At 33.1% G+C, this 70,696-nt stretch overlaps 8 protein-coding genes across 16 annotated transcripts; 4 read left to right on the forward strand and 4 right to left on the reverse strand.

Moving 5' to 3' along the window:
• Positions 1-1,704: 1,704 nt before the first annotated feature.
• On the reverse strand, positions 1,705-6,429 carry LOC7471689 (LRR receptor-like serine/threonine-protein kinase GHR1). The gene is made up of 3 exons (XM_024593982.2): positions 4,655-6,429; positions 2,982-4,529; positions 1,705-2,490 (listed from the first exon to the last, which is right to left on the reverse strand). The coding sequence occupies exons 1-3, from the start codon at positions 5,709-5,711 to the stop codon at positions 1,922-1,924; spliced, it is 3,174 nt and encodes a 1,057-aa protein (XP_024449750.1). The 5' UTR covers positions 5,712-6,429; the 3' UTR covers positions 1,705-1,921.
• A 7,370-nt stretch (positions 6,430-13,799) lies between these two features.
• LOC7471690 (obg-like ATPase 1) lies at positions 13,800-20,362 on the reverse strand. The gene is made up of 12 exons (XM_002300532.4): positions 20,191-20,362; positions 19,941-20,108; positions 19,288-19,411; positions 18,896-18,987; positions 18,665-18,763; positions 18,329-18,442; positions 18,177-18,241; positions 16,404-16,520; positions 16,187-16,262; positions 15,183-15,275; positions 14,931-14,981; positions 13,800-14,248 (listed from the first exon to the last, which is right to left on the reverse strand). The coding sequence occupies exons 1-12, from the start codon at positions 20,275-20,277 to the stop codon at positions 14,150-14,152; spliced, it is 1,185 nt and encodes a 394-aa protein (XP_002300568.1). The 5' UTR covers positions 20,278-20,362; the 3' UTR covers positions 13,800-14,149.
• A 2,148-nt stretch (positions 20,363-22,510) lies between these two features.
• Positions 22,511-25,605, forward strand: LOC7471691 (heat shock cognate protein 80). Its single transcript, XM_002299012.4, has 3 exons — positions 22,511-22,778; positions 23,366-23,507; positions 23,588-25,605. The coding sequence occupies exons 1-3, from the start codon at positions 22,656-22,658 to the stop codon at positions 25,420-25,422; spliced, it is 2,100 nt and encodes a 699-aa protein (XP_002299048.1). The 5' UTR covers positions 22,511-22,655; the 3' UTR covers positions 25,423-25,605.
• Positions 25,606-27,033: 1,428 nt separating this feature from the next.
• Positions 27,034-30,620, reverse strand: LOC7480423 (pentatricopeptide repeat-containing protein At4g33990). 3 transcript variants are annotated; one of them, XM_024588733.2, is made up of 3 exons: positions 30,367-30,620; positions 30,202-30,247; positions 27,034-29,678 (listed from the first exon to the last, which is right to left on the reverse strand). In XM_024588733.2, the coding sequence occupies exons 2-3, from the start codon at positions 30,213-30,215 to the stop codon at positions 27,221-27,223; spliced, it is 2,472 nt and encodes an 823-aa protein (XP_024444501.1). In that variant the 5' UTR covers positions 30,216-30,247; positions 30,367-30,620; the 3' UTR covers positions 27,034-27,220. The 3 variants fall into 3 exon arrangements, with proteins under 3 accessions (XP_024444501.1, XP_024444505.1, XP_024444509.1); XM_024588737.2 differs by having other exon boundaries at positions 30,202-30,256; XM_024588741.2 differs by having other exon boundaries at positions 30,202-30,275.
• Positions 30,621-40,809: 10,189 nt separating this feature from the next.
• LOC127905182 (probable carboxylesterase 8) lies at positions 40,810-41,973 on the forward strand. The gene has a single exon (XM_052452020.1). The coding sequence runs from the start codon at positions 40,972-40,974 to the stop codon at positions 41,947-41,949; it is 978 nt and encodes a 325-aa protein (XP_052307980.1). The 5' UTR covers positions 40,810-40,971; the 3' UTR covers positions 41,950-41,973.
• A 691-nt stretch (positions 41,974-42,664) lies between these two features.
• On the forward strand, positions 42,665-44,055 carry LOC18096034 (probable carboxylesterase 8). Its single transcript, XM_006370719.3, has one exon. The coding sequence runs from the start codon at positions 42,835-42,837 to the stop codon at positions 43,810-43,812; it is 978 nt and encodes a 325-aa protein (XP_006370781.3). The 5' UTR covers positions 42,665-42,834; the 3' UTR covers positions 43,813-44,055.
• A 10,858-nt stretch (positions 44,056-54,913) lies between these two features.
• On the reverse strand, positions 54,914-63,099 carry LOC7471692 (probable carboxylesterase 8). 5 transcript variants are annotated; one of them, XM_052451860.1, is made up of 2 exons: positions 62,286-63,099; positions 54,914-55,509 (listed from the first exon to the last, which is right to left on the reverse strand). In XM_052451860.1, exons 1-2 carry the CDS (start codon positions 62,918-62,920, stop codon positions 55,167-55,169), a joined length of 978 nt encoding a protein of 325 aa, XP_052307820.1. In that variant the 5' UTR covers positions 62,921-63,099; the 3' UTR covers positions 54,914-55,166. The 5 variants fall into 5 exon arrangements, with proteins under 5 accessions (XP_052307820.1, XP_052307811.1, XP_052307797.1 ...); XM_052451851.1 differs by having other exon boundaries at positions 54,914-55,362; positions 62,139-63,098; XM_052451837.1 differs by having other exon boundaries at positions 54,914-55,235; positions 62,012-63,095.
• Positions 63,100-67,098: 3,999 nt separating this feature from the next.
• Positions 67,099-68,757, forward strand: LOC7471693 (uncharacterized). Of its 3 annotated transcripts, none has more exons than XM_052452537.1 (4): positions 67,099-67,265; positions 67,485-67,551; positions 68,060-68,264; positions 68,463-68,757. In XM_052452537.1, exons 1-4 carry the CDS (start codon positions 67,183-67,185, stop codon positions 68,570-68,572), a joined length of 465 nt encoding a protein of 154 aa, XP_052308497.1. In that variant the 5' UTR covers positions 67,099-67,182; the 3' UTR covers positions 68,573-68,757. The 3 variants fall into 3 exon arrangements, with proteins under 3 accessions (XP_052308497.1, XP_052308496.1, XP_002299049.2); XM_052452536.1 differs by having other exon boundaries at positions 67,101-67,280; XM_002299013.4 differs by having other exon boundaries at positions 67,104-67,280; positions 68,401-68,757.
• The last annotated feature ends 1,939 nt before the right edge of the window (positions 68,758-70,696 follow it).

A 70,696-nucleotide genomic window follows, 5' to 3' on the forward strand; every position in this document is an offset into this window, starting at 1 on the left:
TTTATATAAAATCTTAATTTCAAGTTTTATGAATAGAGTACACCGTCATTAAAAAAGTTTTACTTATTAATGAACCGTTCCAACTCGACTGGATTAGTTAGGGTTCAATGAACTTCTAAACATCAGAATTTAAATAAAAAATAATAATTTATTTACAATAAAATTACCTTAGCTAAATTGGTACGAGTATTGTAAAATAAAGTTAATCTAACTTCTTTATTTTATTGCAGCATAGAGGTAGGTGTCTTCTTGATGGTGTTAGAGTTAGGTCAATTTGTGAAGTAATCTTATACCTTTCGTTTTGAACTAACAGTGGCATAGTGTTAGAGCTTGATTATGCTTGACATTTGAAGGATGGACTGTAGTTTTGATTCACCATGGACTTTATGATATGCCCAATTAATATAGGAATGTCAACCTTGATGGTGATCTCCGTGAACCAATCTACCATATCTAAGAAATTAATACAAATAAAAAGAACACAGCCAAGGAAATACTGTGGATATTGCCCGTGATGTTTTAAAAAATATAGAAATGAGCTAGCACAAACTCCAAATAAAAAAAAATAAAAAAAAACATATCAAATCTTGATAATAACATCTTCAGAATTATTAAAAATAATTCAATAAAATAAATTCATAAACATCAAGAAAGGCTATCAATAATAACTGATATGATCCACACATTCTAATGGTTTCAAGAGCGTTGTCATCAAAGTATGACAAAGTTTTAGTATGCTTTTCTGATTTTTTTTCCACGTATTTATTCTGAGTTCGTGTCAATTCATTTTAATAATTTATTTAAAATAAGTCGTCACCAACTGTGGTTTTTTAAAATAGCATAAGTGGGAGCTAAAGAGTTTCTCTAACCTTGCTATTTTTTTTCTTCTACCTTTGTTAGAAAATGAAAAACACGTAATTATTCCTAGTTTCGCCGACCTTTCCCTAGCAAAATAATTGGACTGCAACCGCTCAATATATAATGCTGCCTGGCAGTGACCGAGAGAGAATTGGGATCCTTGGTTTGGTTTCAAGAGTAAAAAACATAGTTATGATAGTCTCAGTTTTCTGCGTTATAATTCTTCCTTCTCTTCTTCTATTTTAGGTTTTGGCCCTTTTTGAAAAATTTTAAATTTTTTTTATTTTTTTCTTTGATTCAAATTAATATTTTTTGGTATTTTTAGATCATTTTAATGTGCTGGTGTTAAAAATAATTTTTAAAAAATAAAAAATATTATTTTGATATATTTACAAGTAAAAAGCATTTTGAAAAGCAATCACAACCACACTTCCAAATACACTACCATGAATCTATATTCTATTTATTTTTCATATAAAAACATCTCTAAGACGCCTGCAATTAAAAAAAATAGAAAATAAAGCTCTAAATAGATTGAATAACTCGATTTTATTTTAATAAGATGACAAAAATAATTAGCAATAACAGTAGTAAATAGATAAAATTTTAAAGAAATTTGACCATGATAACCTTAATAAAAAAACCTTTGAAAACATGTAATTAAATAAAAATAATTAAATAAATAAAGCTAATTGCATGATAAATATGTAACCAGCTAAAAAAAGAGAGCAGCCAACTTAATTAATATTGTGTGGTTTGATTAATCATAACTTTAATGATCTTAATTAATTCTCTGATTTCTAAAGGGAAAAAAGAAAACAAGAGATGTGAAAATACAGAGAGCAATGCAACCAAACATTCTAATCCAATTGACCACAAGATCATCAAGAAATAGCCTTGGACTGAAAATCCTCCATCCATTCCTTTTATACAACAATGGTTAATCTCAGTAGCTAACAACACTAAGATGCAAAGGAAAAAAGGACCAGAGATATGAAAATAGAGGCCAATGAGATATTAAACCTCATGTTCAAGTCCCAATCAAAATGGAACTGACTACAAACTATATCGACGAAAGATCTTCATATATGGTCTTGATGCCTGGCCTGTCGGAGACAGACCTTATACATCTTAAAGCTATTCCAAGGACCTCCTTCATTCCCTTGTCAACCGCCGGATTCACCATCTCCGGCACCAGTGCGGGATCAAAGCAATCCATTGCTCTCAACCGCACCCAATCTGTCAAGTCAACACTCCCCCCTTCCCCAGAAATCACATCACCTGCACACCTTCCAGTTAAAAGTTCCAACATTATCATTCCAAAGGCATAAACATCTGACTTGAAGGAGGGAAGTGGCTTCTTGGAAGCAGCCAACTCTGGTGCGCGATAACCCAGGACCCCAGCATCAAGTATCTGTTCAATGGTGCCGGCTTGAGTCATGAGTCGATGGAGGCAGTAATCAGCAACACGTGCATTGAGATCAGGCCCATCCAGAAGTATGTTTGTTGCTTTAAGGTTCCCATGTGGAACAGCACGGTCAAAATGGAGATAGTTCAGGCCACGTGCAACATCAACTGCTATCTTGAGCCTCTGAACCCAAGTTAATGGGGGGCCTTTTCTTCCCGGTCGATCTGAAAAGTCAGGTTAATAGAAATCAAAAGGCAACTTTGTTCAATATATGAAATTCATGCCATTACCAACGTATTTTGAAGATCCTATGATATTGAAACACATTGCTATTGAGTGGCGAGCAGATAATACTCTCCATGCATGTGATTTGGGAAATAAACATGTCTGTATCGCAGGATTACTTTTTCTCTGCCATAATACAGGTTGTAATTAAACTCTAACACTCTTTAGGCAGACAAATTTCCCACTTAGCGAGATGCAAGTATCAAACTAAAAGGCATAACGATTATTAAGTTTCACATTTACAAGACTTTGTCCTGGAGCCTCAAATTTTGCAGATATTGAAAGCATAAAACAGTTACGCTTCACTTCAGTTGTTTTTTTTCTTCTTGCTGGGGAGGGGGTTCTTTGCTTTTCTGACTATTTTACTCGGTTTCATAGAATCGGTAGCAGTGCAACTATAAAGATTGAAGCTAGAAGATCAGTATCTTACCATAGAGAAAGCTTGCAAGGCTTCCAGGTGAGATGTAATCCGAAAGAATGAGTTTCTCATGCTGTGTGGGGCCCCAGTAGTATCCTCTCAAACCTACCACATTTGGATGCCTGATGTTTGTAAATTTTTTGGCCTCCTTGGCAAACTCCTTTCTTTGTTTTGCCACCCCTTCTCTCAACCATTTCACAGTAATGAAGACCCCATTATCCAGTGTTGCCCTGTAAGAAGTCCCATGACTGCTCCTACCCAACACTTCAGCTGGAGCCCTTGACAGCTCCTCTGGTGTCATTGTGATTGTATCATCAAGAAAGTACAGCTCACCAACCAACCGGTCCGGTGACCCTACATCCAGTCGTGCAAGGGTTTCAGCAGCAAATGAATCGCCAGACTGTGGTGACCAAGATAAATGGCTGTGTTTTGTTGGTGAGAAGCCAGTTACTGCAGCCATTTTCTCATCAGGGCTGATAATCTCAGATGATGATCCTTTCTTCGACGTCACAAGATCCTCAGCTGAAACAACCAACGCACCAGCTTTGCCTGTTCCACTAGTGCCAGAGGGGTTTGTTTGAATGTGCCTACGGATACCTGTATTTGTAACTTGACCTGGTGGATTTCTCCTTCTTATACGAATGTAAAGTATGAAGATGGCAAGCATGATAAGAATGATCAGTGCAGTCACACATGCAACAATGACTACCACCTTGACAATGGTGTTGATTGGTTTCCCCCCACGATTTCCACCAGGAAGATTGTTTGGTCCAGGAGGACCATTTGGAAGGCTTAATCTGTTATTTCCAGGATAGAAAGAAGAAGATGGAAACCTCCTCAGGTTTTCTGGGACAACCCCAGAAAGATCATTATATGAAACATTAAAGCTGCCTATGCTCTCTGACAAGTTGTTTGGCAGAGGACCTGTGAAATGGTTTTGAGATAAGTCTAATGAAATAAGCGAGCTCATGTCAGCCATGGAACTTGGAAGGGAACCGGATAAATTATTCCCTGAAAGATTGAGCACTTGAAGACCAGCAAGTGATTCAAAACGATCAGGAAAATAGCCATCAAGCTGATTATGAGAAAGATCAATAACTTGAAGATTGGATTTACTATTGGAAGGGGGAGAGAATAAAATAGAACCATCGAGTAAATTTTTTTCAAGGTGGATTTCTTGCAAAGTAGGCGACATTAGTAAATCAGTTAACATAGATCCACCTAGCTGGTTCGAACTAAGATCTAGGACTCTAAGCTTTGGATACTGAGTGATAACTTTTGGGAGAGAGCTGGTAAGTGAATTATGAGAGAGGTTGAGATAATTCAAACGCAAAAATTGTGGAGCTATTTCAGGGATTGGCCCTGTCAAATGATTCTGGCTTAGATCAAGATATTCAATGTCCCCCCACTTCACCATTCGGGTTAAATTTCCTTCAAATCTGTTGTTTGATAGATCAAGCACAGCACAGCTTCCCGTCACCAAAGGAAGTTCCCCGACAAGCACATTTGATGATAGATCAAGGACACGAAGTGTTGTTGACATAATCATGCTTATTGGCCCTAAAAGATGAAGCTACAACGTGAGAGGCAATCATAAAACACAATAAACAGAACTAAGCCACTAAATGTATTATAACTGAGCACAAGCAACTCATAAAAAGCTAAAGCAGTGATTAAAGAGGTACCTGAGAGATTATTGGCACTCAAATCCAGTTCATTTAAGAGCAAAGAATCTCCTTTCAATAGGTCATTAGGAATATACCCGGAGAATTTGTTGTTGCTGAGCCTAAGGACCTGAAGCTCATAAGCAAAATCAAATCCTGGCAATTCTCCTGACAACTGATTGTAGCTTAAATCCAACACCTTTACACTTGCAAACAATTGCATGTCACCTCCATTTAGCAGTGACCCACTAAGCTGGTTGTGGCTAAGATTCAAAAGCTTAATGCTCTCAGACATACCCGGAAGTAATCTCTGAGAACTAGAGCTCACTAGCATATTTCCACTGAGATCAACATGACTAGCATTGGTTTCAAGAAAAAACATCCCATCTAGATGACCATCAAACATATTCTCATGCAAGTCAAGCACCTGTAGACTTGAAATCAGCTCAAATCCCTTTGGAATCATCTTGGTAAACCCATTGGAAGACAGATTCAGATATACCAGGTTATTCAGCCTTGTCAATGACATTGGCAATGATCCAGAAAACGAGTTGCGGCTCAAGTCCAACGACTGGATAGATGCAAACCCTGAAATTGAATCTGGAAGTGAGCCAGAGAAGTTGTTCCCAGCCAACGAGAGGTTCCTTAATCTCCCTAATTTACCAATCCCTGGTGGTAATGATGACGAAAACAGATTGTTCGACACATCCATAAACAGAAGGCTTTTAAAGTCACCTACATTGTCTGGAATCTTGCCAGTTATAGAGTTGTTTGCCATGGAGAGTTTGGCAAGCAATGTAAGATTTGCAAACACACTCAAATCTACATCAGCCGAGAGACCCAAGTTATCAAGAACAACCCCAGCAACATTTTCACCATTGCAGACAATGCCATTCCAAGAAGAAGGGCAGCCACCAAAATCAACGGACTCCTCATTCCATGACTCAAGAACATAACCAGTGGGGTCATGCTTGATACCCTTCTTGAATTCAAGCAATGCCAATATGTCCTGTGAAGGCAATTGCCCCATGGCAGAAAGGAAAAATAGGGATAACAGTAAAAGCCTTAAGAGCTTCATATTCAATCTATCAAAAACTGGAAAGGGGGTTTCTAGCTTCTAACCAAACCAACTAAATTTCAGACCTTACAGGCTCACAACTAGACCCAACAATGGCAGCTTGAATGTTACAAGAAAACAAGCCTTATAACAAGAAGAAACAAGCTCAGTCTTGTAAGGGGAAAAAGTTGTTAAGCTAAATGACAAGCTATTTCAACCAAGTCTCATCCATTTAACAGTAAGAACAAGAGAGACCCGGAAAGCCTTTTCTTCAAGAAACAAGAGCATTGACGTCTTTAGAGAGCATAAGACAGTACCACTCAACAAAAAATCACCAACTCGGTACTGTTACCTGACAATGGAGCTCCAAGAGACCTTCACTGCTACCAGTGACAAAAACTCAGCTTCAACAAAGAATTTTTTTTTTTTTCAACTGACCCCAAGCATTAAATGGCTGAGCTGAGCTACAACACCACAAAATGGGGCCCTTTCTTTGAGAGATCTAGTCATCTAAGAAGAGCAAAAACTTTTTAACATTCTCTCACAAGATCTCAACTTTCATTAACAATGGAGGCTTAGTAGAATCTCCTACTCTAAAAAGACTAAAACTTTAAAGCAAAAATGAAAGAAAAAACCCAACTTTCTAGCAAAGAACAGGGTTTTGCAACAGAACACTCACGGGTTTTAGTTTATCTTAAGAAAACCATGAAGAAGAACAAGGAATGGGACAATAAATAAAAAAAAAACCCCAAGATTGTAAGAATTCATAAATATAAAGGGACCCATAAAATATTTTATCTTAAAGCCCTCTTTTAACTGTCCATCTTAAATCAGCTTTGTAATACAAAAGGACACTTAACTTTTTTCTTTAATTTCAGAAAGCAACAAAACCCCATCTGTAGGCATGTGATTTTTTCATTAAAACAAAAACCCTAATTTGAATGCATTGATTTTTAATTGTTTTTTTATCAGCCATCTTTTTTCTTTTTCTTTTTTAATTTTTGAGCAATATTGTCTGGTTGGCATTCTGTTTTTTCAATTGGAATGATATATTTTGATTTTAAAGTGTCTTGTGTGTTGTTTTGAGATTGTATTATTTATTAATTCAACAAGTATAATTTTGATTTAGAATTAAAGATAAATTAATTTGAAATTATACAATTTAAATATCAAATACAAGTAAAAAACTGGAAGTTGAACTGACATGACTCAATCAACTCAATGGGTCTAAAGATAATTTACACAATTGGTAAAAATATAGTTTAACTCAAAAAAATTCAAGATAACATCTTTTTTAAAAAAAAAAAATCAATGTTGAGATGACAGCTTATTAGATCAACCTGGTCAACTTTGGTTAACTTTAAAATCCATAACTTAAGTCATAAGACTATGATAACCCTAAATAAAGCAAATCAAAATAAATTATAAAACTCAATTTTCAATAAATATATTGTTAAATAATAAAATTGAAAAACAAATCAATCTAAATAAAAGACATAGTAAAATAACTTAAGTCTACTAGGGTTAACTCAAGAAATCTGTAACTCGAATCATGAGATTGGGATAATTTCATAGGAAACAAACCGAAATAAATAACAAAGTTTAATTGATAATCAACTAAATATTGAAGATGATGAACAATGAAACTGAAAAAAAAAAAGTCAATTCAAAAAATAGATAAAAAAATTCGAGTCAACTGGGTTAATCCATTAAATTCGTAAGATGAATCATGAGACTAGGACAGCTATAAAAAAATATGAACCATAATAAATTATGAAGTCTAATATTCAATAAATCAAATATTAAAAGATAAATTTTTTTAAAAAAAATGGACTTTTTAAAAAAATATTATTTGACTATAATGGAATAAAACCTGAACATTTCGAATGGAATTTCTGGAATGAGTAGAGATTCTGAGTGATATAAAATCTATTTTGATTTATTCAAATTTTTAAACCGAAACAAGATATAAAGATTTTGTGTGAAATAAAATCTATTTTAATGTTTTAAATTAAAACAAGATATAATGGCGAATTTTAAAGGTAACATAACAAAATTTACAACCTTGTTTTCGAGGGTTTTAGACTTTTAGTGTTAGAGAGCGAAAAAAATAAATGGAAAAATGTTTGGGGTTTTTTTAAGGGGTATGCACATTTTTTAGGGCATAAATTAGGGCTTTACCCGCCAAAAGACATGGAATCTTTCACTAACATAGTGGACTTCAAAAGATTTATCAAATCTAGTTTATGATTGTTTTTCTGCTTTGGAAGCACTATAAATAAAAATTAATACAATTTTGTTTGGGGCTAGTGCCACGTAGGAAGATGGGCCCCACCTACTGCCCTTTGACTAGGGGCTATGAAGGGTCACTTCACCTTGCAAATCCACAAGAGGTGAAGTTGGTGAAGAAATTATGATAGGGTATGTTGAAGTGCGACCCATGGGTCCCATATTTTGGACCACCACTCAAATTGTGACACGTCGGCATTGCATGTCCCATATAACTACCACTGTGTTCATGGTATGGTTCCCATCTTGCTTGTGTAAGCAAATCTAGAGGACCACATGAGAACAGATCACCAAATCCTGGTCCACATTGGATTTCCTTGCGTCCTGTTTGGTGCACATTTATTAAACTCAACTCAGCACTGCGGGTCGGTCTAGAACCCGGTTGACCCGGTCTCTAGCCATCAATTTTAAAAATTGAAACGGTATGGCTTGTGTTACTTATGTTGATTGAAGCTGTTGTTGCTGGCGTTTGTTTTTGATAAATAATTTGTTTTTCAAAGTAATATTTATTTTTAAAAAATCGAATTAATGTTATTTCAATTTTCAAGTGTTTTTTTTAATGATTTTAATATAATAATATCAAAACAAAATATTATTTTAATATATTTTAATTAAAAAATATTTTTAAAAAATACCTTGCTAATAAGTTACATGTAAAGATTATTATTATTTAAAAAAAAAATAGAGTGAGTATTTATCAATCCAGATTTTCAGCAAGTGAAAATGAATATTTTTTTTTGTACATGCGAGAATGATGTATAGCCGTGAGTAAAAGGAAGGATCCTCGAAACATAAATGATCACTAGATTTCTACTCATCCCGCATAGCAAAAGACGTTGATGAAGGATAAATTAGTGGGAGGCAATATGATCATGTTCCCATTTCACACCCTCGCATGGTGTTTTTCAAGTAGTTGATGATGCAATGTTAAAGAACAGGAGAAACATGAGAACGCACCAGAGATCATACTTCTTGTTCTTAGAGCCAATTTGTCTGTGGTTAACCTCCCTCCTTTCAAACTCTAATTTGTCGTGCAAAAGCATCTTTTGATGCTTTTTGCCCAGCTAACCACGGTTTGAAACGGTGTTAGCCCATGCAAATCAATCGCCTGTACGTAGACTTGAAATCAGCTCAAATCCCTTTGGGATCCTCATGGTAGATCCATTAGAAGACAAACACATCCATCCATACATAGATACATACCAGGTTATCAGGTGTTGTCAATGGTGTTGGCAGCGACCCAGAAAAGAAGTTCTTGCTCAAGTCTATAGACTGGATTGACACAAGCCCTGAAATTGATTCAGGAAGCTTGTTTCCAGCCGATGAGAGGTTCCTCGAGCTCCTTCATTTTCCAATCCCCACCGGTAAAGATGCCGGAAAAAATCTGTCAGACACATCCATAAACTGAAGGCCCTTGAAGCCACTTAATTTTGTCACTGATCTTGCCTGTTGTATAGTTGTTAGACATGGAGAGTTTGAGAAGCAATGGAAGGTTTGCAGGCACACTCTCAAAGTTTACCTCAGCAGGGAGACCCAAGATAACAAGAACAATAGGCTCCTCGTTCCATGATAAAAAAAAATATAAAAAAAAGAGTAAAAAATAGATGTATATATCATATCTAAATTATCCTTTTCATTTTATACGTTTTTTTTTCAGGCTATTTGAAATTTTTAGAATTGAATTTAGTTCTAAAAAGTAAATCAATTTTTATGTTTGTAATATTCTAAATATAAAAAATAACAAAAACAAATTAGAGAGGAGACCCTTTGATTTATTACAATAATTTCTCTTAAAAATTTAACTGTTTATAATATTTCAAAAATATTCCTGCTTAAAGATAAAATTTTGGTTCATGACACAATCTCCATAGCTCTTCACTGCTTTCTTCAGCAGTAATTTCTCTCTGGTTATCTTTGCCTTGACTTCCGTAGCTCCATAATGGTATAGCTTGTTTTTTGCCTTGATTTTGTTTATGGAAATTGGTTAAGATAGGCAGTATTGGCAAGTTTCAATATTAAATAAACTGATATGAGATAGTTCTATTTATATTTTATTTAAAATACTTATATTTTATGTTATTTTAAATAAATATAAAAGTCATTAACAAAAATAATTTTTAAATTAAAAGCAAAATAATCAAGATTATTAATTCAATTTAATTCTACTAATATTCCAATCACTATAATTGAATTCAATTATAAGGTTTAGTATTACATTTCAAACATAAGAATTTTAATAGGTTATTAATTGAATTCAAATAACATGTGGAATTCAATTTAATTTTACATGTGATTTAATTTCAAACATGCTGTTTATTTATTTTAGAGGTTAAATCTAGTTTAAAAGTTTTATTTTTTTAAATGGGTGGTATAATCTTCCTTTTTAAAATCACATGGACAACATGTTAACCACCTAGGAAAACAATGTGTTGTCTACTAATTCATTTTCTTGTCACTTTTTATGATCGAAAAATTAAAGTATAACTATTTTGATCTTTAAAATCTAATTTATAACTCGTTCTCACCTTAAAACACTCATAAAACATCTGAAAAACTTCACTAACCTCATTTTGAACTCCAAAACACTCTTTAATCATTTAAAAACTAAAAGATCATAAGAAAAAACTTTTATGGGACCTAATCTACCCATTGACATAGTAAAATAAAAAACCATATCCGCTAAACTCTACCCTCCAAGACAAACCTATTACATCAAGATTTGTCTTTTCCGTGGCCAAAATATGATTGGTCAGATCTTTCTCTCCATTCTCCCCTCTCTTTTTTGACGCCCCTCTCCCCTACCTTAGAACCTAATGACTGAGACGTAATGAAAATAAAGTTTTGAAGATCAAAATGAACAAACTTAAAAGTACTAGGATCAAATTAAAAAACTAAAAAAGTTAGGGATCAAAGTGTAGATGAAAAATGATGTTAGAGGACTGAAAAAATAGACTTAAAAGTAAAGGGGGCAAATTAAAAAAAAATTGAGGGATCAAAGCATGGATGGAAATGAAATTGATAACAAAAATGAAATTTTTTGTAAAGAGACCAAATTTAAAAAAATAAAATAAAGGACCAAATAATTCATAAGTTTTGGAACATTTGGAATATAGTTCAAGTTGGTTTTACATATTATTTCTTTAAACATCTGCCTTCGACTGCATTGGAACTGTACTGGAAGAGATTGTACCCTTTCTTTATTGGTGTGTTATAGCGATGTATAGCCATCAATGACTCACGTTATACTACGGGTTATGTTAAATTTTGTCTAGTATAAAAAAAATACGTTTAAGCAAAGATAACATTTTTAAAAGAGTAAGAAAAACTTGGGACTTGGTCATCAATTCGAGCTAGTTCAATAAGCTTGATTAATTTAATAATATAATTGTAAAATAAAAGGTCATCTACAAGTAAAAAAAGAAGACAACAACTAATAAAAAAAATACTTGCAATATTATGAAAAAGACACCCGATAAATGAGAACTAGACAACTTCATAAAAAGAAAAATTATGAAGTTCAATCACTATCAAAACTAACACTGAAAGATGAATTGAAAAAAAATCAATTTTAAAAAATGATAAAAAAAATTGACTTCTAATCAGTATGCCAAACATGTGGTCAACGTATGAGGACAAGATAACCTCGTAGAAAAGAAATTAAATAAAACAATAAAGGTCAACTCCTAGGCAAGCAAAATAATTAAAATTGAGAAAGAAAAAAATCAGTAAAAGAATGTTGAAAGAAAAACTCAAGTTAACCCGAGTTAATTCGACCAACCTATGACCCGAGATATAAAATCAGAATAACCCTATAAGAAGAAAAACAACAAAACTCACGAAGTTGAAGGCCTAATAATATAATATTGAATGATAAAATTGAAAAAAAATATATAAAAAGAATCTAAAAAAAAAAAAGATCGAAATCAAATCAGGTTAATTTTCAAAACTCGTATCTTGAGTCATGAGATTGAGTTGCTCTATTGAAGGCAAACCCAAAACAAATTACAGAAAAATTTCTAACCATCCAAAATTAAAAAAAAAATATCAATTAAAATAATAAAGATCAAATCTGATACAAAAATTAAATGAAATAAAAATAAAATGAGGGGCGAGATTGAAAAATAAAATGAATCAAGAAAAGAATAAAAAAATAGCAATTAAAAGAATAGGAACCAAGTTTGATAGATGAAAAAAATTAAAAAATAATAAAATTAAAAAAAAACATTTAAATTTTATAAATTATTTTAAATAAAATAAATAGTAATTAAAATAACTAGAATCAAATTAGAAAAGAAAACCAAGTTGAAGGATTGATATAAAAAATTGAAGTGTTTGACGTGGAGATCAAGAGGTTGAGAGGAAAAGAAAAGATCGATGGTAACAAACTAGTTATTTATTGGCCACACCTGCTACTATCCTAAAATCCGGTGTTTAACAAATAGGTGCCACCATACATGTCTCTTGAACCCTAAGAAGACACCCACTGACCCATACATTAAGACCCCGTTTGTTTGCTGGAAAATAGTTTTTTTTTGGAAAGTGAATTCCGGAGAAAGTGAATTGCGAGAAAGTATTTTTCAATATTTGGTAGTGTAATGGAAAATAAGTTGAAAAACACTTTCCAGTGTTTGGTTATGTCATGGAAAATGAGCTGGAAAATAACTTATTAATGTTTTATTTTTCTCAAGTTTATTAAAATAATGAGGAACAAATCTTACAAATTAAAAAGTTGAATGAGAATGAAATTGAAAAAAAATATAATTTCATAAATTATCTCAAATAAAATAAATAATAATCAAAATAATAGAGATCAAATCTAAAAAATTAAAAAAAAAAAAGAAAGGTGAATAAATTAAAATAATAATAATTAACATTTCATAAATTATTTCAAATAAAATAAGTAACAATCAAAAGAATGAAGACCAAATTTGATAGATAAAAAATTTCAATAAAAAAATAATAAGGAAAAAGCAAATAACAATTATAAAAATAAGGACCAAAATTAATATAAAAATTAAATTTTAAGAGATGGAATTGAAAAATAAATATACAAAACAAATTATATATAGCAATCAAAAGTTTGAGGATCAAATTTGATATAATCAGCAAATAATGACATTTCTAAATTTTTCACAACTTCCGGAAAGTGTTTTCCGCCCAAATTTTTCAGGAAAACACTTTCCTGAAAACCAAGCCAAATTTTCCTTTGACTGGAAAGTGTTTTCAGTTGACCAACTTTTCTAATGGCAAACAAACACAGAAAAGTTTGGAAAGTGGTTTCCCGGAAACCACTTTCCGGAAAACAAACACAGCCCAAAGAAAAAACACTTTTCTGAAAACTAAACTAAATTTTTCTTTTACCTGAAAGTGTTTTTCGTTGACCGGAAAGTGTTTTTTGTTGACCAACTTTTCTAATGACAAACAAACACAGGAAAGTTTGGAAAGTGGTTTCCCGGAAAGTAAATTCCGAGAAACAAACATGACCTAACATGCACAATACACTAGTCAATTATTTTTTTAATAATATCTAAATTTGATGATAATTCATCCTTTAAATCACGTGATAATAACAAAAACACCATAATAAAAAGACAAAAAAAAAAAAAAAACACTAGCAATAAAGTAACTTGGTTATTTTACTTTTTTTTAAAAAAAAATTAAAAGAACCAAGCAACCCCTAGATGTTAAAGGCAATTTTATTTTATTTTTTTGCTTTTTAAAAGTAAATTAGTTTTTTTATTGTAGAAAAAAAATAACCGAATAAACCTGCTAATTTATTTTATTTTTTTAATAATGAAGGGAAGAATCCTAAAAAATAAATGATCAGGAGAAAACTACTAATACCACATAAGCATAAACACCAAAAATACACCAATCATTTCACTGACGACGGATTTGAAAGCATAAAACAAAGTGTAATCTAGACACCAGCTTTTAGAATAAAATGGAAAATTTGCACTTCAATCTCAGGGCCTTGTAATATTTGCTCTAAGATGTTTGCAATTACATTCCTGCATATATCGAAATATCGACTCGATGAAAGGACTCCAGACAGCAAAACAGGATACATATATTTTTATCTTTTCATAGCGCCTCAAGATATTACTGAGTTAACAATTTCCGATTCCAGTGTCGATATGCCAACTCCATTTCTCAGTGCAGTTAAGATCTTACTTCTTTCCACCCCCGGACACGTTGAACTTGAAGAATATTATGTCTCCATCTTGGACAACATATGTCTTTCCCTCCTGCTTATACTTCCCACCAGCCTGAGCCAATTTGCAAGAGAAATTCAATTCGTCATAAAAAAGGGATAGGCTAGCATATTTTGCAAAACAGGGGTCTGTAGATAAATCTAGACATCAATGTGGGAATGATTTGTGGGAATTTACTATTCAAATTTCCTCAAATATCACGTTTCAACTTTAAAAGCTTGCAAAATCAATGGTCCGTGAGGCACCCAGATCAACATTAACCATATTAAGAACACCACTAACACCACCAAATGCAAGGAATCTTTTTGCAAGTGTGCTACACAACATGCTTGTTTTGCACAGAATTACAGTGCATGAAACAAATTTAAACAGCTGTTGGATTAATAGAACCCACCACTGGGTTTCACATGGGTTTGTCCCACAAAGCCAATGGCAGCAGGATTTTAGAGCATTCAGGACGTTTTCAACCTTTCATTATCAGTTATACAACCACAACCATATTCTAGGACTGCTCATCATGTTGCATGCTTTTGGCTTGTGTGAAAGACAATTAAATCTCATTCAGTTTCCTTTTTGCTATCTTTGAATTTCCCCTTGTTATAACTATTACTCTGTCTAATTCCAACTCCACACAGTTATTAAGGAAAAAATATCGGAGCATGGAATACTCATTCACAGCCCCTGAACCTCGGGGGTTCGCCAAGCAAACAAACAGTGTTTCATTCAGAGCGCATACCTTAACAGCTGACTCGCTACCAAGCTCCTTTAGATCATCAAATTTCATGACCTGATCATTGCCAGAAAATCCAAAAGTTAGAAATCTCAAGGCTAAATTTTTTTGACAGTCGCCAACAAAAATCAAATATGCATCAAGACCATTAATTGACTTTGAAATTAGAAAGGGGCAGGGACAGTTAAGATTGAAAAAGGTAAAATTGACCAGTTTGTTAAAAACATGTAAATCAAAAAGCATGAACCAGGAACAAACCTCAGCACATATAAATCCTCTCTCAAAATCAGTATGGATTGTCCCAGCAGCTTGAGGGGCCTTTGTCTGTCGTCTGATCTGCCAACATTTCACCTGCAAGAGCAAACAATTCTGGACATTAGGCTAATTTATCAGAACAATGGTTATAAATGGCTGGTTGGTAGAAGAAGTTGTGCAATAAACAGGAAGTAAATAAAACAATTCTGAAATGAGACAACCATACAAAGAGATTTAATAACCTCGTATAAGGGATAAAAAATGGGACATCAGGATAGTTTTTGATAAACAAAAGGTTATAAATGGTCTGCTGGTTGAAATAACTATGCCATCAATGAGAATGGGAAGGGCATTAATTGTAGTGGAAGAAGCAAATGTGCACAGCAATACCAACCCTGTAGGACCCAAGAAAACAAAGTCCCAAACCAGTTGTACCAGAGTGTTGTATACAGGTTATGAAAAACTAAGGAAGCTTGAAAATCACGATCAAGTGGGAAATAGACAATAGTAACCGCTACTGATGTTGAAATAAACTCTCAAGTACTGGTGCAATCTGCTAGGACCTAACACTTCATCCCAGAGGCATATATCCCAGGTTAGAGATGTTTCCCAAGAGAAAGCACACTTTTTTAAGGCCATAAATCCAAGTCTGTGAGCATAACTTCCTAAATGATAGCCAAAACTTGCAGCAATATTGTTTCTTAGGCAAATTTCAATTAATGAGCTAGGACATTGTGATGTGATTTGTTGAATCAACAATTAACAGGAAATTGCATATAAAAACACAATATGTTTTTTTTATTGTAAGATGGCATACCCATCAAAAGTGTATAACATGTTTTGAAGACAAGACAACATATAACTACAAACAGTACATGACCGGTCTCATACTCAATTCAAATTGCAATAAATTTCTAGCTAAGGTTTCCATAAAAGCTGCCAAAGATGAACAGATCAGAGAAAACAACAGGGAAAAAAAATCAAAAAAGGGTATAGGTATCCGTTACCTCGTCAGGGCCAGCAGTGAAAAAGTATATGAGATTAATTGCTGAAAATCCAGTCTTTATGATCTTCGAAAGGGCACTGCAGCAAAGTGAGATTTGGTCAACATAGCAAATGTTATAAGAAAAACACAACTGTTTTTCTCTCATATGAGTATAAAGATCTACAGAGGAAAAAAAAGTTAAAGATATAATTACAAGCCACTGGCTCCTCAATACCAACCTTTGTACCTTGTTCTCCTCACAATATTTATCTGCTTCATGCGGTAGCATATCAGCAAGATTTCTCTCTAAGATGCAGCTGAAAGGAATAATGGTTTCACCCCCATGTTCCTGTACCCTAGGAAAGAAAACAATTGACTTATTTCTTTCGTAGAAAAACAACTAGAAGAGATATATTTTTGACAAGTTGATGGCAAGCATAGAATGATGGTGCTGGAATGCACCGTTGGAAGTTATATCATTATCAAGAAAAAAGAACAGGGTTATGTGCACATAAGCATGCTTTCTTTTCTTTAAATATGAAAAAAGCAGTTGTTAGTGTTATTGATGTAAATTGTTGGGGTCCAAGAGCACCATATAAACATATAAGACAAATGTTATGGACAGTTACATACACATGTGTGAGCATCAATCTGTTATGAGAGACAGAGAAGATTTGTGAATCATTAAATGTTGAAAGCAGCAATAAGCTGCTGTAAATGCTGTCAAGCATGACAACAAGCATACAAAGCGTGTTTGGTATTGCGGTAGCTGTTGTAAGTGTGTTTGGTTAAGAATGCTTTTGAAATTGAGGTTATAATTAAAAAATATATATTAATATTGATGGTTTTTAATTTAAATATTGTAGATTTAACTATTGTTATTACATCATGAAATAAATAATACTTTATATAAAATATTTTTTATTATTCCATTAAACTATCCACAATTCCATCACGTATGAAATATATCCGACAAGGACTACAGTTTTCACAAATTTCTTAAGAGCGCAACAACATCAGGTAAAATATAATCAGGAACAAAATTGAGATTGCGATCAAATTCTGTAAATACAGCGTCATCAAGCGATCTCAGTCTAATTTATGTAATCATTGAATAATGTTTAACACGAGTTTTTCGAATAAAACACAATTAAAAATAATTTTTTTTTAAAATTTTGTTGAGTCGGACCCGGTTCAATGCATTTTTAGCTTTGATAAACCTAGCCAACCTGAGTTTTATATGTAACTGGATGAAAATTAATTTAATTAAAATTAATCAATTAAACAGGTTACTTTATGAATCAATTAAATCAGAATAAAACTTAATTTAATTTTTAAAAAATTAAATCAAAACTTTATATTTTAAATTAATTTGAGTTAATTCATCAAACTTGTAACTTTAATGTTGGGTTATAACTATAATAACAAGTTATGTAACTTTTGCATTAATTTTTTTTTAATAAAAAATCATGTTTACATGGCATTATAAATAAAATCATGTTTATATTAAATATTACTGTTTATGCTAAATATGACACAGATGATAAAAATTTGTTATTAATTTATGTAGAATTATTTCTATTTTTTGGATATAATTATTTTATAAAATAATGATATAAGTAATAAATACAAATAACTCTTACTCATAATAATTAAAAAAATACCAAGTATTTCAGACTTCCATGTGCTGGTTCAAGCCCTCAGCAACAAAAGCATGGTATTGCGTTAATTTTTAAACATGAACAGTGGAGCATGCTCCACTGTTCATCCATTTTCCCATCACAAGAAGCAGCTCTTTGCTGCTTCTTGTAACCTGCGGCTGTGCCACAGTTAATGGTGGGACCCATCATTGAAAAATTATGGTAGGAGCATTACCAAACATTAAAAATTGTGGCTGCGGGTGAACCTCACCCGCAGCCACAATACCAAACAGCCACAAAGACTCACACAGGGAATGGGGTGATAAGAGTTCATAGAAACATAGGTAGACTTGAGGAAAAAATTGGACATACCATGTGTGAATCTTGGGCAAAAATTTGTTCTTTTTTCTTTGGTAATCCCTTTCATTCATGTTAACCTGCAAAATGAATGCAAGTTTCACCCAGGAAGATCATTAAAACTGTCTATGAAGAGCCTAAGAAGGATAGGAGGGTAAAATACTTACCAGGTAAACGACAGGCTTGGCAGTAAGCAGCTGAAAAGTATTCAATATCTCAATATCAGCAGCTTTCCAATCTCCTAAACGTACATCTTTCTCTTCCTCAAGCCATGCCTTGACCTAACATGCACCGTCATTGCTTGACATCAGTTACAAGAACAAGCCACTACTTGTAAAAAAAGGAATAAGCCAGTAGTTGTCAAAAAAGGAATAAGCCAGCAGTCCCTTATTGACCATTGCAAATGAAGAACAAACCCGTAGCCGGACCTCTCAAACCAACACGATTAGATGAAGATTCAAGCTCAGAAATTATCCAAAGTTCCAGACCACAAAAATACATACCCTTTGACACATCTCCATTTCTATTTTCAACTGCTTATCATTGCTCCTCTTCATGCTCTTTTCAACATCCTCTATCCTCCTTTCAATGAACTCTATATCCTACAATAATGTCGCAAAGAATATAAAAAACTGCTTCACCTCAACTGAAAAGTTTCACAGTAAATGGCCAAGAATATGTTACAGAACGACAATATTTAACTGCCAAACAGCATCAGTGTATCCATAACATACCTTCAGTCTGAGCTCCGCACTAATAACCTCGAGATCTCTAACCGGATCCACAATGTCATCAACATGGATAATATCTGGATCCTCGAAAGCTCCTATTAAACATGCATAGATACGAAGAGTTAATTCCACTTCAAGTGCACTTTTAACATCAAGTACAAAAGGCAGAAAAAAAATCTCAAGTATTAGGTTCCAATCCTATTTCTGATTTCTAATATAACTCCAACAACATTGAACAGTTGACTCTATCCATGGAAAAGGAAAGCAAAGCACCATGTTCCTTATTCCCCTCTCTGACACATGTGGAATAGTGGTTCTGCTATCAAAATCAGACATTAACCGCATTATTGAAGTGATAGAGATCCAATTCTCATACAAAAAGTTAGAAGTCTTACGCAAAACATGAAAAATTCCATCAACAGCACGGATATGAGACAAGAAACTGTTTCCCAGCCCTTGACCTGCATGTGCACCTCTAACCAATCCAGCAATATCATGAATTTCCAAGAATGCTGAAACCTGACCATTAAAACATTTCAATATTTATCAGCCCTTGATAAATTGTCATTTGCTTAACTTTCCCCTCCTATTTTCAATCACCTCTATGTGTTTCTTTATTTCCTTCTTCATCAATAGAAACCATGTTAAATCCAGCAAACTCATAACAACCAACTTAAATTGAAGTTCTATTTGAACCGGTTACGTTAGTACATAAAACCCACGAATAACAATCATAGAATTAAAACCCTTTAAATATATCGAATATAAAGTACTTAAATAAAGAACAGCACAAAATGTAACTAATCAACACCAACCAAAAACACAGACTTCTAAATATAAATTTTTATCTCTTTAAATAAACCCCAGTAATAAATTCTCATTCTTTTCACTTCTACTTCTACCCATATTTCAACCAACTCTATCCATTTTCACTTTATAATTCAACAATTAGAACATGCTTAATCAGTCGAATTCATAAAATAAAATAAAAAAACTAAAAATTAAGGCTCCACATAAGGCGGAATTTAACAGATTGAAGTCCACAAACCTCGCTTTTCGGCTTGAACAGCTGGCAAAGCCACTCAAATCTCTCATCAGGAATATTAACCCTAGCCTCATTAGGTTCAATAGTGCAAAACGGGAAATTCTCAGCTGGTATTGACATCTTTGTCAGCGTATTAAAAAGGGTCGATTTACCTACATTCGGCAATCCAACCTGACAAAAAAAATAATTTTACACATAAAAACACGAAAAAGAGGTCAAATTATGGAGAAATAGAGGGGGAGAGAGAAATTACAATGCCGATCTTGAGGTGAGAAGAGAATCGTCCAAGAATCGGTCTCTCAGACGGTGCTTCTTTCGATTTTGATGCTTTTGGCGGCATGTTTTGGGAGAGAGGGATTTGATTTAGGTTTTTAGAGAGCTGAAACAGTGAGGGAGTGGTCAGTGGTGAACTGGTGATGTTAGGGTGAAGAAGTAGCAGAAATGAGACTGAATTGGGCTTCAGTTAGATTTATATGGGCCTTTTGGAATGAGCCCAGTTAGTAATATTTAAATCGAAGTTATGACCTGCTGAGGATGAGGGTCCCTCACAGGTTGGATAAAAAACAGTTTCGTTTAAAACAAAAACAAATTAAAGCAACACTTATTTTATATATAAAAAATAGTCAAAATAATTTTTAATTAAATTATAAATTAACTCATTAAATTGACGCCATAAATTTTTATGTTATTTAATTTAAAATCTAGTTCAAAATAAAAGCTAGATTAACATGTCATCAAGTTGAAACTCTAAAACAAAGAGATTCATCTATTTAAATATGTTTGATATTAATTAAGTAAATTATTTTAAATTTCCTTTCAACTCTATTTAAAGAAAAATAGTTTTTAAGTTTAATCATGGAGTGTAAAATGATTTTATCCATATCTAACTTACAACCTCGATGGTTAAAATCCTTCTTCGTAATTGAAATAACATATCAATTTGTTGTGTTTTTGTGTCATTAAATTAAGGGGTTCAATTCTAGAGGTGATTAAAAAAACCGAAAAACTAATTAAATCAAGAAAATTGGAAAAAAATAATCAAAAAAACCGAACCGTAAAAAAAACTGATTAAAATTTAAAAAAACCGACCAGTTTGGTTCTGTTTCGGTTTTATAAGCTTAAAACTAAAGAACCGAACCGAACCGAAACCGGTCGGTTTGAACTGGTTTCAGTTTTTTTTTTTAAAAATTTTAATTTAGTTATTTTTTTTTATAAAAACCAAATCTAACTGAAATTATCATCCCTGCTTCATCCTGAATTCCAAAATTGTATAATTACCGATCTTAATTGTTTTAAGAAGAATTCATGTACTTCAAAAGATTATACACACACTAAAAGGCTTTCTAATTTCTGTGCATTTATTACTGTACACTTGGACTCATTATTACTGTGTGTTTGAGCAGTAAAATGGTATTTTTACCCCTCTAAACATAACAGAGATGGCCTTCAAAGCAAGAGTATAATAGCTTATTTGTCGTTATTTGCATGATTAAATTACTATCATGCCCTTGTAGACAGTAATTATTACACTTACAAGAAGGAGCATTTTCATCTTTTATTAGTTAGTTACACGATAAAATTATCACGCTGTCCTTTAACGAGACCACAAGTTATGTGTGTTGACTTACGGGACAATATTAATTTTCTTAACTTATTTATTAGTGCTCGAATTTTTCTTACTTATTTACACGCAATCTAGGTGTGTTGGTGTGAAATTTTGATTTTTAAAAAGTGTCTGAAAGCGTGGTTTTAATTGTTTTTTAAAGTATTTTTTATTTAAAATATATTAAAATAATAATTTTTTAAATTTTAAAAAATTATTTTTGACATCAACACATCAAATTATCTGAAAATACTAAAAAAATATTAATTTAAAATAAAAAAAAAAATTAAAATTTTTAAAAATAATTTTAAAACACAAAACAAACATGCCACCATTAATCAAGCAATAAAAATGAACAAGCAATTAACCAAAGGTGAGAATTTGGACTCCTAATTAGTATCAAAATCCCATGTAAAAACATCCAAATTTGGAAAAGAAAATGCCAAGATCGTATGTGGCTAGACTTCTAGAAACAACTAGATAAAAAGCGAGACTCACCATGAACAAGCAAAGAATATGCTTGATGATGTTTGAAACGAACCCCGCTAGATTTGAACTTTATTTTAAGAAGACAATTTTTTTTATTACTGGGAAATAAAAAGAAGACAATTTTTTAAACTTCACTCCATGTACTTTTGAGTACATTTCACTTCAATCCCTATTAAAAAACTGCTAGTGAAATCCAACATTTTTTTTTTAATATCTCTTTCGTATTTCTCTTATCTTTCGTTATAAAAGCTCCTAATACAAATAACCCAATCTCTTAAAATCGAGGAATATAATCTGGACAATAGTGAGAATTGAAGAAGATGAGGGATGTAAATGCAAATGAGTAAGGAAAAGGTATCTAAGAAAATCAAGGGTGCAAATCGAATTTCCACAAAACTATAGTAACCAAAGCGCACTTTTAATTTCCCCCTGGCTATTATAATAAGGAGATATCTAAAAATAAGAAAAAAAAGATCAGTGGTGGGGGCAAGCAATAGAAGGATCTAGAAACCCTAGCAATATATAAACACTCCTTAACCCCTACGTTTGCAGCCTCACTCTCTGATCCCCATTCCCTCTCTCTCTTATTTGCTCTCTGAAATAATTTAGGGTTCTTATTAAGAGCGATGGCGGATGTGGAGACGTTTGCTTTCCAAGCCGAGATCAACCAGCTCTTGAGCTTGATCATCAATACTTTCTACAGCAACAAGGAGATCTTTCTCCGTGAACTTATCAGCAATGCCTCTGATGTACGTTATAACTTCCCTCTCTCTGTGTCCTTTGTTAATTACGCTGTTTTTGTTTTGTCAAGATTAAGATTCTCTGTTTGTTTGTTTGTTGTTGATGATGCTAATTTTTGTTTACGGTTCAAGAGATTTTATATGTTGTTGATGATTTTGTTTGTTTGTTGTTGATGATTCTGATTTTTTTAGGGTTTAAGAGCTTCTAGCATATTGTTGATGATTCTGATTTTTTTAGGGTTTAAGAGGTTCTAGCATATTGTTGATGATTGATTAGTTGATAATGTTATGTGTTTTATCTACTCTTGAATTTTGTTTGTGTGAATTCGGGTGGTTTGTTGGGCTAGAATCGTGTGTTATTGTAGATGCTGGAAAGAAGGGATTGATGTGGTAGTGGGATGTGTTTTTTTGGTGGTCTGTGATGGCTTGTTTGACATGTTGGGGGTTTTGGAGGTGGTTAAATAAGTTGATGATAAATAGTGGTTTTATGAAAGTAGTTTATAGTTTTGAGCTGTGGAAACTTGTTTGGTTGTAGATCAGAGATTGACTGTGAATGGGTTTTTGATTGATTGGATTATATGGTGATTTGATTTCAGGCATTGGACAAAATTAGGTTTGAGAGCTTGACAGACAAGAGCAAGCTCGATGCTCAGCCTGAGCTTTTCATCCACATTGTTCCTGACAAGACCAGCAACACATTGACCATTATTGATAGTGGTGTCGGCATGACCAAGGCTGGTGAGTGATTTTTCCAATAAAATTGTTTGTTTCGTGTTATTGATTGCTTGCTTTGCTAATGCTGATTTTGCTGTTCACAGATTTGGTTAACAATCTTGGTACCATTGCCCGATCTGGAACCAAAGAGTTCATGGAGGCATTAGCTGCTGGAGCTGATGTGAGCATGATTGGACAATTTGGTGTTGGTTTCTACTCAGCATATTTGGTTGCAGAGAAGGTGATTGTGACCTCAAAGCACAATGATGATGAGCAGTATGTGTGGGAGTCTCAAGCTGGTGGGTCATTCACTGTCATCAGAGACACCTCTGGGGAGCCCCTTGGTAGGGGTACAAAGATCGTTCTCTATCTTAAGGAGGACCAGCTTGAGTATCTTGAGGAGCGCTGCCTCAAGGATTTGGTCAAGAAGCACTCTGAGTTCATCAGCTACCCAATCTCCCTCTGGATTGAGAAGACTACTGAGAAGGAGATTTCTGATGACGAGGATGAAGAAGAAAAAAAGGATGAGGAAGGAAAGGTAGAGGATGTTGATGAAGAGAAGGAGAAGGAAGAGAAGAAAAAGAAGAAGATCAAGGAGGTGTCCCACGAGTGGTCTTTGGTGAACAAGCAGAAACCCATCTGGATGAGGAAGCCTGATGAGATTACCAAGGAGGAGTATGCTGCTTTCTACAAGAGCCTTACCAATGACTGGGAGGAGCACTTGGCTGTCAAGCACTTTTCAGTTGAGGGACAGCTTGAGTTCAAGGCCATCCTCTTTGTTCCCAAGAGGGCTCCTTTTGATCTCTTTGACACGAAGAAGAAGCCCAACAACATCAAGCTCTATGTCCGTCGTGTATTCATCATGGACAACTGTGAGGATTTGATTCCCGAGTACCTTAGCTTTGTCAAGGGTATTGTGGATTCGGAGGATCTTCCTCTCAACATCTCCAGAGAAATGTTGCAGCAAAACAAGATCCTCAAAGTCATCCGCAAGAACTTGGTGAAGAAATGCCTCGAGCTCTTCTTTGAGATTGCTGAAAACAAGGAAGATTACAACAAGTTTTACGAGTCCTTCTCTAAGAACCTCAAGCTTGGTATCCATGAGGATTCCTCGAACAAGTCAAAGCTTGCTGAGTTGCTCAGATATCACTCTACTAAGAGTGGTGACGAGCTGACTAGCTTGAAAGACTATGTGACAAGGATGAAGGAGGGCCAGAGTGACATTTACTACATCACTGGTGAGAGCAAGAAGGCTGTTGAGAACTCACCGTTCCTTGAGAAGTTGAAGAAGAAGGGCTATGAAGTTCTCTACATGGTCGACGCCATTGATGAGTACGCCGTGGGCCAACTCAAGGAATTTGAGGGCAAGAAGCTTGTCTCTGCCACCAAGGAGGGCTTGAAGCTTGAAGAGACCGAAGATGAGAAGCAAAAGCAGGAAGAATTGAAGCAGAAGTTTGAGGGTCTCTGCAAGGTTATCAAGGATGTGCTGGGAGACAAGGTTGAGAAGGTTGTGGTGTCTGACCGTGTGGTAGATTCTCCTTGCTGTTTGGTGACCGGTGAGTATGGCTGGACTGCCAACATGGAGAGAATCATGAGGGCTCAAGCCTTGAGAGACAACAGCATGGCTGGGTACATGTCGAGCAAGAAGACCATGGAGATCAACCCAGAGAACCCCATCATGGAGGAGCTTAGGAAAAGAGCTGATGCTGACAAGAACGACAAGTCTGTGAAGGACCTTGTTCTCCTTCTCTTTGAGACTGCACTTCTGACCTCTGGTTTCAGTCTAGATGAACCCAACACCTTTGGCAACCGAATCCACAGGATGCTGAAGCTGGGCTTGAGCATCGATGAGGATGCTGTTGAAGCCGATGCTGAAATGCCCCCATTGGAAGAAGCTGAAGCCGACGCAGAGGGCAGCAAGATGGAGGAAGTCGATTAAGAGGGCATAAATTAGCTTTTAAAGTTTCTCTCGATAGTTTTATTCTTAATGTTTGTGGTACTCTAGTTATATTTTTCTTACTGCCTCCTCTCGTGGGGGTTTTGGATAATTTTGGGAGCTTGCTTTGAAGCTATGTTTTTCGGCATTTTATTAAAGTTTTTTACGCAGTGAGGTTCTAAAGAATTAACTTGGATTATGACATGCATCGCTGAGTTTGTGTTTGTTGGACCCAAGTGAGTCGTTAACTCGGATAAAAAAGTCAGTTTTGTTTTTAAATTGATGCGATTTAGGACCAGCTCGATGATCAAAACTCAAGACACCACCATGTGCTTCTGTGCTTTTCTTGTCCAAGATTTTGGAATAAACAGAAACCTTGTACTATGATCGGTAAAACAGACCCACTTAACAAGTATTCGTCCACTCATAAAAATTACAGCAAGAGAAATATAAAATTTGGAAGTGCCTCGAATATATATTTAATTCCGAATACTCTCTTTATCTCTTAGTAAGCCTAGAAAAGCAAGAAAGCCAAATAAGAAAAGAAAAATCCACCTGACAGTTTCCTCCACCACCCGCCACCGCCGAGGTGGGAGTCCAGGCCCTCCATCATCGAGTTGTGGTGTCGTGCAAACTTGCACATCTCAAACAAACTAAAGCAACAAGAAATCAGACAGCCATACTCATATATCCCAAGTCCCAATGGCAAGTTTTAACTATCCAACCTAGGGCAGCAACAAAATTACAGGCTTCTTGCTTTAGAAAGCTATTATAGGACCATTTCCTGCTTGCTTAATTTGGCCCTTGCATTGATCCCCTGTCTTCACTGCATGCAAAATATTACAAATCGCTGTATTTTGAATCAACCCATAACCAATCTAATAACCTGATAAATTAGCCCGAATTTTCCATCATCATGATCATGTACAAGGGCAGAAGCTGCTTGCAAAAAGGAGAACTGTTAGGACTCTTGGGGGATAAACTTGATCCAAAACATTTATGAGAATCATCAGGGATCTTGGAGGATATAATTGATCCATTGCAATGGAACATCAACAAACCAATGCATGCCCCACTCAGCCGAAGCTTGACAACTCTATTTAATCAGTCGCCTCATAAGTTAAGTGCAAGAGCAGGATATCACTAAAGTGTGAAATTTTCAAGATAGGATAAAGCTCCAAGCTGAATATCAAAAAGGAAAAGGATAGCCAAGCCTGAACTAGGGGCGGAGGAGGAACGGGGATCCATAACTATTACATATTGTTGATTCATGCTGTGTTTAAGCTAACAATTCAACAAATAACTCAAAACTGTACAGCGCTCAGTAGCTAAGCATCATTCTATATATATATATATATATACACTGTATTGTACTACTCAGCACGGGACACCATTTTTTGGCCACTTTGGCTGGACATGGATGTGATGGTTAATGGAGCTGGTTCCTTAGATGCAGAAGAGAAATAGGGTATGACGTAATGCACTCTCAACGTTCCAAATAGACATACTCAGTTTAAAGGTTCAAGCCGAAGAGAACAAGCAAAAGCCCAACATGTTATTTAAAAGGTCTAGAAGCTACCAAGACATGTAAATTCATGGAGGAGTTGAAGGCAGTTTGAACTACTGACCATGGTATTCTTTAATCAAGGAAAAAGGTGTATGATCACATAATTAAATAAAACTTCTGTACACAGTATTTGATTTTCATCAGTACAGCAGAGCTTAACGAAATTTTCCTTGGCACCAGGTAACATATATATTCATCAAGGTTCTTTTAACAAATATTCAATCATGATTCATGTTACCAATAGTCCCCACAAGAGCAAGTTCCTCCCTTGAAGTGATGGAACCGGCTGGAATCCCTCACAATAATTTCCCTCTCAGTAATTATAGATATAAATTTTGTTACAGTGTGGCAATCACCACAGACCCTCAAGTTCTTGAAGATCCGGATAGGAGTTTTAGGAGAGGTGCTAATAATTCCATAAGCAATAGCCAGCCTCTCACTATGGCCCATGAGGATGTGCTCCTTCTCATCCTCTTCAACATCTTGCAACACAAAGCAAAAATCTGGAACATAACCAATGGTCTTTATTTTCGAAGTCAAATCCCTCAACTCCCTGTATATCTCCTCACATTTTGGATGAGTTTGGTTGCCAGTGTAGAAGACGTCGACCTTGTTGTTCAATATGATTGAGCTCCATCCAGGATTCTTCCTCAATCCCCTATCTCTAGCTAGTGATCTCACATCATCCACTCCTTCCCATTTCCCAACGTTTGCATAAATATTTGATAGCAATACATAGTAGCCAACGTTCTCTGAATCAACTTCAAACAAACGTTCAGAAGCATGTTTACCCAGCTCAATATTTCCATGTATTCTGCAAGCATTGAGAAGGGCACCCCATGCAGAAGCATCAGGCTGAATTGGCATTTTTTTTATAAAATTGAATGCCATTTCCAATTCCCCAGCTCTACCAAATAAATCTACCATGCAACCATAGTGCTTCAAACTAGGCTTAATTCCATACTCTTCCTCCATCATGTTAAAGCACCACTGAGCATCACTGACCAAACCTGAATGACTACAAGCTGACAATAGCGATACAAATGTTATATGATCTGGCTTCACTCTCTCAGCTTTCATCTCTCTAAAAAGCTCAAGAGCTTTCTCACCATCCCCGTGAACTCCATAGCATGATATCATAGCATTCCAAGGGACTGAATTTTTTCTAGGTACTTGGTAGAATAATGATATTGCATCATCTAATTTTCCACATTTACCGTACATGTCGATGAGGCATGTGCCAACAAAGACATCTGAGTAGAGACAATTTTTAATAACTTGTCCATGAATTCTCATTCCTTGCTGCAAGGCTCCCACATGGGAATAGGCTGGTAGAATGCTTACCCATGTCCCTTGATTTGGGATTATCTCTTCGTGTTCTTCCATCAAAAGATATACTTCAATTGCCTCACTCGCAAGGCCATTTTGAGCATAACCAGTGATCAAAGTATTCCAAGAAACCACATCTTTAATGAGGAGTCCTCCAAAAACTGCACGCGCAGAATCTAAATTGCCAATTTTGGCATACATATCCACAACCGCATTCCCAATGATAATATATTCCATGAACCAACCTTTCCTCATGACAAATCCATGAACAGACCTGCTATTTTGATGATCATTTAGTTGAGCAACAATGGAAGCTAAACTGACTAGAGTCAACAAATCAGGTTGAACTCTAGCTTCTTGCATCTTATGAAAGAATAAATGAGCAGAAACTGGATTGTTGTTTTGCTCATATGCAGCAATTATCGAGTTCCATGATACAATATCTCTTACCACCATCTGACCAAAAACTTTCTGCGCATGCCCCAAGCTACCAAATTTGGCATACATGTTAATCAAAGCATTAGACACAAACAGTTCAAATTCCAATCCATGCTTTATAACATACAAATGAATTAACTTGCCACTTAAAATATCACCCACTTGTGCACAAACAGGAAGAACACTGGCAACAGTAATAGCATCCATTTTTACCCCTTCCAATCTCATCTCATCTGCGATATCCAATGCCTCTGCAGCATTCCCATTCTGACAATAACCAGAAATCATTGCATTCCATGAACCTCTATCACGAGCTGGCATATCATCAAACAATTTTCTTGCATCCCCCACAAGCCCAAATCGCGAATACATATGTACCAGGGAAGCAGCTACAAATACATCCCATTCAAAACCCAACTTTAAAACCAAGCAATGTATCTTTTTCCCATCTAGCAGATCACCACAAGCTTTAACCACAGGAGGAAAAGTGTAAAAATCAGGTCGAAGACCAGAGGTTGAAAAGAACTGGTTGAAACAACCCAAGGCTTCACAGAAACGACCATGGCTAACATAAGCAAATGCCATAGAATTCCAGGTATAAACATCTTTATTTGGTAGGTGGTGAAAAGTCCACCAAGCTAACGAAACATCACCATGCTGAGAATACAAATTTACAATCTTTGAGGAAAGGAAGTTGTCTTTAAATCTCCCTGACACCACAACAAGTGTATGAGCACATTTAACCTGCTGCAACTTTGTGCAGGATTTGAATAAAGCATTGAAATCAATCCTTTTCCTCTCATTTTCAAGATCATCTGATGTAACTTGTAAGTAATCTGTGACGGTTGCCGTATGTAATGTTCTATGGGATTGAAACAATGAGAAAAGTTTGGAAAGATGCCTTCTTTTGCAGGGTGGCACCAATCTGAGACACCAAAAGATGCAAGAAATAAGTATTTCATTAATCTCACATGATCAACCACCCACCAAATCATTAACAAATTTTGCTCACAACCATAACAGATGACAAGAAACTAACAGCACAATAAAAGAGACCCTTTAAGAGATAGACCTTCAAGAAATTAAAATGATAATAATCACCACCCACTAGGCCATTAACAAATGCTTAACCATCCAGAACCAGAAGAAATCAATTGTAGAAATCCTTTAATGAGACCCATTAAAGGAAATCCTTCAGATCACAAGAAACTAATAGCACAATTTAACAAGACTCTTTAAAGGACAAAGATCAATTTTAACATAGAAAGTTCAATTTTTCTGCTTTAAAGTACCAATCTTTGCTGGTGTTTTGGGTTATTTGGTTTGTGGGTATTTAACAGTATGAAGCACAAATTCATAAACCACTCAAGAAAAGCACCCTCACAATCACACACGGATTTTTGGCTATAGACAAAGAAGGAAGTCTCATTGCTTTATGTTTTGCTTACCTTGAGCCTTTCATGAGCTTCTTTCATTTCATTCTGTATTCCCTTCCTGATAACACTAAAGCCATTAAGAATTACTAGACATGCAAGGGGGAGAGCTTTTATCACTAAATTATAAAACAGAAATCAAAATCATAACTTTTTGTCACAAAAAGAAGAATTACTCACCTTGAATGAGGGGGCTTAGTGCAGGGGTTTTTGGTTTTCTTTGTGGGGTTTAAGATTGTATTGTACAAGCACAGAGGTCGACATGTCGTTTTGGTATGGTCTCTAGTTACCTCTCAACGTAAGAACTGTGCATTTTTTTTCACAATCAAGAATCGAAACGACGACGTGAGTGAGTTGCTAGAGTTGATCGAAATAGTGAGAATTGCGTAAGTGAACGAAAGAGGAGTTAGGGAGTCCTTTTTTCAATCAGGGATCCGTTGCTGCTGTTGACAGTGAACCGAGAGAGAGTTTTTGTTTTTTTGTTTTAACTGGAATATTAAAAAGTGATTTAATTACGTGGCGGATGTTTAGACGTTGATTTGGATAGAATTGAGAGGTGGGGATTTTTTTTATAGGAAAATTAAGATTATAAAGTTGGTGGAGAGAGAGAGAGGGCTGCTTGTTTTAAAAATGTGTTTAATTTAAAAAATATCTATTTGATTTTTTAAGTGTTTTTTTAATAATTTTAATTTATTGATATTAAAAATAAAAAAATATTTTAATATATTTTTAAATAAAAATATTTTAAAAAAATTCCTTCAATCACAATGCCTGTGATGTTTGGATGATAAAAAAAGGGAAGAGGTACTACTTGTGATCTTTTTACGCTTTGCTGCAGAAAAAATAATCCTCTTAATTTGTAAGAAAATAAGCCTTTTTAGTGCACGTAATATCTATTTACTTTAAGTTAATTTTGTTTTTCTTTTTTTATCATGAAATTAATTTTGTTTTTAAGAATTAAAATTCTCTCATAAAAGAACAGGCTTTCAAAAAATAAGGTAAAATTAAAGAGAAAAGCTAAAATATATAGGATAATTACGGTATATATTTTTTTATTTATTGTGGATTGTAATAATAAAATGATGATTTTATCCTTGAAAAAACTCTTAGATTATTATTATTTTAGAGGTAAAATAGTATTTTCTTTTAATTCATTTGTCATTTGAGAATTGTTCAATGATATCTTTGTCTTTTCATCATGCTTTTACATAGTAAAATTACCTTAAAAAAAAAAACTATAGTCAAGGGTCTTTTTAGACATTTTACTTTTTTGATATACAATAAAATTATATATTTAACCTTGGGGTTAAAAAATCAAGTCATTGACACATGGATGTTCATGTCTTTTCATGTCGTGTGTTTTTTTTTTTTTTATATATAATTGTTGGTTTGGTCAAGTGTGATAATGTAATTTACTATTTAATTATTCTTTTTTTTTAAATTGAAAACACTACTAGCACGTGAAAGGCGCCGCCTTCAAGCAATATGCTTCCGCCGTCTTTTTTTTCTTCGTGTCCTCTTCCTTGATGGGTTACACATGTCATTTGAAAATGATCGGTTTATTGTCAATGATTTTTTTTTTCATTTCTCTCTCCTACCCTCAAAAAACTAAATCTAGCCCTCATTGTTATTGGTGTTTCAGAATCCATAATTTTAGTTTTGATTTTGGTATTTTTCTCTTTTATTAAAGTTTTATTTATTTTTAATTTAATCTTTTAAAATATATATATATATATATATATATATATGTGTGTGTGTGTGTGTGTGTGTGTGTGTGTGTGATGTTCTTCGATATGGTCTTTCTACTTCTAATTTCTTAGTTTTTTCCTTTGTCTCTTTTGTTAGAGTTTTTATAGTTTTTAAATTTACCATTCAAATCAAATTTATGGTTTTTTTCAATAGTAATAATATTTAGTTTAGTTTGATATTTTTTTCGCTTGATTTTTTATTTGTTTCATTTGCCTTTTTGTCAAAATCTTTATGATTTATGATTTTATCCTTCAAAACAAGTTTATGATTTTTGTTATTTCAGCAACGACGACGACGACGACGACGACAACAACAACAACAGTGATAGTAATAATATTAAAAATGGTAATTGTAGTGGTTCTAATAATAATAATAATAACAATAATACTAATTTATTATAATTATTGTAGTGGTTATGATATCAATAATTATGGTGATGATAATAATAATAACAATAATTGTGATAATTATATTAATAATAAAAAAATATTAGTAATAGTAATGATGATGATGATGATGATTGTGGTTATAACAACAACAACAATAATGATGATAATGATAAGAATAAAAATAATGGTAATATTAGTTATAGTGGCGGTGATAATAATTATAACAATAGTATAAACAATAATAATAATAGCGATGATAATAACAACTATAATAAAGATAATCATAATGGTCATAATAATAATATTAATAACAATTATGATATTACTTATTGATAATAGTAGTAATGATGGTAGCTGTAATGTAATGATAATGATAATATTAATAATGAGAATAATAACAATGATTATAATAATAATGGTGATAATTTATCATTCGATATTAGATTGCTGAGAATTGAGTTTCACTGCTTTTCTATGTATGATTATAATAATGTAATTTAATATTTAATTATTATTTTTTAAAAATTGAAAACACTACTGGCACATGAAAGGCGCCGCACATTGTGGGCGGCGCCTTCCAGCAATATGCTTCCGCCGTCTTTTTTTTTTTTGTCGTGTCATCTTCCTTGATGGGTAACACATGTGTTTTGAAAATGGTCGGTTTATCATCAATTATCTATTTTTTTTCATTTCTCTCTTGTACCCTCAAAACCCCTCATTGTTCTTGGTGTTTCAGGATTCATAATTTTAGTTTTGATTTATATCATTTTCTCTTTTATTAAAGTTTTATTTATTTTCAATTTAATCTTTCAATATATATATATATATATATATATATATATATATATATATATATATAATGTTTTTCGATTCAGTCCTTCTATATTTAATTTCATATTTTTTTCAATGGCCCTTTTATAGTTTTTAATTTTATCCTTTAAATAAAATTTACAATTTTGTTTTTAATAATGATAATATTAATTTCAGTTTGGTTCTTTTTCTTTTGATTTCTTATTTGTTTCTTTTGTCTTTCTGCTAAAATTTTTATGGTTTTTAATTTTATTTTTTCAAATCAAATTTGTGATTTTTGTTACAACAATACTAATAATGGTAATTATAGTAGTTGTCATAATAATAATAATAATAGTAATAGTAATAATGATAATGATATTAACAATATTACAAGTACTACTACTAATAATGATAATAATGTTAATTATAGTGATAATAATAATAGTTTGTTGTAATAATAATAATAATAATAATAATAATAATAATAATAGTGATAATAATTGTAGTATTAATGATATTTTTTAATGATAATAATAGTGGCAATATTAGTAGTAATAGTAATAATAATAGTAGTAATAATAAAATGATAATAATAATACTGATAATAATAGTAATAATAATAGTAATAGTAATGATGCTAATAATAGTAATAGTAATAGTAATAGTAATAGTATGTTATAATAATAGTAGTAGTTATAATAATAATAATAATAATAATAATAATAATAGTGATAATAATAAAAATAATAGTAATATTAGTAACAACAACAACAACAATAATAATATTGGTAATACTAATAATGATCATTATAGGATTAAATAAATTAAATAAATTAATTTATTATTAATTTAATAGTTGATTAATTTATATTTGAAGATAAAGTATAATATATAACAATATATCTCTAGATTTATTAATTAAATATTTTAATAAATAAATTTTTTTAAATAAATTAAATATATATGCATAAATAAAATTAATATGATGTATAACCAATTAATTAGTTACACAGTAGTAACATGGTAATGTTATGAAAAGTCATTTATATAATCACAGAAACCAACAAATGATAAAACACTTTCGTTTTAAAATTAAAGATATAGTAATAAGTAATTTAGAATTTAATTAAAAAGGAAAATATTTTAGATTCTTAAATTTTAATAATTGGAAAACAATTAATTAAAAACAAGTCAGATAATGTAACAATTTTTTAAAATAAAAAAGGGTCATATTCCAATTCTTCTCTTGATTTAGCCTGCATTGATTATACATTAATATATCAATCACAATTGTTCTTACTCTGGAAACTTTGAAAACCTAAATCTTGATCTAAAACTTTCTCCTCACTGCATTTTTCTCACATTGTTTAACACCAACTAGACTCGTTGTTCTTGTGTCATGTTTTTTTCAATGAACGTGACTAAATGATTAGTATTTGTTTCCGCGTTACAACTTATTTTTAAATATAATTTTAATATATTAATGTTAAAAATAATTATTATTTTAATACATTTTTAAAGGGCAATCTAAGTTACACTAGTAAACTTGCAAACCATGCTAATCTTATAAAAAGATAAAATTAAAAAACAAATTACGAAATCAAATTCTCAACTATCTCAATATTAAAAGATGAAATCGATTAAATTTTTTTTTAAAAAAATCATAATAATTTTTTTAAAAAAAGTGAAACATCGTGGATTACTAATTCACAGTGCAATAGGTGTGAGTGAACAGTAGTTTCCCCACACCCTTTAATTTTTATTACTTTTTAAAGTTCAATAACATGTTTTCTATCTAAAACTATTATTTTGTAACTATACAAGAAAAAAATAGATTATAAAAAATTCTAGTTAAATTAAAAAAAAAACCCACTAAACCTGTAAATCGGGACAACCTAGGTTATCTTAGCAAATCCACAAACCATACTAACATCATATAAAGGCAAAATAGAAAGAAATAAATTACAAAGTCAAATTCTCAACCATCTAAAATTTAAAAAATGAAATCAACTAAAACTCATAAATGCATAAACCAAGGCAAATTGGATTACCTTCATAAATCCGCAAACCACGCTAATCTCATAGAAAGATAAAATAAAAAGAAACAAATTACAAAGCTAAATTGTAAACTATCCCAATATTAAAAAATAAAATCAATAATTTTTTTTTAAATCATAACAAAAAAACAAAAGGAAAAGGAAAAAAGAAAACTATATGTTCAAGCAACACAAAAAAGGAAACAAAAACCAACGTGAAGAAACATTATAACAATTTACCGTGTTTTGTGAGAAAAGCTACAATATCCTCCATGCTTTATTTTTGTCAATTTCCCAAATTTCTATCCAGAAATTATTGTCCTTCATCGAATAATAAAAAAATTAAAATTTTCTTTCATTATATCAAACTAAAGAAAAGGTGCATCCAAAATAATCTCAACATTTACAATCTTTCAATTACTTTTATTGAGGTGGATTTAAAGATAAACAAAGATTTACTAATAAGATTAAAAAAATATTATAGATTATTATCAAAAGAAGTAACATTTTTATTATTTTCCCTTTAAATATTCTTAACAACCTAATGACTATTTCTGAAATGAAAACATAGTTAACCTAAATTCTTGCTTAACTTGATTTTTAAATTAAATTATATAAGAATTGAGTCAATGTGATTCAGTTGACTAGATGAGTTTTTTTTAAAAAAAACCTAGATGATCAGTAAAAATATGTTTGGCTGTTTTAAAAATCCAAGATAATATTTTTTTAATATATTGAGACGACGAAATAGATCCGAGTCAACCCAACAAGCCTGCTATCCGAGCCATAGACCTAACTAGATTTAAAAACTTTACTTTTTTGAAACTATTTTTTATTTAATTATATTAACAAAAGCTAAAAAGCGTGCGGGTTTCACTGTAGCTCTACATACAGATTACTATGGATTGCTATATTGAAATTACCCTTTTACCCTTGATTAGAGAAAATTTAAGCCTTTGAGCTGAGGGTTTTTGTGGTCTTTTTCTATGGCTTAGTGGTCATTAAAAGATTATTTGGGGGTGTATGCGTCTTTTCAAATTTTTTAACATAGTAAAAATATTTTTTTATCCCTAGATTCAACAAGATTTAGAGCTGTTGACCAAGGGTTTTCTTGACTTTCCACAAGTTTTGTAACAGTAAAAATACTTATTTGCTTCCAAGACCAAAAATATATTAGGCTGCTGGACAAGGGTGTTTAAGGTTTTTTCACTTTTTATGTATAGTGAGAGAACGTTTTTAACCTTAGAAAAGACAAAAAAAAAAAGTTTTGCTTTCAGGGATATTTTGGTATTTTCACATAAGTATTTTGTGTAATTAAGAGGGTCATGATGGATGGTTTGGTATTTTCATGTTTTGTTTTAAAATTTTTTAATCGAAAAAATGCATTTTTTCATGTTTTGTATTTTCTCTCTCCTAATAGCTAAAGTGCACAATTATCCTCTTTGTTTGTTGTTTTTCAATTTCAGTCCTCATTATTTGAATTTCTTTTTTCATCCTTATTCTTTTTATAGAAGTTTTTTTTTTCCAATTTTGTTCTTCAATTATAATTTCTCATATGTTTTATTTTTCATTTCACTCCTCATTCTTTTAATTTTTAATTTTATTTTAAATTTTTTTATCGTTTCAGTTCCAGAATCCATCCCCTTAGGTTTGATTTTTTATTTTAGTCATTTTCTCTTTTGTTGGAGTTTTATTTGCTTACAATTTAGTCATTCTATTCTAATTTGTGTATATGATGTTTTTCGATTTGGTCTTTCTACTTCTGATTTTTTAGTTTTTTTTTTCCTTTGTCTCTTTTGTTAGAGTTTTTATAGTTTTTAATTTTACCATTCAAATCAAATTTATGGTTTTTTTCAATGGTAATAATATTTATTTTAGTTTGATATTTTTTTCGCTTGATTTTTTATTTGTTTCATTTGTCCTTTTGTCAAAGTTTGTATGATTTATGATTTTATCATTCAAAACAAGTTTATGATTTTTGTTATTTCAGCAAACAACAACAATAACAACAACAACAGTGATAGTAATAATACTAAAAATGGTAATTGTAGTGGTTCTAATAATAATAATAATAATAATAATAATAATAATAATTTATTATAATTATTGTAGTGGTTTGATATCAATAATTATGGTGATGATAATAACAACAACAATAATTGTGATAATTATATTAATAATAATAAAAATATTGATCTCTTTTCGGTAGTTGCAGTAATAATAATAGTAATAATGATTGTGATTGTGATGATGATGATAATAATAATAATAATAATAATGATTGTGGTTATAATAACAATAATAAAATTGATGACAATGATAAGAATAAAAATAATTGTAATATTAGTTATAGTAGCGGTGATAATAATTATAACAATAGTATAAATAATAATAATAATAAGGATGATAATAACAATTATAGTAATGATAATGATAGTGGTGGTAATAATAATAATAATAATAATAATAATAATAATAATAATAATAATAATTATGATATTACTTATTGATAATAGTAGTAATGATGGTAGCTGTAATGTAATGATAATGATAATATTAATAATGAGAATAATAGCAATAAGAATAATAATTGTTATAATAATAATTGTGATAATTTATCATTTGATATTAGATTGCTGAGAATTGAGTTTCATTGCTTTTCTATGTATGGTATTTTTGACCTAATATCTCGGATTAGTGGTTTGGAAAGTTTATATGGCTCGACGCTCTTTTTTTATTTTTTATCTTATTTTTTTTATTTTTATCGTTTAACATTATTTTTTAAAAATAAAAAAAGTCATCTGGGTTTCCTTTAAACCTATTAAATAAACCAATTCATATCGAGTTAGCTCTTAAAGATTTATCGTCTTGCTTGAGTTTACAGCGTTGCAAAAAACTCTTTGTGCTCTTAATAACTTTTTTTTAATGTTTTTAAAAACATGGTTGAGCCCGAGGTAGAGCGCAAACAAATGAACTAGTGATAACAAAAATTAGTGTTCATGTTAAATCAACTTATTAAAATTTGAAAATAAGTTTTTATAATAGGTTGGACAAAAAGAACACCTGCTAATATTATAAAAAAATATTTATATTATCTTATTCAAGAACAACATAAAAATTAAATTAAATTCAATAAAATAATATTTAAAAATATTCTTAATTAATTTAAGAATTTACTAAAAAAAAAATGTATATAATATAGTTAAATGGTATACAAGCACAATGTAGAAACCATAAAATGGTGAATTCACATAATCTGAACAATTCATGCATCAACAATTACCCAAATATTGGATTTGATCCATATTGGCCTAGATATGATTCAAATTTGAGATCTTATCTTGTTGGCAAGTTTTGTCCAAACACGTAACTATTTAGAATGCAACATAAATCCGTGAATAAATATTTACCTTAAGTTTAGTTTGAAATCTTATCTTGTGAAAGTCTCTTTTCCCATATATGTTAGGTTATTATAATTTATAGATAATATGATATAGAAAAAAAAAGGTATGTAATCCACTAAGATATACCTATCCATTATTAGTCCCATAACCTCGCCTATATAACATTACAATGGGAGAGCCTATCCTTTATTCATTGCATTAAAAAAAAACAAGTAATTGGCATTTACATATCTCTAAGGTATTTTCATAGCAAAGAAAGAGAGATGGAGAAGTCTTCATTCAAGCTAACTTTCTTGGTCTTTGCACTCTTAATCATCGCTTCTTGTTAGTCTATCTCTCTCCCTCTCTCTCTCTCTCTCATATGTTTCATTCTAATTTCACACACAAACGAACCTTATTCTAAAATATTGTGAACTTGTGTTTGTCAGGTTCACATGTAGGAGAAGCAAGAAGCACCGTGATTACATTACGTTGCAACAAAAATACAGACTGTGCAGGCCAAAGATGTTGGTGTATAGGCAAGAAATGTATGTGTAATACTTGTTTTTGTCAGAACCACAAGTGTGTTTGTAAGGTTCAATCCTCCTTAAGCGATGCCATCATCGGAGCTCAAGTAGAAAAACCGGGACATTGATTCAAAGGACCTCTATACATGCCGGTGCCATAAGCAAATAAATTGTCATGAATAATGTTTTTATTTTAAAAAATAATAATCTGGTTGTTAAGAGGATTTAAAGAGAAATAGTAAGAATGTTATCTCTTTAATAATAATCTATAATATTTACTAATGAGTTAGTGTGTGTGTGTATCTGTGTGTGTGCGCGTGCATAGTTTTGCATGTTATTCAGTAATTTCATATGAAAATAATGATTGAATAAAAAAATTCATCGGCAATTTTATCGTGATTGCTAATAAAATTTTATATGTGATTTTAAAAGAAATTAAAACGCAACAATGACTCTTCTTAGCTCATTTTCATCTTACTCTATAAACAAATAATAACCGGCAACCCTCCTCCCTCCTTACAACGAAATCCAATACCCCCCAATCTCGACAAGTCCAGCCACCACAATCTGCCGACATAAAGCTTCTTTCTCTTAGTTTTATTTTTTATTAACTTCACTCCACCAAGTAAATAAACCAACTTATTTATATTTTGAATTAATTTATTGATGTTTGTTGTAATATTTATAATTTACTTGTATATTTAAGTGTTTTATTTGTTTTATAATGATAATTTCGTTGTATTAATATATGATTTGTATTTTAGAATTTGTTTAGGATTTAGAAGAAATGAATAATTTGATTTTTCACTTGAGTGTGATTTTATTATTTAGATGTGTAATAATTAAAAAAAATAATAATTAATTTAACAGTACCAATTATGAACTCTTCAGAAGATGGCTTCATGGGTTAATTTTTTGGGGGTGGTCAAAGAATATCCCCTGAACCCATTGAATGAAAAACTATGGCCTCAAACCTATTTGTACAGACAATGAGTTCTTTTTTAGCCTAATACTAAGCCCAGAATGGATGAGTCTAGGCCTTCAATGAAGATGGTGTTTCACACTCATCCATGCACTTATTTAGAAGTTATTATTTTTAGTTTGGTTTAGTTTTTATAAAAAAAAAATAATTAAATTGATTTTTTTTTAAAATCGAAATCGGTTCAAACCGACCAGTTTCGGTTCGGTTCAGTTTTTTTGGACAAAAACCGGTTTGGCTTGGTTTTTTTCCGGTTTGGCTCGGTTTTTTTGTTTGGGTTCGGTTTGGTTCAGTTTGGTTTTTTTGATATCAGGCTTATAAATCCGAAACCGAACCGGTCGGTTTTTTTACAATTTTAATCGGTTTAATCGGGTTTTTTTCACGGTTTGGTTATTTCGGTTATTTGTTTTTTGATTTTCGTAGTTTAATCGGTTTTTCAGTTTTTTTATTCACCCATGCATTCATCCATCTTGATCTTAAAAATAGAAAATCATTTTTTCATCTTCTTCTTTAATCATTAATCTGATTATTTTGACGAATTGCAGCACCAATATTATCCCTTGTTAACTAAAGGTAAAGGAAGAGAAATCGTTTAAACTTCTAATGAATGGAGTGTTATTATCAATTAGAAAATGACAATATCATTCACCGTGGAGATATTATCCAATATTTTCAACCTTGGAGGCTGGAAGTTTTGTCTATAAAATAGTGATCAAAGCACTCCATCAAGGCAAATCGACTCGTCATTTATCTCCTAGCCAAAAATAGTCTTTCTTGGAACCAATTATCAGCCAATAAATCAATGTTTCTCCATGGTTCCATAAAAATTTCAACATTGACTACCATCCATTCACTTCCCTTCCTTCTATTCATTCCTCCTCTTGCATACTGTTCTTCATCTCCCTTAGAATTTACTACCTTGTCTTAACCATGTTAGCTTCCTCTGTCAAGTTAACAGATCTCTGCGATTTTGTGGAGAATCCAGATGGCTCACTCAGTAGAAACAGCCCATTTCCTGACGTACCACCAACAGAACAAATAGCTCCTGGTTCCAAAGAACTTTCGCTCTCGAAAGACATCCCTCTAAACCCCAACAACAAAACATTTCTTCGTTTGTTTCGCCCCCTAAATCCCCCTCAAAACACCAAACTCCCTCTCATTATTTACCTTCATGGAGGTGGCTTTGTTCTTTACAGCGCTGCAACTCTTGCTTTCCATCAAACATGCAGTGACATGGCTTCTCACTTCCCCGCTCTCGTCCTGTCTGTTGACTATCGTCTTGCCCCTGAACATCGCCTTCCCGCTGCATATCAAGATGCTATGGAGTCTATCAAGTGGGTCCAAAACCAAGTTTTGGATATCAACGGCCCTTCTTGTGAACCTTGGTTTAAAGAATACCTTGATTTTTCAAGGTGTTTCTTGATGGGCATGAGTGCTGGTGGCAATATTGCTTACCATGCAAACTTGCTTGCCTTGAATATTGATATCAAACCCTTGAAAATCATTGGTTTGATATTGAATGTCCCCTATTTTTCTTCTGTCACCAGGACTGAATCAGAGAAGAGGTTGATCGATGATCCGGTTTTGCCATTGGCTACTAGTGATAGGATGTGGGCTCTGTCTTTGCCTGAAGATACCGATCGTGATCATGAGTATTGCAATCCCATTGTTGGCGGGTCTCTTGAAAAGAACAAAATCGAACGGCTGCCGAGGTGTTTCTTTAGAGGATACGGTGGGGATCCACTTGTTGACAAGCAAAAGGAACTGGTGAAGATGTTAGAGTCGCGTGGAGTGGACGTGGTTGCGAGGTTTGATGAGGATGGCTTCCATGGTGTGGAGGTTTTTGATCCTGCAAAAGCCAAGGCTTTCTATGACTATGTTAAAGAATTTGTTTACTCAACTGTTTAATGATCATAGTGTTGGCTACGTACATCAACCGGAAGTAAGGTGTCTGGTTTGATCAATACTGTTTGTCTTGATTATATGTAGGTCGCTTTTAATTAGAGGTTCAATTAAAAGCAATTAAAAAAGATAGGTCAGTTTCAATTAGGGGTTCAATTGAAAGCAATTAAAAGAGGAAGGACTGAAATGAACTTTGGCTAATAACAGAATTCTAGTACTGTTTATCTTCTTCTTTCATTCTCTGAAATAGCTGGTCTGGTTACCTACTTTGCAGCTGCATTTAATGTCCCTAACATCCACCAAATTTGCCAAAACTTGAACGAAACTGATCACCAGACATCCCTCTACTTCCGGGTATGGTCTTCACCGGCTAAATGGCAAAATCATTTTTTATTTTATTTTATTTCTTTAATCATTAATTTGATTATTTAGACGAATTGCAGCACCAATATATTATCCCTTGTTAACTAAAGGTAAAGGAAGAGAAATCGTTTAAACTTCTAATGAATGGAGTGTTATTATCAATTAGAAAAGAAAATGACAACATCATTCATCTATTATTTTAGTAAGAGATGAGACTTTGCAAGAACGTAAATACAAAAAAAATCCACTTGGAGATATTATCCAATATTTTCGGCCTTGGAGGCTGGAAGTTTTGTCTATAAAACAGTGATCAAAGCACTCCATCAAGGCAAATCCACTCGTCATTTATCTCCTAGCCAAAAATAGTCTTTCATGGGACCGTTTATCAGCCAATAAATCTATGTTTCTCAATGGTTCCATAAAAATTTCAACATTGACTACCATCCATTCACTTCCCTTCCTTCTATTAATTCCTCCTCTTGCATACTGTTCTTCATCTCCCTTAGAATTTACTACCTTATCTCAACCATGTTAGCTTCCTCTGTCAAGTTAACAAATCTCGGCGATTTTGTGGAGAATCCAGATGGCTCACTCACTAGAAACAGCGCATTTCCTGACGTACCACCAACTGAAGAAATAACTCCAGGTTCCAAAGAACTTTCGCTCTCGAAAGACATCCCTCTAAACCCCAACAACAAAACATTTCTGCGTTTATTTCGCCCTCTAAATCCTCCTCAAAACGCCAAACTCCCTCTCATTATTTACTATCATGGAGGTGGCTTTGTTCTTTACAGTGCTGCAACCCTTGTTTTCCATCAAACATGCAGTGACATGGCTTCTCACTTCCCCGCTCTCGTCCTGTCTGTTGACTATCGTCTTGCCCCTGAACATCGCCTTCCCGCTGCATATCAAGATGCTATGGAGTCTATCAAGTGGGTCCAAAAACAAGTTTTGGATATCAACGGCCCTTCTTGTGAACCTTGGTTTAAAGAATACCTTGATTTTTCCAGGTGTTTCTTGATGGGCATGAGTGCTGGTGGCAATATCGCTTACCATGCAAACTTGCTTGCCTTGAATATTGAAATCAAACCCTTGAAAATCATTGGTTTGATATTGAATGTCCCCTATTTTTCTGCTGTCACCAAGACTGAATCAGAGAAGAGGTTGTTCAATGATCCGGTTTTCCCATTGGCTATGAGTGATAAGATGTGGGCTCTGTCTTTGCCCGAAGATACCGATCGTGATCATGAGTATTGCAATCCCATTGTTGGCGGGTCTCTTGAAAAGAACAAAATCGAACGGCTGCCGAGGTGTTTCTTTAGAGGATACGGTGGGGATATACTTGTTGACAAGCAAAAGGAATTGGTGAAGATGTTAGAGTCTCGTGGAGTGGACGTGGTTGCAAGGTTTGATGAGGATGGCTTCCATGGTGTGGAGATTTTTGATCCTGCAAAAGCCAAGGCTTTGTATGACTATGTTAAAGAATTTGTTTGCACAACTGTTTAATGATCATAGTGTATTGGCTACATCAACCGGAAGTAAAAAGGTGTCTGGTTTGATCAGTAAGTACTGTTTCTCTTGATTATAAGTCGCTTGATAACACATGAACCCTTCCGGTCTCAATCACCCCTGTTGGTTTGGCAAAGTTCAAGCTTTGTAATGGAGTTGCCTTCTCTTGTAATGAATTTTGTATAGAAAAGCAATAATATTATGTTTGAAAATAATATAAATTACATTTTTAAAATTAAATTTTTTAATTGTAATAGTTATTTGATATAATATTAAAACTTTAATATATTAATTTAAAAAAATTTAATTTAAATAATTATTTAATATGATATTATAACTTAAATATGTTGATTTGATAAAATTCAAGTGTGGCATTAGAGTTATATTTTTTATAATAAATTTTGTATAGAAAAGCACCAAATTAGTATAATATTATAATCATAATAATACAAATTATATTTCAAGAGTTTTCACCTATCATCCGATCCTCTCTTCCTTGTTAAAAAGCCAGTGAACCATCACATACAAAAACACCAATTCATCACTCGTGATCTGCCTAGAAAATTCAACTTGACAGTCCCGAAATCAACTCAAAAAGTGACTGAAATCACCTCGTTTTCCTTTCCAAAATCAACCCGAAGCTAGCCCAACAATTCTTAGAATTCCAGTCGCTAACAGACTCAAAGAGACCATTTGATTTTCTGTGTTCCTACTGGTCCAGTGATGAGTTATTTACTATCAACCATAAAAGAGTCAGGGAAGAAGAGAAGAAGAGATAGAAGTAGAAAGGATTTTATATTATTATCTGCATAATCAAGAACAACCTATTGGTTATATTTTATAGCCCACTAAACTTGGAAAGTTAAACAACATGCTCAAAGATAGGAAAGCACTAACAACACGAAACTAACAATAAAAAAATATCCTCCTACTACACTGTTTCCAGCAACCATCAAAGACCCATTCCTCATACACCCCTCGTACGTGTCCCTCTGCATGCACACACCCACGTACCAGTCCCTCTACATACATAGTCATATCAGTTTCCCCCCCTTAAAATTCCTTGTCCGCAAGGAAATACAGGATAGGACTTACCCAAGTGACGTTCATCTTCCCAAATGGCATCTTCTACTGAGGCTCCCTTCCATTTAATTAGAACCTCAACTTTCAGAAGGTATCTGCCTTTTTGGATGACTCGACCATCAAGAACGGTCTCAGGTTGAGGATGAATGACAATTTCATTAGTCACAGGAGGAAACTGAGTCGAGATGGTAGTGACGGGTCCAACATGTTTTCTCAACAGGCTTACATGAAAGATGTTGTGAATCAAAGAACTCAGAGGCAAAGCCAATCGATAAGCCACTGGTCCAACTTTTTCAATGATTTTATATAGACCAAAGTACCTGAGTGACAGCTTCAAAGAGCTGTGAAATGCCACCGATATCTGTCAGTAAGGTTGCAGTTTCAGGTATACAAAGTCGCCCACCTCAAAGATGACCTCACGACGTCGCTGATCCACTTGACATTTCATCCGCTCCCGAGCTAACGAGAGATTCTTTCTCAACTCGCGCAGGATGGCATCTCGATCACGCAAATATCCATCAACAACCTGTACTTTTAAAGTTCCCCGAACATACATCAATAAACTTGGAGGTGGAACACCATACACTGCTTCAAAAGGTGTCATTTTGGTAGATGAATGGACTGAGGTGTTATAGCTAAATTTTGTCCATGGAATTCAGTCAATCCATTTTCTTGGTTGGACCCTGCAAAACACCTCAAGTATTGCTCCAAGACCCGATTAATTATCTCTGTTCGTCTGTCGGTTTGAGAATGGTAATTGAAACTATGCACAACTTAGTCCCCTGAAGCTGAAATAGGGTACGCCAAAAAGAGTTAATAAATACTCGGTCCTTGTCACTAACCATGGAAGCTGGTATTCCATGAAGTCGAACTATGTTAATTTGAGACGAAAGCATGTGCAATTGTGGCAGCGGTATATGGATGTTTCATACACTCCCCCCATCTTCTTCTACTCCCTCCATCTTCATTGTTCTGCTAGTGAACAATGAAAAGCCCACTATTCCTAGATTGGACTAGTTCTGGCCCAAACTAAAATTTCTGTGTCGGATCTAACCCAGTCCCTTTAGAATAGAGTATGTTGGGCAAACATCGATTAAACCCTTGTTTTGGGCCAATATTGACCCAACTCTTTTGAGTTGACCTTGTTTTAATTTATTTTGGTCCGAATCTCAACCCAACCAGGATGGGCTCAACCCATATAACTAGGTTGGGCCCATCCTAATACTATAGTATTGTATATTTATAATAATATATAATATTGTATCATATATAAAAATTAGAAAAATCCAAAAAATTAGAAGAGAGAGAGATTAATTTTAATATTGATTTTAATTTGTCCATAGTATTTGTGTTGCCTTGCGTCCGACATCCAATATATGAGAAATATGAAAAAATTGAATTAGATAAAAGGAATGGTTAATAAATCTATTTGCAAAATAAATTCCTTTTAGATAATAAGAACATATAAGCCCAATTCAGTGATGTATATTTACCGGTCGAGAAACTATTCAGTGGACAGAACCTTTCCCTAAGTTTGGAGCATTACAGTTAAAAAAAAGAAGAATAAGTGATATTGTTGTTGTTTTTTATATGTAATAAATTGCAAATCTGCAATTCCATAGGTCATCAATTATTCTGAGCCAAGAAAAAAAAATACATAACTAAGACATCATAGTAACAAATGATGCAGTTTCATGTCCATTCTATAAATTATTTCTTACTAACAGTTACTATCAGGTAAGCCAACAACCTGAATTGCATCAATGACAGTAGTTATTACCAGGTAAGCCAACAATTTAAATAGCATCAATGACAGCAACTCAAGATGAGAAGAGGTATTGATTATTCGTGTGTTCAAAGTGTTTTTCGCTTATAAATATATTAAAATAATATATTTTTTTATTTTTTAAAAATTATTGTTGATATTATCACTTCAAAACAATCTCAAAACATAAAAAAAATAAATTTTAACAAAAATATTTAAAATTTAAAAAAACACGGTGCAAACAGGCTGGAAGTAAAACCATGCCGCCCACTCACAATTTTTAGTCACACTTTGTTTTGCAAGATGATAGCCATATAGTTTTTGCATCGCATAGAATATGAAAGAAAGACGCAAAAACCTAGATGCAAGGATATTGTTGTTGATGAAGCAACTAGTTAAAAACAAATCGTGGAAGGAATATGTGAGGCTATTCTCTTTATGTTTACTTAGAATTGCGTAGAATTAAAATTATAAAACTCTTGTAGGAAAAGAAATGAGCATCAACAAAAAGAAAAGAAAAGGGATTTTATTAATTATCTGTTCCTTTACTTGGAATTATTTCTGAAATGAAAACATATTTATTCATGACAATTTATTGCACTGACATATCTAGAAGTGCTTTTAATCAGTGTTCTGGTTTTCCTACTTGAGCTCCAATGATGGCATCGCTCAAGGAGGATTGCAATTTACAAACACACCTCTTGCTGGACTGACAATAACACTTATCACACCAGCATTTCTCGCCTACACAATCTGAATCTTTTTGGCAACGAAATGTAATCACAGGCCCTCTTGCTTCTCCCACTTCTAAACCTGAATATTACAAGTACACAATAATTCTATTTTCTTTTTAATGAAAAGTACACAATAATATTATATATGTGTTTATTGTGTGATTATTAGAATGAAATATATAATTGTATGGGAGAGAGAGAGAGACTAACAAGAAGCGATGATTAGGAGTGCAAAGACCAAGAAAGTTAGCTTGAATGAAGACTTCTTCATCTCTCTTTCTTTGCTATGAAAATACCTTAGAGATATGTAAATACCGATTACTTGTTTTTTTTTATGCAATGAATAAGGATAGGCTCTCTCATTGTGATTAATGTTATATAGGCGAGGTTATGGGGCTAATAATGGAAGGTATATCTTAGTGAATTACATACCTTTTTTTCTATATTATATTATCTATAAATTATAATAACGTAAAATCATACAAGGTAAATATTAAGAAGGGAAAAGAGACACCTACCTATTTATTCATGGATTTATGTTGCATTCTAAATAGTTGCGTGTTTGGACAAAACTTGCCAAAAGATAAGATTTCAAATTTGAATCATATCTAGGCCAATATGGATCAGATCCAATATTTGGGTTATTGTTGATGCATGAATTGTTCAGACTATGTGAATTCACCATTTTAATGTGTTTCTTAATTCTATACATTGTTTTTTTATATATATAAATTCTTGAATTAATTAAGAATATTTTTAAATATTATTTTATTTTATTGAATTTCATTTTATTTTATTTTGTTCTTGAATAAGATAATATAGATTGTTTTTTTATATAATATTAGCAAGTGTTCTTTTTATATAACTTATTATAAAAAAATTATTTCAAATTTTAATAAGTTGATTTAACGTGAACACTAATTTTTGTTATCACTAGTTTATTTGTCCGCGCTCCACTGCAGGCTGAACCATGATTTTAAAAACATAAAAAAAAAGTTATTAAGAGCTTAGATTTTTTTCATCAAGTGATAAATCTTATGTTAAAAAAAAACATGTGGATAGCTTATCAGTCATTGCCTTAACAAAGAATCTTGTGTTTCATGATAAAAATAAGCGTATTGACACAAGATTTTATTACGTACGAGATTGCATACAAACTAGTCAAAGTCAAGTATGTGAAGACCCAAGACCAAGTCGCATATATTTTCACTAAGCCACTTAAACATGATGTTTTTGCCAAGATAAAGATATGCTAAGAGTTATAGGGAATCAATTTTAAGGGGATGTTGAAAATAAAAAAAAAATTGTTTTTTTTTTAAAATAGAGGAACCGATCAACCAATCAAATTAAATAAACCAGTTTACCAGTTGAGAACCGGATGACCAATTAAGTTGGTAGAATTAATTTTCCTATTCAAAATAGAATTTTCTTTGCTGAGTATAATTCCTTGATTATCTAGGACTTAACATAAGTATAATAGAAATAAAATGTGTATATAAAAGAAAACACTTAATGAAACACTCTTTCCTCTTAAATTTTCTTCTTATTCTTTAGCTTTGCTATTTTGCATTATTTTCCATAAGCTTCTGCTACACTAATTTTTCTTCTAACATTGTAGTGGTGTATGCAGGTAGGGATTTGTTGTTGTGAAACTACTATAAATGGATGGAGTAGGGAGGTTGTGTTGCTGAGTTTGTTTGCTTTTGCATGGGGTTGTGGGGAAATGACCATATTTGATGTCGTTGGGACAAGAAAGGGGGAGGTTATTGATGGAAAGGTGTGCTAGTCATGGTGGAAGATTGTGTGGGAGAGCTTGGTGGTAGAGGAGGGAAGAAACACTAGTAGTGTCAAGCCTACTGTTGTTGGTGTTTCGCTGTTGCAACAGAGAGCTGCTATCGACCAGGTGCTTGGTGGTTGGTGCAACGGGTTGTGAGGGAGATAAGATCATAAGGGATAGGTGAGAGCTGACAGGTTTTCTTTTCTACCCTTATTAGTTCATTTCGTTTTTCTTTTGTGATGGATGCTATTTTGAGAAAGAAGGTGATGAGAGAGGGTTGGTTGGTGCACTGTCTCTTTTTTTTTTCTCGAGGGAGAGACAATGAAGGAGAAAGAGATTAGAGTGAGTGTTGTTAGTTTTCGAAAATGGTTACTAAGTGTTGCACGTGTGCGGCGTCGCGACGAATCGTCCACTCTCATGTATTTATCTATTTGGCAAAAATAGGTAGAAAATGAATTCTTGTCTTTTATTAGTGGAAAACGAAAATAGGAGTCACTACCTAATATTTTGGTCACTAGGAACCCTAACTGGTCTTAGAGATCGGGTACGGAGACTGGTTGCGTAAAGGAAAGGTATTAACACCCTAAATACGCCCTACCAAAGGTAAGCTGCATTGTTTGATTGTCTGATAAAAAGCCAATGTATTGTTGTTTTCTAATTGGTGGTCTGTATAAGGTTTAAGAAAAGTCCTTCTCGGTAAGGAGGTCCTTATCTTATAAGGTGAAACTTAACTGTTCTGATGTCGACCAAAGAAACTAATTTTAATATTAGAAGTATGTCTTACATGTAAGTTCGTAATCCTAGATATTAAAAGAAAACAAAATATTTTTTTTTTAGAATTTTTGAAATGTTGGCCTAGTTGTCGTGACTTTAATAAACTGGTTATTAAAGTCAAACTACATGCTAACACATATTTTTGAATTTTCTTTGTATGAAAATACGATATGATTTTTTACTTTGTATGAAAATCTTTGAGAAACTTGGTCGTATGCAAGAAAAAAAAACATCCTTCTTTTTTTTTGTAATTTTTTTGCAACATTTCAGAGAAAACCGGGTATTTTAATACTAGATTTGTATCTTTACAATATAAAAATACAAACTAATATTAATCAAAATGGTATAAAAATACACGAAAAAATCACAAATTTCCAAAAGGATTTTTGGAATTTTTTTTGGAATTTGTTGTATACAATATAATAATAATATATTATAAATATAAAGAGATGGGTTGGCCTAAATATATTGGGATGAGCCCATCATGGCTGGGCTGAAATCGGTCCAGAATAAATTGGACAAGAGGTAGGCTAGCTCGACCCATGAGATATTTTCTTCTTCTTTCTTTTTTGGACTGGGCCAGACCCGACCAGACCCGACCAGACCCAACCATTTTGGTCTGGGCCAGTGCGGTTCGGCCCAGGAATAGTGGAGATGCTCTCCACTGTTCACCTGCAACGTGAACAGTGGAGAATAAATTAATTCAATCTCCACTGTTCACTTGTAGAACAGAACAGTGGAGCAGTTGGGGGCGATGAAGAAGAAGAAGAAGAAGAAAAAGAAGAAAAAGAAAAAGAAAAAGAAAAAGAAGAAAGGGAAGGGGAGGAAGGCTGACTTGCAGTGGCTCATGATGCTGCTGGTGGCGGTGAAGAGGAAGAACAACGGTGGTTTGCGACAAAGAACAGTGGCAACTGTTGTGGCTCTTCTTCTCCTCCTTTCTGCCCTTCCTTGATTTTCTTCCTTTCTCTTTCATTCCTCTTGTGTTAGTTTTTTCAGTTCTCTCCTCTCTGTTTTTCTCTATTCTCTCCTCTTTGTCTCTTCTTTTTTTTCTTTCGGTTTTCTTTTTACCTCTAAAACTCCCTAAAAGTGGGGTGTCAATCCCCCCATCTTCCCTGTTTTTCACCTTTCTTGTAATCTCTTCTTTCTCTGGTCATGTTCTTCTCTCTATAATGTCTCTCTTTGCTTTGTTTTTTTGCCCCCTCTTTCTCCCCTGTTTCTTCCTTCAATCTCTCTCTTTCCCCTTAAAATTTCCCCCTTTTTTTTCTGCCTTTCTCCCCCGCTGTTTATAACGGTGAAAGGGGGAGAGACAGCTATTACCCATGTCCAATCATGGCACAGGGGTAGGGAGGTCGGGCGGTTGCTGGGTAGCCGCCCTAGGGCTTGTCCGTTCTGTTTTTTTTTTTTTTTGTCTTAGCAAGTCAATGTTTTTGGTTTTTGGTTTTCGGGTTTTTGGGAGAGAGAGGGAGAGGAGCAGCGTTGTAGGGGAAGAAAAACTTTCTTCCCTAACCTTTGCACGTTAGGGAAGAAGAAGATAAACAATGCGTTTCAAAACGACACTGTTTTGGTTTTTTTTTTAACAGTGGATGAAACGACGCAGTTTTGCCCAAAACACGTCGTTTCATTTAAAAGGAAATGACGCCAAGACTTTGTCAATTTCCAAATCAATCCTCAATTTGTGAATTGTTCAATCAAGTCCTCGGTTGTAATTTTTATTTTAAGAATCGATTCAATTGCGTCCTTTCCAAAATCGGATATCAGCCCTAAATTTGGCTACCTCATTCAATTTGATCATTGGTCTTGGATTTATGCAATTTGACCCTCAATTGATCCATAAACTTCTATTTTTTTCAATTTAGCCCTTGATTCGGTCAATTCCAACCCTTCTATTTACGCACCTTTTTCCAGTTTGGTCTTTGGTATTTGGTTTTGGATTTCTTCAATTAAGTCCTTAATTGGCCATCAAACTTCAATATTTATGCAATTAAGCCCCTGATTTGACCAAATCAACTCGAAAAAAATTATAATTTGACCCCAAAACTTTAATTTCTTCCAATTAAAGCCCAAATTGACTTCAAAATCAATTTTTCTTGCAATCAAACCCTTCATAAATTCAATTAAATCTTTAATAAATTTAATTGAGTTAATAAACCTCTGATTTTGGACATTTCTTCCTCAAATTGAATTTTCTTTGTCAACAGGGCTCTCATCAGTCAACAATATACTGTCAAATTTTAATCTTTTTATTTTTGAACCTCCTCAACCAATTTTTGGCCATTTTCCGAGTGCTCCGACATCCTCTTCTCACTGATATTATTTTTTTGTTTTCTTCTGAATATATATTTTTATTTTTTGTATTTTCTTCTTTTTTGTGTGGGGTCCAAAAATCAGTAACAACAAAGGTGATGAGAGAGGGCTGGTTGGTGCACTATCTGTTTTTCTTTCTTTCTTTCTTGAGGGAGAGACAATGAAGGAGAAAGAGATTAGAGTGAGTGTTGTTAGTTTTTGAAAATGGTGTCTTTAGGATGGAAATTAGATTTTTTATTTATTTATTTTACTTTTTATTATGGTGGCCTCTCTCTCTTGTGTTTTCAACTCACTCTCCATGGCAATGGTGGCTAGGCTTTCTCCAGTCCCCTCTTCTCTTGCAAGATTCCTCTAGTATTTATATGTCATAATATTTTGTCATTTTTTTTAATTGCTTGGTCCTTAAACAACTTAATTTTATTTTGGGCTTTTTTTCTTGCTTTTCACTTTGGTCCCTTTATCCATTTTACTCTCTATTGTTTTTTCAAAATGCAACATCAATGTCAATTTGATCAATAAATTAATCGATAATTATGAAATGGATGAGTCAATAGCTGAAATGCTTCAAAAGCTTTTTTTTTTAATTTTGATTTTTTGTAGAGATGTTGAAAATATGAAAATGATATTTTGAAAAAAATGGTAAAAAATCAGGTTATGAGATGATTCATATAGGTGAAATTGATATTACAAGAAAAGTTAGCGGGGGTTAGTTATATAAACCAAACTTTAGTGGTGAAATTGAGATACCTCTTATGAGAAAAAAAAAAATTATTTATTGAGACCTCACCTAATAATTTTAGTTTTAAAGTTGAGATAACTATTGAGTTATGTTTTTGATAAGATATGAGATTTAATAACCAAACAATCATTCCTCACATATAAATTATATATTGGCACCTCAGCGGATAATAACTAATCTAATCCAATAACCAGATGAATCTTAAGGGGTTTGATAGGAAACAATCCAATCTAATGACAAATATAAGTAAATTAATCCATCATTTATGGTAAGAAGCAAACACACCTTTAATGGGAAAATCTAAGGGACAAATATATATATAATCCAGCGAGATACACCTTCCCATTATAAGTAGCATAGCCTCACCTATATAACATTACAATGGGAGAGCCTATCACAATTCATTTTTAAAAACAAGTAATTGGCTTTTACATATATCACTTAAGCGTTTTCATAGCAAAGAAAAAGAGATGGAGAAGTCTTCATCCAAGTTAACTTGCTTAGTTATACTCTTAATCGTTGCTTCTTGTTAGTCTCTCTCTCTCTCTCTCTCTCTCTCTCTCTCTCTCTCTCATTTATTTCATTCTACTAAGCACACGAACAATGTTTTCAGGTTCGCATGTAGGAGAAGCAAGAGGCCCCGTGATTACATTTCGTTGCAATACAGATGCAGACTGTGTAGGGGAGAACAAATGCTGGTGTGATACTTGTTATTGTCAGTCCAATAAGAGGTGTGCTTGTAAAATCCCACCCATCTTAAGTGATGCCATCATTGGAGCTCAAGTAGGAAAACTAGGACATTGATTAAAAGCACCTCTAGTCTAGATATGTTGGTGCGACAAGCAAATAAATTTTAATGAATAATGAGAAGAAAGGATTTGGATTTGAAGGTCTGATCTATTAATTTAAAAATAGCATGCATTATAACAAAAATAATTAAAAAAAATTAACAACAAGATATAGAATACAAGGACATGCTACATGTTTTTTTTATTTTTTATTTTTAAAAAATTAAATATTATCACCTTAATCGTGACTCCGTTGCTAGGATAATAAATATTATTTGATAGAAAAAAGTATGCCGGAAAGGTATTGCCAAATAAGGTTCTGGATTCACTTCCTATGAAAAATCATTTTTATTAATGATTAGAAATAAACAATTAGAACACACAAAGTACGAAATCAAAAACTCTCCAGCCAATTTTTCAAAAAAACTCTCCTACCATATTTTTTCAAACTTTTTTCACACTCATGTAACAATCAATCAACCTGTGTGCACACAAACCTCATTCATACTTTAATGAGAAAAACTAAGCAAACTCCCGCAAATTAACATCACCACACACACACACACACACACACACCAGTATTGACCCAGGGATATATCAATTACCAAACCCAAATCAAAGTATTCACACTTACAAATTATTCACAGTAAGTAAATTAGCCCAGTGGGTTTAAGATTAACCTTCACAAAATTGTAGAATCAGAAATCTGCAAACAATGGAGGCGGAGGCGCGTACTGGTGCACTGCATGCGCGGCTGCTGGACCAGTAAGAACACAGAAAATCAAATGGTCTCTTTGAGTCTGTTAGCGACTGGAATTCTAAGAATTGTTGGGCTAGCTTCGGGTTGATTTTGGAAAGGAAAACGAGGTGATTTCGAGTGACTGTCAAGTTGAATTTTCTAGGCAGATTACGAGTGATGAATGGTTGTTTGTATGTGGTGGTTCAGTACTGGCTTTTTAACGAGGAAGAGGGCTCTAGAAAAACTGGGGATATAATTTATATTATTATATAACTTTATACTAATAAAAGCCAATGCAAAGCTTGAATTTTATTAAATAATATCATATTAAACTTTGTTAAACCACTATATTAAAGTTTTAAAATCATATCAAATAACTATTTCAATTAAAAAACTTTAAATTTAAAGATGGAATTTATATTATTTTCAATGATAATATTATTATTGCTTTTCCATACAAAATTTATTACAAGAAAAGGCAACTCCATTACAAAGCTAGCATGGTTGGTTTCGACAGCACCAGTGTTATTCTCACGCACCGGAAGGGTTCATGTGTGATCAAGCGACTTACATATAATCAAGACAAACAGTACGGATCAAACCAGAAACCTTACTTCCGGTTGATGCACGTAGCCAACACTATGATCATTAAACAGTTGTGTAAACAAATTCTTTAACATAGTCATAGAAAGCCTTGGCTTTTGCAGGATCAAAAACCTCCACACCATGGAAGCCATCCTCATCAAACATCGCAACCACGTCCACTCCACGCGACTCTAACATCTTCACCAGTTCCTTTTGCTTGTCAACAAGTGGATCCCCACCGTATCCTCTAAAGAAACACCTCGGCAGCCGTTTGATTTTGTTCTTTTCAAGAGACCCGCCAACAATGGGATTGCAATACTCATGATCACGATCGGTATCTTCAGGCAAAGACAGAGCCCACATCCTATCACTAGTAGCCAATGGCAAAACCGGATCATTGATCAACCTCTTCTCTGATTCAGTCCTGGTGACAGCAGAAAAATAGGGGACATTCAATATCAAACCAATGATTTTCAAGGGTTTGATATCAATATTCAAGGCAAGCAAGTTTGCATGGTAAGCAATGTTGCCACCAGCACTCATGCCCATCAAGAAAGACCTTGAAAAATCAAGGTATTCTTTAAACCAAGGTTCACAAGAAGGGCCGTTGATATCCAAAACTTGGTTTTGGACCCACTTGATAGACTCCATAGCATCTTGATATGCAGCGGGAAGGCGATGTTCAGGGGCAAGACGATAGTCAACAGACAGGACGAGAGCGGGGAAGTGAGAAGCCATGTCACTGCATGTTTGATGGAAAGCAAGAGTTGCAGCGCTGTAAAGAACAAAGCCACCTCCATGATAGTAAATAATGAGAGGGAGTCTGGTGTTTTGAGGGGGATTTAGGGGGCGAAATAAACGCAGAAATGTTTTGTTGTTGGGGTTTAGAGGGATGTCTTTCGAGAGCGAAAGTTCTTTGGAGCCTGGAGTTATTTGTTCTGTTGGTGGTACGTCAGGAAATGGGCTGTTTCTAGTGAGTGAGCCATCTGGATTCTCCACAAAATCGCAGAGATCTGTTAACTTGACAGAGGAAGCTAACATGGTTGAGACAAGGTAGTAAATTCTAAGGGAGATGAAGAACAGTATGCAAGAGGAGGAATTACTAGAAGGAAGGGAAGTGAATGGATGGTAGTCAATGTTGAAATTTTTATGGGACCATCCACTTGTTGGTGTATATGAGAGTTGTCTTTTATTTCATTGCATTTATCTTTGTAAAATTCCGCTGCGCCACTACAGTCAAACTTGTATTAATATCTCAAAATTATCTGTAGATAAACTCAAATTTAATAACTTCCTATAAAACCCAAAATCTCTCCCATAAAAATATAGGTTTACGCTAGGCATACTGTCCAGCACCCTAGATGCTAGGCGTGCAATTCAATACCCTTCCTATATTTTTTGGGCTCAAGCTCCGTGTCTCAGCCATAAATCCCAGCAGCGTACTTGAATCTAATATTTTCCATCCATGACGGGTTCAGGGAATTCACCTAAACCCAACATTTTCTTCAGAAATTTGGTAATTTTTCAGTATCCCACGCAAGTTCTTCGGTAATTTTTTCAATTATTAACTATCAGTCATCTTGTTTTACCGAATCAACTACTAATTATCAATCTTCTTAGTTAGAAAAAATATATCAAACTATTTTACACATCATCGTTAACAAAAACTCATTCAAGACAAAAAGACGATGGAGAAACATTGATGTATTGGCTGATAAACGGTCCCAAGAAAGACTATTTTTGGCTAGGAGATAAATGACGAGTGGATCTGCCTTGATGGAGTGTTTTTGTCACTACTTTATAGACAAAACTTCCAGCCTGCAAGGCTGAAGATATTGGATGATATCTCCAAGTGGATTTTTTTTTTTTTTTTTTGTATTTACGTTCATGCAAAATCTCATCTCTTATCTCCAAGTGGATATTGTCATTTTCTAGTTGATAATAACACTCCATTCATTAGAAGTTTAAACGATTTCTCTTCCTTTACCTTTAGTTAACAAGGGAAAAGATTGGGGCTGCAATTCGTCTAAAAAAATCAAATAAATGATTAAAGAAGATGATGAAAAAAATGATTTTCTATTTTTGAGAAACAATTTAATGAAATTACTGAATGACATGCAAAACTGTCAACCCCCCACACGCGCGCGCACTAACTCATTAGTAAATATTATAGATTATTATTAAAGAGGTAATATTTTTATCATTTCTCTTTAAATCTTCTTAACAACCAGATTATTATTTTTTAAAATAAATACATTATTCATGACAATTTATTTGCTTATGGCACCGGTATGTATAGAGATCCTTTTAATCAATGTCCCGGTTTTTCTACTTGAGCTCCGATGATGGCATCGCTTAAGGAGGATTGAAGCTTACAAGCACACTTATGGTTCTGACAAAAACAAGTACTACACAAACATTTCTTGCCTATACACCAACATCTTTGGCCTGCACAGTCTGCATTTTTATTGCAATGCAATGTAATCACGGTGCTTCTTGCTTCTCCTACATGTGAACCTGACAAACACAAGTCCACAATATTTTATTTTTTTAATTATGAAAGGTATAGAATAATATTTGTTTGTGTGAATATTAGAATGAAATATAAGAGAGAGAGAGACTAACAAGAAGCGATGATTAAAAGTGCAAAGACCAAGAAAGTTAGCTTGAATGAAGACTTCTCCATCTCTCTTTCTTTGCTATGAAAATACCTTAGAGATATGTAAATGCCAATTACTTGTTTTTTTTTTATATGCAATGAATTAATAAGGATAGGCTGTTATGGGGCTAATAATGGAAAGGTATATCTTAGTGAATTACATACCTTTTTTTCTATATCATATTATCTATAAATTATAATAATGTAAATATTAAGAAGGGAAAAGAGACGCCTACCTATTTATTCATGGATTTATGTTGCATTCTAAATAGTTACGTGTTTGGACAAAACTTGCCAACAAGATAAGATTTCAAATTTGAATCATATCCAGGCCAGTATGGATCAGATCCAATATTTGGGTTATTTTTTATGCATGAATTGTTCAGACTAAGAGAATTCACCATTTTAATGTGTTTCTTAATTATATACATTGTTTTTTATATATATTTAAATTCTTGAATTAATTAAGAATATTTTTAAATATTATTTTATTGAATTTCATTTGATTTTTATTTTTTCCTTGAATAAGATAATATAAATCGTTTTTTTATATAATATTAGCAAGTGTTCTTTTTATATAACCTATTATAAAAAAAATTTCAAATTTTAATAAGTTGATTTAACATGAACAATAATTTTTGTTATCACTAGCTCATTTGTCCGTGCTATACTACGGGCTGAACCATGTTTTTAAAAACATAAAAAAAAAAGTTATTAAGAGCACTGAGATTTTTTTCATCAAGTGATAAATCTTGTGTTAAAAAAAAACATGTGGATAGCTTATCAATCATTTCCTTAGCCAAGAATCTTATGTTTCATGATAAAAATAAGCGTGTTGACACAAGATTTCATTACGTATGAAATTGCATTCCAAACTAGTCAAAGTCACGTATGTGAAGACCCAAGACCAAGTCGCAGATATTTTCACTAAGCCACTTAAACATGATGTTTTTGCCAAGATGAGAGATATGCTGAGAGTTATAGGAAATCAATTTTAAGGGGGGATGTTGAAAATAAAATTTTTTTTTTTTTTTTTAAAACAGAGGAACTGGTCAACCAATCAAATTAAATAAACCACTTTACCAATTGAGAATCGGATGACCGATTAAGTTGGTAGAATTACTTTTCCTATCCAAATAGGATTTCCTTTGCTTAGTATAATTCATTGATTATCTAGGACTTTAGACCTATAAATAAGCTTATAATCAGAAGCATAAAACATAAGTATAATAGAAATAAAATGTGTATATAAAAGAAAATATGTAATGAAGCACTCTTTCTTTTTAAATTTTCTTCTTATTATTTAGCTTTGCTATTTTGCATTATTTTTCATAAGCTTCTGCTACACTAATTTTTCTTCTAACATTGTGGTGGTGTATGCAGGTAGGGATTTGTTATTGTGAAACTACTATGAATGGATGGAGTAGGGAGGTTGTGTTGCTACGCTTGTTTGCTTTTGCATGGGATTGTGGGGAAATGGCCATCTTTGATGTCGTTGGGATAAGAAAGGGGGAGGTTGTTGATGGAAATTAAGGTGTGCTAGTCATGGTGGAAGATTGTGTCTTGCTTGGTGGTAAAGAAGGGAAGAAACACCAATAGTGGTGTCAAGCCTACTGTTGTTGGTGTTTTGCTGTTGCAATAGAGAGCTGTTGCCGGGTAGGTGCTTAGCGGTGGATGTATTGGGTGATGGTGGTTGGTGCCACGGGTTATGAGGGAGATAAGATCATAAGGGATAGGTGAGAGCTGACGGGTTTTCTTTTCTATCTTTATTAGTTCATTTTGTGTTTTTTTTTTATGGATGCTATTTTGAGAAAGAAGGTGATGAGAGAGGGCTGGTTGGTGCACTGTCTCTTTTTATTTCTTTCTCGAGGGAGAGCCAATAAAGGAGAAAGAAATTAAAGTAAGTGTTGTCAGTTTTCGAAAATGGTTACTAAGTGCCGCACATGTGCGGCATCGCGACGAATCGTCCACTCTCAGGTATTTATCTATCTGGAAAATATGGAGAGACAAGCAATTATCAATAGAAAACGGAAATGGGAGTCACCACCTAGTATTTTGGTCACTAGGAACCCTAACTGGTCTTAAAGATCGGGTACGGAAACTGGTTGTGTAAAGGAAAGGTATTAGCACCCCAAATACGCCCTACCTAAGGTAAGCTGCATTGTTTGATTGTCTGATAAAAAACCAAGGTATTATTATTTTCTAATTGGTGGTCTGTTTAAGGTTCAAGAAAAGTCCTCCTTGATAAGGAAGTCCCTATCTTATAAGATAAAACCTAATCATTTCGATGTCGGCTGTCGCGGGGCGACGGCGGAGGCTTTCGTCGTGCCTCCTGATGAGGGGTGTTGTGTGTTGAGAAGGTTTTTGGATTTAATCATAAAATTATTATTAATGTTTAGGAGTCGCCACCTAGTATTATGGTCACTAAGAACCTATGATCTGCGAGATTTTGAGTAAGGGACTGGTTGTGTAAGGGAAAGACGCATCACCCCCAGTGCACCCTACCTAAGGTAAGCTGCATTGTTGTTTAATTGTTTTTTTCTAAATCGGGTTTTTATTTGTTGGTCTTTTCTAAAGCTTAAGGCAGATCTCTCTTCATGAGAGAGTCTCTACCTTATTGGGTTAAATCCTAACCATTCTAGAGTCTGAATTTTAGCATCACATTTCTACACCTTGTATCTTTAATACCTGAGGGTGTACTTTATCGTGTAATTTTACACCCCACAAATATTAAAGTCTACATCTGGACCCTAAAAAAAGATTGGAAAATGATTTTTGACATGTTGGTCAAATCCTAATGTATAATTATACACTGGTAACGATATCAATTTTTGGATTTTGTAAACATGAAAAAAAATGCAATTATAGTTTTTTTTTATGAAAAATATTCTTGGAAAAATTTTAGGATTTGGCCGTATGCAACAAAATATTTTTTTTTGTTTTTGAAAGTGTTTTGAAATTTTTATTTTTTTTGAAATATTTTAGAGAAAATCGGGTATTTTAATACTGAATTTGTATTTTACAGTGTAAATATACAACTCAATATTATAAAAAATTGTTAGAAAAATATTCTTAAAAATCACAATTTTTTTAAAGGATTTTTTATTTTTATTTTTTTGTCCACTGGAACAGTGGAACTCTTATGGGGAAGACGAAGAACCAGGGGAAGGGTAGTAGACCACCTGGCGTGGCGGTGATGGTTGGCGGGGGAGGATGACCTGAAGCCGGCGGTGGAGTTGGTTGGAGCGGCTAGAGCTGGAAGAGGAAGAAAAGGAGGAAATCTGCAGAGGGGAGAGAGACGTTCACAATGGCTTATTACAGACGTAGTGGTGGCTGGCTGGTGGTCTTGGCAACACGTGGTGGTGCTGGTTGCTCAAGGCGGAGCTGGAGGAAGAAAGAAGAAGAAGTAGAAGAAGAAAATCTACAGCGGGGAAAAGGAGGAAAGGAAGGAGAGGAGAGAGACGCGGTGTCTGTTGGTGCAGGAGAAAGGTTTCTGTGGTGGTGCTGATGGTGGGAAGACCGGTGATGGTGGTGGTTGTGGCCAAAGGCCACAGTGGAGAGAGAAAGAAGAGAGAGGACTGTGCAGAAAAAAACCGGGGACGAGGCTGGTTTTTTTTTATTTTTGGACCCGAATTTCCCCTCCCTCAGGCCATCAAATCCACCTATATTTATAGGCAGTGGAAGAGGACAATATTTTCTACACTGGAGAAAAATTGCAGCCCTTGATTCAGATGGGAAGGATCCCAACTGTTGGCTCAAAGTAGATATGGTGCACTGTCAAATTGTCAAATCTGCAGTTGTAGGCTACCTGAGTTGGCCTTTTTGGGGTGGTGCTACGTCTGTTTATTTGCCATTTAGCCGGTGAAGACCATACCCGGACGTAGATGGATGTCTGGTGATCAGTTTCGTTCAAGTTTTGGCAAATTAATTTGGTGGATGTTAGGGACATTAAATGCAGCTGCAAAGTAGGTAACCGGACCAGCTATTTCAGAGAATTAAAGAAGAAGATAAACAGTACCAGAATTATGTTATTAGCCAAAGTTCATTTCAGTCCTTTCTCTTTTAATTGCTTTCAATTGAACCCCTAATTAAAAACGACCTACATATAATCAAGACAAACAGTACTGATCAAACCAGACACCTTACTGCCGGTTGATGTACGTAGCCAACACTATGATCATTAAACAGTTGTGTAAACAAATTCTTTACCATAGTCATAGAAAGCCTTGGCTTTTGCAGGATCAAAAACCTCCACACCATGGAAGCCATCCTCATCAAACCTCGCAACCACGTCCACTCCACGCGACTCTAACATCTTCACCAGTTCCTTTTGCTTGTCAACAAGTGGATCCCCACCGTATCCTCTGAAGAAACACCTCGGCAGCCGTTCGATTTTGTTCTTTTCAAGAGACCCGCCAACAATGGGATTGCAATACTCATCATCACGATCGGTATCTTCAGGCAAAGACAGAGCCCACATCCTATCACTAGTAGCCAATGGCAAAACCGGATCATTGATCAACCTCTTCTCTGATTCAGTCCTGGTGACAGCAGAAAAATAGGGGACATTCAATATCAAACCAATGATTTTCAAGGGTTTGATATCAATATTCAAGGCAAGCAAGTTTGCATGGTAAGCAATATTGCCACCAGCACTCATGCCCATCAAGAAACACCTTGAAAAATCAAGGTATTCTTTAAACCAAGGTTCACAAGAAGGGCCGTTGATATCCAAAACTTGGTTTTGGACCCACTTGATAGACTCCATAGCATCTTCATACGCAGCGGGAAGGCGATGTTCAGGGGCAAGACGATAGTCAACAGACAGGACGAGAGCGGGGAAGTGAGAAGCCATGTCACTGCATGTTTGATGGAAAGCAAGAGTTGCAGCGCTGTAAAGAACAAAGCCACCTCCATGAAAGTAAATAATGAGAGGGAGTGCGGTGTTTTGAGGGGGATTTAGGGGGCGAAACAAACGAAGAAATGTTTTGTTGTTGGGGTTTAGAGGGATGTCTTTCGAGAGAGAAAGTTCTTTGGAACCTGGAGTTTTTTGTTCTGTTGGTGGTACGTCAGGAAATGCGCTGTTTCTAGTGAGTGAGCCATCTGGATTCTCCATAAAATCGCAGAGATCTGTTAACTTGACAGAGGAAGCTAACATGGTTGAGACAAGGTAGTAAATTCTAAGGGAGATGAAGAACAGTATGCAAGAGGAGGAATGAATAGAAGGAAGGGAAGTGAATGGATGCTAGTCAATGTTGAAATTTTTATGGAACCATGGAGAAACATTGATTTATTGGCTGATAATTGGTTCCAAGAAAGACTATTTTTGGCTAGGAGATAAATGACGAGTCGATTTGCCTTGATGGAGTGCTTTGATCACTATTTTATAGACAAAACTTCCAGCCTCCAAGGTTGAAAATATTGGATAATATCTCCACGGTGAATGATATTGTCATTTTCTAATTGATAATAACACTCCATTCATTAGAAGTTTAAACAATTTCTCTTCCTTTACCTTTAGTTAACAAGGGATAATATATTGGTGCTGCAATTCGTGATTAAAAGAAGTAGTAGTGATTATGTTCACGCGAGTGCAATAGACTTTCCTCATGGCATCTATATAAATTAACAGAAAAAATTAAACGATTTCTATTTAAAAAAAAAAACTCAGCAGCACCTCCCCTATACGGAAGGTTATCCAAAATTTTAAAAAAAAAATGACTAAAAAAAGACCCGAGTCTACTCGAGTCAAAACCCATGACTCGAGTTATAAGATCAGGACCTTGTAGGAAGCAAGTTAAAACAAATTAAAAAGCCTAATTCTCAATCAATAAAATATTGAGTGATAAAATTGAAAGAAAAAAAAATCAATAAAAAAAGAGAAAAAAAACTAAGTTAACTCTCTAGACTTGCGATGTTAGTCATGAGGTTCAGATAACCTTATAAAAAGTAAATAAAACAAATAATGAATGAGAATCCCTAACAAATCAAATGTTGAAAGATGAAATTAAAATTAAAAAAAATAAATTAACTTGTCAAACATGCGATCTGGATTATGAGGTTTGGATACTTTTATATATAAAAAAAATCGAAACAAACTATAAAGTTCAGTTGTCAACAAATCAAATGTTAAATATTAAAATTAAACAAATAGATTAAAAAACAAAAAAAAATAAAGCACTATCTCTTTTAATATTGTAATAATAATAATAATAATAATAATAATAATCCCTATTTTAATCACAGCAGAACAAATCATTTCATTACCAAAAAAGTTAATGGAATTAATCTTACAACGGAACACATTACTGGTAGCATGGTAGTCTTAATAGAATATAAAGGGGTTTATTTAAATAAAAAAACAAAAATATCTTTAATTTATTTTCAATATAACTTTTGGGACAACCGTCCGGTTTGGCATTGCATTCTAAATAAAAACTAGATAAATTTTGAAAAACTTTTATTTAAAATTATTTTTTTATATTTTTGAATCATTTTAATGCGTTGATATCAACAATATTTTTTTAAAAAAAACATTATTTAAAAGCATTTTCAAATAATTTGATTAAATAAAAATTTAATTTTAATAGACAAAGTCATTAAACACAACCAGGTGAAAAACTTGTGATGTAATATCAAATATTTTGATCTATATATGTCTCTTGGCTTTTCTATTTTTATCCATTTATCATTAATGATTTTTTTAACACACATAATTCTTAATTTATTAAATTATATATATGCATAAATTTTTTGATTTACACTTAGAAATATAATTATTTTTGTAAAAAACAATATATGACCTGCAATGAAGGCAGGTCAAATAACTAGTAATCCTCTGATCCATGTTGAGAGCGTGTTTGGCAGTGTGGTTGCGGGTGCTTTTCAAATAACTTTTCGTGCCAAAATGCATGCCAATGATGTTTTTTTATTTTTTAAAAATCATTTTTGACATCAGCACATCAAAACGATCCAAAACGTACAAACCATATTAAATTTTAGCAAAAAATAAAATCAAATTTTTTGGGAACGCAGCCGCAGCCGCGTTCCCAAACGGTGTCTTAATTTGAAAGTAGAACAAGATGTGATGATTTTTTCACCAAGATATGTCTCTTTCATATGCATGTATATTTGTTATATGTGTCCAAGATATAATTGTCATATTGATTTGATAACTAATTTGAAAAAAGATTACTAGATTAACCTGTGAGTTATTAAGGTAAATATTTTTATTAAAATGATGTTATTTATTTTTACTTTTTAATTTTGTTTTTTGGTGTTGCCACTAAGTAAACCTGTTGGGCTAAATAGTGTTTAATAACTGTCTTAAATTATAAGTGAACATCCTTCTAAACGGTGTTTTAGGAACAAAAATAAACAAGCTTGTCTCTTGAATAGAGATGAGCAAAAAATAAAAATTGCTGGTGGCGGATCTAAATTCAATCTTAATATATTTTTAAAAAAATATATTTAAAAAAATAATATAAAAATATTAATTAGAAGTAAATAAAAAAATTTCAAATTTTTTTTAAATTTTTTTTTAAAACGCAAAAACAAACATGCTTTAATAAAAAAATTCAACCCAACTTGAAATGAAAACAATTATCATCACCCAACTTTTGTACAATATAAAAAAAGTTACATTAATTTATTTAAAAAAAAAACAAATTCAATACAAGAAATGAAAAAAAATCTAAAGAAAAAAATAAAATTAAAAATATCTTAAAAGAAATTGAGATTGAATCTGGCTACTAGCAATTTTTAGTATAAAAAACAGAAAAAATAATATTTCCAACAACACTTTTTAACTAAAAAAACAGCTAAAACATCTACATGCTATAATATCGTCCACCGTCCATGCAAACACTTTATACTTACTATGTAGTTTATAGTATAATAAATTTATCTTCACAGTACATTATTTTCCTACGCCTTTTAAACTATAACGAGATGGCATACCCGCACGCTGCTGCGGGCTTATAAAACAAATATACTTGATAGTGTTATAATTGTGAACCATCGCTAGATAAGTAATAGAAACTAAAGGTATATGATGGAGCCAATATTTCATGACGGAAAAAAAAGTTGTATTGGTGATCAAAAAGTTAGAGACTGAACAAAATAATTTGCGGCAATCCACAGTATTTTTGTGAGGAAAGATACAGTGCTTTCACCACATGATTTAACTTTTCTTTTAAAAAGCAAAAAAAATTACAAAGCTAAATTCTCTACCAACCTAATATTAAAAAACAATCGACAAACATAATTTTGGAAAGAAAAAAAGATAATTTTAGAAAAAATCACAAAAAAAACCATTTAGAAAAATAATGTAGCAATCCACATTGTTTCGTGAGGAAAACAACAACGTTTTCCCCCATATGATTTAGTTTTATTGTAATTATAATTCTTAACCAACTTAATATTAAAAAAAAATCGACAAAGATAATTTTGGAAAAACTCTTGTGTGAAAACACTGTAGCAATTCAGTGTTTTAAAGAAAAACAAATTACAAAGCTAAATTCTCAATCAACTCACTATTAAAAAAATAAAATCAACAAAAATAATTTTAGAAAAAAAACAGGGAAAAAAAACCATGTTGGAAACACTGTAGCAATTCTCAGTGTTTTGTGATGAAAGCTATAGCGCTTCCCCACATGATTTAACCATATTTGTAATGACTTATAATTATAATTCTCAACTAGCTCAATATTAGAAAATAAAACTTACAATGATAATTTTAAAAAAATCATAAGAAAAAAAAACCATGTAGAGAGACACTGTAGTAATTCACAGTATTTTGTGAGGAAAGTTACAGTGTTTTCACCACGTGATTAAACTTTATTATAAAGTTAAATTCTAACCAGCTCAATATTAAAAAAAAAAAAATCGATAAAGATAATTTTGGAGAAAATCATAAAAAAAAACAAACACAAAAAAAAAAAAAAAACCATATAGAGAAACACTGTAACAATCAACAATGTTTTAAAGAAAAAAATTACAAAACTAAATTCTCAATCAGCTTAATATTAAAAAAATAAAATCAATAAAAATAATTTTAAAAAAATAAAATAGAAAAATTATGTAAAAAAATATCGTAGCAATTCACAGTATTTTAAAAGAAAAAAATTACAAATAAAAATTTTTAATCAGGTCAATATTAAAAAATATATAAAAAGTTAAAAATTAAAAGAAAAAAAAAGGGAAAAAAAATAAAAAGTGCAAAAAAATAAAATAAAAAAAAAACGAAAAAGTGACAAAAAAAAAAAAAAGGAAAAAAGGAAAAACAAAAAAAGGAATGCAGTAATATATTACTGTTATAATCCACAATATAATTGGAAACTTATTACTTAATAATAATACCTAGGCTTTCTGGATTATTAATTAGGAATAGTAATCGCTTAGCAAATTCTGCAACGGAGGATGGGCGACGTCCAAGGGAAGAGAAAAGGTGATCCGGCTATTGAACGAGATCGGGGAATCCAAACTCGGGAAGATCAGCTCGGGTATTGTGAGAAACGGTGCATTTTTTTTTCCTTGAAATATGAGATCGGAGGAAAGATTTTATGTTCAGTGTTAGATTTTTAGCTTTTCTTTGCTGTTCGGGACTTGTTCTTACGCGTAGAATGACTCTGTCCAGATCTGATTCTTTTTTTATAAATAAATGTCATTCTAATTCAATATTTATTTAAGTTTACTTTTCTTTTATCCATCCATCCATCCAGGAATGACCTGCTAAAATACACAAGGAGTGCAGAACAAGGCATAGAATACCACAACAAGAAGCACGAGGTAAACTAATTTTAGATCGCTTACTGCTTACCAGTTTTGATGATGAAAAAATTTGAAGGATTTTGTTGCTCAAAAACCTCAGACAGCAAACTCGAAGTCCCTCACTAACAAGGACAGGACGGCACAGTGTTTTAACCCAAAAGTTCTCTACGATGTCTATCCATGTCATATTTTCCAGAGAATCATTAATCTTCATCTCGGTGCTTGAATGAACTTGTTAGGATTGTTTGGTGCATGAAAGAGATAAACACTCTGTTTTGCCAGTATTGTTATGGTGTTGATCCATCATGCTGTAGAATTCTATAACAACAAGTCCAAGGTAAATTTCTGGGCTGTGAAAACTCCTCGGGTTATTTCTATGTATTGGGTGGTTAAAACAATCAGCATCATCTAGTACTATTTGCTAGTTATAATGTTTATTTTATTTTATTAATTTTCCGCTGCTAAAAACAAATTAATTCTGTGTACTCCCAACTTATTTTTTTGTTCCCGTCAATTTCTTTTTCAGGGTGCTAAATTTAAGCTGGTGGAGATCATATCTGCACGTTCTTTCTTTTCTATGGGTGTTTGGGAGCATATCAACTTCACTGCTTCTGAAGATGACAAGTCTCTGAAATTGTTTTTTGCTGAATTGTCACATGGAGAAGCTCATTGGGGAACGAATCATAATACAGAAGCCGAAAAAATCACTGCATGTTGTTTGTTGGAAGAAGGTGAATTATGCATTTCTTTTGTTCCTTCTTATTCGCACTCTGGTGTGTTTGTCGATTTCTATGCACGAATTGTATTTTATCATTACATGCATAGTATTTTATATTATTGTTTCTGGTTTGTTTATTATTATTATAGGGTCTACCAAAGATTACTGTGGATTTTGTCCCCATGAAGACAAAGTTTATCACCCTCTTCAGGGATTTACAGCAGGGATTCGCTGGTGATTTTCTTGCTTTTTGTTGAGGAGCTTCCTTCAACCAATATGCCGAAAACTATAATGAAGCGCAACCTTATTCCCACCCAATAGTATCCTACCCTACACCCCTTCAGCTAGCAAAGGAATTTTCCCACAGATCCATTTGTTAAAGCTTTCTCAGTTTTAATGGTCCATGTGCATGTTTGAATAGCTGTCTTGCGAATTTGTATGTTGTTGTTGCGGTATCTTTACAATGGAAAGAAATGAAAAGAAACTAAGCTTGCGAGTTTGAATGAGCTTGAAATATTCTTCATTTGAAGGATTGTGAGTGCACTAAGCTTATTTTAAAGTGTTTGTGTGGCATCATCTTTCTTTGATTTCTATAAGCAGGCTTATGGATTTTTGAATGAAGGGAAGTTGTCAAGATTCCAGTGTTTCAACCTTGATCCCCAGCACCTTAAGGATATGTGTGGACCGTGGTAGAGGAAAATGGTGAGTGCACTCAATTTTTAAAATGATTTTGGTTGGTTGAATTGCAATTAGTTGATTTGATTAAAAACCTATTTGGTATTTTGCTTTTCTAGTTTTACTATTTTGTTTTAAAGTTTAGTAGTTGAAAGGTTTAGAGCCTACATGGTGTCTTGTTTCTCCTACTTTTTACTATTCTTCTTCAAAGTAAAGCAATTAAGAGTACAAAGTGTTTGATGGGTGATTGTTATAAAAACAAATCAAAATGTATATTAGCTTTCATTTCAAAATGCATGAAAATTGATTTTTTTTTTTTTTAATGAAAAAAAGGGTGCGTATACTATTTAAAAGATAAAAATAACTTTAAATTATAAAAATACCAATGTTATATATTTTACCTTAATCCACTAAGTTTAAAGCATTATAAAGATAAAAACAAGCATTTTCTTCTTCTCTTTTTTAAAAAAACTTGTATTACTCATCACTTTTGATTTCAAGGATAGAAACCATTTTTTTTATTTAATCTCTTAATAAAAATCTTAAAGTTATGTTCTTAATAGTAATTTTAGTTCAAGAAACATTGCACTTGATTGCCAAACATACGAGTGGTTTTAACTAGGCACTACAATTTCAACCAAATTTGATGGATACCGACCCTAAGGTGTTGGAAATTTTATGGATAGTAAAATTTCGTACCCCTTAGGGTTGGTATCCATCAAATGGATGCTATCTGCTCTACCTAATCAATTTGCTTGTTATTCAAATAGCTTAGATAGACCAACAGTTATGTTTTCTTGTGATAATCTTTTTATTGTTGGGGTTAAGACTTAAGAGTCCAAATTATTTGGGGGATTCAATCGGTTAACTCCCAGGAGAAATTGTTGATTCCATTGTGTCCCGCTTGAGAATTAGAGAAGCAGGAAGAACTAGCATCCTTTAGGGTAGATGGAAAAATGTGTGGACAATGACCACTTGCTTACACTTTGATGGTTACAAATTCAATGCGAGATGTATGCCTGAATGAGAAACTGTTGACTACGTGAGTGTGTATGATGGATGAATCAAGTGTTGGACTCGCATAAAAGTTTGAATTTAAACAATTTTATGATCTCGTTTTGATTTGAATGAAAGTTTTCATCTTGATGTTGATAAATAGATTAGCTTTGCAATGCCCCTGGAGAAGTACTCGAGCACTTCTGACCAAAATTTTACTTCATTAACTATTGTCATCGTATTAAAGTAGCAGCATCAAATGCAGACAGGCTCCTTGCCTATATTGATAAATACGTCACCTTCTTGCATAAATTTACTATGCATTTGACTGATTTGTGTTCATATATTAGAATTTCAAAAATTTAGGAAGGTCTTCACTCCCTTCACCAGTTTTCATAAGAAAATCAAGTGGAATTTGTATCTGTAGTGATTAGAGTTCTTAGTTATACTTTGAACATCAAATGCTATTTTAATATAGTATATTAAAATAGCATTTGCAAGTTAATTGATCATAGTGCAAAAACAGCAGACGACAATCTAAGGATTTGTGTCTGGATATATGTATTTGACTTTAGCTGTCTAAACAATGTTTGTTGACTTGTGGGAGCTTGTAACTGTTTATTTTAATGGCCTTTCTATAATCCTATGATCCATATTGACGTAAATCTGGATGTTAAACAAGAAATTGATTAGGTTTTCACTCAATTACATGCCCCCTTTTATATGTATGTATATTTGTTATATGCATCCACAGTGTAGTTGTATATCCAATTC

This window comes from Populus trichocarpa, chromosome 1 (genome assembly GCF_000002775.5).
Source record: "Populus trichocarpa isolate Nisqually-1 chromosome 1, P.trichocarpa_v4.1, whole genome shotgun sequence".
NCBI lineage: Eukaryota > Viridiplantae > Streptophyta > Magnoliopsida > Malpighiales > Salicaceae > Populus > Populus trichocarpa.

Excerpts from the sequence above, each read along its gene's own strand:
- LOC7471691 (XM_002299012.4), top strand. The coding sequence starts at position 22,656 with ATGGCGGATGTGGAGACGTTTGCTTTCCAAGCCGAGATCAACCAGCTC. Across the intron at positions 22,779-23,365 it reads TTATCAGCAATGCCTCTGAT|GCATTGGACAAAATTAGGTT; the intron begins GTACGTTATAAC and ends ATTTGATTTCAG. Across the intron at positions 23,508-23,587 it reads TGTCGGCATGACCAAGGCTG|ATTTGGTTAACAATCTTGGT; the intron begins GTGAGTGATTTT and ends TGCTGTTCACAG.
- LOC7471693 (XM_052452536.1), top strand. The coding sequence starts at position 67,183 with ATGGGCGACGTCCAAGGGAAGAGAAAAGGTGATCCGGCTATTGAACGA. Across the intron at positions 67,552-68,059 it reads ACCACAACAAGAAGCACGAG|GGTGCTAAATTTAAGCTGGT; the intron begins GTAAACTAATTT and ends TTTCTTTTTCAG. Across the intron at positions 68,265-68,462 it reads ATGTTGTTTGTTGGAAGAAG|GGATTTACAGCAGGGATTCG; the intron begins GTGAATTATGCA and ends CACCCTCTTCAG.
- LOC7471692 (XM_052451860.1), bottom strand. The coding sequence starts at position 62,920 with ATGTTAGCTTCCTCTGTCAAGTTAACAGATCTCTGCGATTTTATGGAG. Across the intron at positions 55,510-62,285 it reads AGGACTGAATCAGAGAAGAG|GTTGATCAATGATCCGGTTT; the intron begins GTTGATCAATGA and ends ATCAGAGAAGAG.
- LOC7471689 (XM_024593982.2), bottom strand. The coding sequence starts at position 5,711 with ATGAAGCTCTTAAGGCTTTTACTGTTATCCCTATTTTTCCTTTCTGCC. Across the intron at positions 4,530-4,654 it reads GAGTGCCAATAATCTCTCAG|GGCCAATAAGCATGATTATG; the intron begins GTACCTCTTTAA and ends TTCATCTTTTAG. Across the intron at positions 2,491-2,981 it reads CCTTGCAAGCTTTCTCTATG|ATCGACCGGGAAGAAAAGGC; the intron begins GTAAGATACTGA and ends CTGACTTTTCAG.
- LOC18096034 (XM_006370719.3), top strand. The coding sequence starts at position 42,835 with ATGTTAGCTTCCTCTGTCAAGTTAACAAATCTCGGCGATTTTGTGGAG.
- LOC7471690 (XM_002300532.4), bottom strand. The coding sequence starts at position 20,277 with ATGCCGCCAAAAGCATCAAAATCGAAAGAAGCACCGTCTGAGAGACCG. Across the intron at positions 18,988-19,287 it reads TGGAATTTTTCATGTTTTGC|GAGCTTTCGAGGATCCAGAT; the intron begins GTAAGACTTCTA and ends CATGTTTAATAG. Across the intron at positions 18,443-18,664 it reads AAATGGAGATGTGTCAAAGG|GTCAAGGCATGGCTTGAGGA; the intron begins GTATGTATTTTT and ends GGTGCATGTTAG.
- LOC127905182 (XM_052452020.1), top strand. The coding sequence starts at position 40,972 with ATGTTAGCTTCCTCTGTCAAGTTAACAGATCTCTGCGATTTTGTGGAG.